The 72,089-nt window shown below is 40.7% G+C and overlaps 1 long non-coding RNA gene across 2 annotated transcripts; it reads left to right on the forward strand.

Moving 5' to 3' along the window:
* The first annotated feature begins 7,239 nt into the window (after positions 1 to 7,239).
* LOC140706645 (uncharacterized) lies at positions 7,240 to 42,834 on the forward strand. Of its 2 annotated transcripts, XR_013544940.1 has the most exons (5): positions 7,240 to 15,287; positions 18,401 to 18,439; positions 29,863 to 29,995; positions 38,654 to 38,832; positions 41,741 to 42,834. It is a non-coding gene; the product is annotated as an uncharacterized LOC140706645 (long non-coding RNA). The 2 variants fall into 2 exon arrangements; XR_013544939.1 differs by lacking the exons at positions 7,240 to 15,287; positions 18,401 to 18,439 and adding an exon at positions 27,531 to 28,744.
* Positions 42,835 to 72,089: the final 29,255 nt, after the last annotated feature.

Here is a 72,089-nt window from a genome sequence, read left to right on the forward strand (position 1 = left end):
ATACCTGCGGAGAGTTGTTCATTGTTTGCACATAGTCAACAGGACTGTACAGTAACATTGGGATCATGATGAGACACTAGGAATGCAGCAACTTCATGTCTCTATCACACAAAATTGAAAATGCGTACAGATGATTTTAATGAGGACTGAGATGCATTGATAGGTTATCTCAGGCACACTCCTCTCTTGACGTATTGCTAAAGCTCAAGGGTGATTCTGGTCGGCTGTCCCATCTTCATGTAATTTCATGGCTATTGCAGTATAATTCTATTTTCCCTCCTGCTTCCTGGCTCTCAATAACTTCTCTTGTTGTACTTTTTTGTTGTTGTTGTTGTTGTCTCTTTCCCCCCCTTTGTCTCCTCTCTCCTCTTTGCTGTCTCTTCTTCTCCCTCTATGTTTGTAGGATTTCAAACACCCTTCTCTCTCTTACTGTTGTTGCTGGGTTGTTTTTTTTTTAAATCATGTGTACAGAACAAGAAAAAAAATGACAGGATATGAACATGCTTTTAAGAAAAGGAGACATTAATTATCAGTTTTCTAACTAATGTTGCTAGGAGAAAGATAGCACTGCCTTTTGAAAAGAGGCAGAAGAAATATAACCTTTCTGTGAACCCATCAGCCCTACTTGAGACATAAATTAAAAACCTCTTAACCAGGAGGCTTTTTTTGGCACAGGGCTGGTGTCTCCAGTCAGAACCCTGTCTGTAGGTATGAATGCACAAAAATCTCTCGGCTTCATGGAACTTTGAGCCCCGGGGGGCTTCTTATGTTTTGGTTTGATTTGCTGTAGCCTGTGTCAGAAAGCTTCTGTGGTCTTCAGCAACTAGCGGGGAGGGGGCATGCTTTTTGGTCCTGAGAGCCTTCCCAACTTCCTCTCTACCCTGGTAGGAAAATTCCTTGGAAGGCTGATAAAAAAGGCCATGGTAACTGACGCAGAACAGAGAAATGCATTCTTTAGTACCACTCTCTCTGGTGATATATAACTGTTGTCTGTTTCCACAATTTTGTTAATCATGAAAAGGGCCTGTAATGCCTTTTTACACTAATTAATAGGTAACTCCCTTTCCACAGTAAAGAGATCTAACTGAATAAGGGACTGCAAGAAGTGGGAACAAGAGCTGATGTTTTTGATATTATCATTGACCATATTTTCTCTTTAGTGGAGTCAACCCGGTCTGACTTGGAGTATTCAGTGGTTCCACTTTTGGCTCTTCAGTGCTCAGACATCAAATGATATCTGAAAGGAATCCTGGCTGTGTCAGAACATTGTCCACCAATGTGCTTTGGAGATATGAGGTGAGGTGGGCCGCAAAGAAGACATGTCCAAAGGTGATTGTGGCGGAGGGACTGAAGTGAAGCAGGATTACCTGAAGAGAAGCTACTTTCCTGTAATATATCTAAGTTCAGTTGCAATTCTCATAATGACTGGGGAGCAGGGAGACTAGATTTTCCCAGCATCAATATATGATTGTGAGCTAGCCTGTTGTGATAGCCAGTGTGGTGTAGTGGATGTAGAATCATACTAAGACTTGGGAGACCTGGGTTCCAATCTCTGCTTTCTGTGGAAACTCACTTGGGAGTGGCAACAAGGGATGGGATTTTCAGATTTTTCCAGACTTCAGATACCAAAATTCTCCATTCTGGAGGTTCTGTCCACCTGGCTGGCCCATGACAATGGTCTCATTGTGATAACCTTTGAAGATGGTTCAGAAACGTTAGTTGGTGCAAAACTCTGCAGCCAGACTACTGACTGGGGCCAGCTACAGGGAGCATATAACGCACCTATTACAAGAACTGCAGTGGCTACTAGTCCATTTCCAGGGACAAATCAAAGTGCTGGTCATTACATATATAGCCCTATACAGCTTGAGTCAAGGATCGTATCTCCCTATATGCGCCTTCTTGGCGATTAAGATCAGCAGAGGAGGCCCTTGTCTCGGTCCCATTGCCAGCACAAGCACAGCTGATGGGGACACGGGAGAGGGCCTTCTCTGTGGTAGCTCCCAGGCTATGGAACACTATCCCTTGGGAGATCAGGATGCCCCCTCCCCATTTATCCTTCCGAAAAAAAAGCTAAAGACCCATCTCTTCAGGGAGGCTTTTAATAATTACAACTGAAGCCCATTTTAGCAACTAATTTTAATCTTTTCCATGTTTCCATGTTTTAATCTTGTATTTTAAATAATATATTGTTTAATTTAAATTTTAATATTTAACTTGTCTTTTTAAATTGTGTGAATTTTAATGTTGTGAGCCACTTTGTGTCCTTTGTTGGGATAAAATGCGACATATGAATAAAACTAATAAACAAACCTCGGACATAGGCATAATTTAGAACATTGGATTCTAAATTTTTGACACCAGGGACTGGTTTAGTTGAAGACCTTTCTCCCAAGGTCCAAGGATGGGGGCGGGTGTCCGTCTGTGTGTGTGTGTGTGGGGGGGTGAGTGGGAGGCAGGCAGGCATCAGTGCATGCGTGCGGGGGCCATGTGTGTGTGTGTGTGTGTGTGTGTGTGTGTGTGTGTGTGTGTGCGCGCGCGTGCTTATGGGCGTGCGTATGAGCGTGTTCCTTCGCCCCTTGAAAATCTATCTCAGCAGCCTGGTCCTTCCAAGGCCCAAGGGTTGGGGACTCCTGACTTAGAAGACTTCGAGAATTAATTAGCTCTACCCAAGTGCCCTGTCCCTTTCCCAGTGCTAGTTGTGAGCTTTCCGGACACTTGGGCAGATCTTGGCCTAGCCCATCCTCAAAGCCTTCTAATTTAGGCCTTTCTTGAAAATATATCTTACTGGGGTGTTTGTCAGGTACCTGCAAAATATGTAGAATTCTTGGGATTGGGTGATATTTGTGGTCCAGAAAATCCAAAAGTCTTATCCCTAGTGGCAACAATAAAACACTCCTTGAATTTCTCACATATCCTGAAAACCCTATAAGAGTTGCTATAATTTGGTGAATTAATGGCACATGACAACAAACCTTGTTGTAATGTAAAATGTTTCATGTGGCAACTAAGAACCCTTGGATTTGCACAGTACATTTGAATTTGGTTGCATGAACAGCAGAAATGTAAGCACATAATGAAAATCAGAACAGAGGTGGTCCGAAGCAACTTTCTTAAGATGAAGAATGTCACATGAAACAAACAAACAAAAAAAAAAATTAAAGTTGACTTTGACAGTGCTGATTGTATGATGCCATATATTCATGGACTTCAACATAGATTACTATGTAGAAGATATTGCAAGGTAGATTTGTACCTGCATGCTAAGAGCTTCTCAGATTGAGATGGTGACCAACAAAGAAATATTAACCACAGAGAAATGCCAACAGAAATCAAAGAAGACCCAAGATTCCACATATGAAATAAGAAGATATACTAATGTTGATATATTGAGCTAAGAGAAAACAAAAGTAAGGCCTTTGGAGGGACTTCTCCTGATCTTGCTAACATTTACTTTTAATCAAATGTTCGTACATTTTGGGAACATATGAAAGGAAAGAGACAGAAACCACAAGGGAGCTCTTCCCTCTCAGTACTGTAGGCTTCATTCCCACAACCAGTGGAGGCCAAAAGAGGAGGGGGGAGGCAAGCAAAACTTGGAAAAGCTTTTTTCCCCTCCGCTGCAATTGCCAAAAACGCCACTCAACATGTTTAGCATCCCAGAATCCCTTAGACCAGGGGTCCCAAACCCCTGGTCCACAGTCCAGTCCCGGTCCGTGGCCTTGCCAGGATTGGGCCACGGAGAATAATCTCTTGCCCCCCCATGCACGCACAGCCCCACCCATGCACAGATGCCCCCCCCCTGCATGCTAAACCAGTACATGGAGGCAAAAAGATTGGGGACCACTGACTTAAACAGACTCCTCCAGGATGTAATTCTGAGAGCTCTAGTCCGAAACAGTAACTATTCTGAATTCTAGAAAATACGTTCTCAAATAGATGCAGGGGCCTTCACAGTTTAAATGGCTTTCCAAAGTCCACCATTCATTGGCTAGTCTGCAGGACACGGGGGTAGGCAAAGCCAACACTAATGCGACAGGTGGACACCACTTGCCACTATCCATGTATTTAGCAATGGGTTTTATTTATTCATCTATTTATTTTATTTATGTAACTGTTACGTAACTATAGCAATTTCAATTTCAATTTTAAACAGAACAGATTTGGACAGCAATAGATGGCAGACAAATCTAAGATTACAATGCTGCCCCGCATAGCGAGGTTAATCCGTTCCGCATTAACCGTCGCTATGGGGAAACATCGCTATACGGAACGGAAAACGCCATAGAAATGCATTAAACTTAGTTTAATGCGTTCCTATGGCTCTTAAACTCACCATTCTGTGAAGTTTCTCCATAGCGCTGCCATTTTCGCGCCCTCGGTAAGCGAGGGCAGGGCGCGAAAATGGTGCGGGCGGCCATTTTCTGCACCCGGTGGCCATTTTGGAACCGCTGATCAGCTGTTCCCAAAAATGGCCGCCGGGTGCAGAAATGATCGCAATGTGATGTTTAGCCTATCTAAACATCGCAATGCGATCGTATTAGCGACCGCAAAAAACGGGTCGCTATGTGGATTCGTCGTTAAACGGTGCGCTCGTTAAGCCACAATTCTGACAACACCCTAACCCCCCCAACCCACCAGCAGCAATTAGGCTTAGGGACAAAAGCTCCCCCTTGTGAAGATGGAAGTGTTTTTCCTAAGAATAATTTCAATGTGCAGAGTGGGGGGCAGAGGATTTATTTTTCAGGATCTCTGCTGGGGAGGAAAGGTTTAAACCCCCATGTGCTGCAGGCCTAGTTAGATCACACACTGCAACTGGTATTATTATTATTATTAAAATGCTTACTAACCACACCATTAAAATAATGGTTATTATGACCTTCAGTTTCAAATTTGAAATCTTGACAAATTTCACAGGTTCAGTTGTAAAATATTTTCTTTGCAGCCACACGGGCTATGTCTTCTGAATGTTATCTGTTATTAACATACAAGTGGTTGGCTGATTGAACTCTGGAGCTGGTGAAACCATTTGGTTATGCATTTGATCTTGGATATCCATTATGAGAAATGTTCTTCTTTTTTCCCAAGCAAGACAGGAAGATCTGTCAGATGTTTTGCTGCTCCAGAGTTCACATTTTGGTTTCATATGTGATTTTCCTGGAGGGCAGTTTTATGGGCAAATGGCTGTGTGTTAAAAACAAAGCATGCTGGCGATATCATCAATATGCCACATAGTGTATGGTGTCTCCCAGTGACAACAGATTTATAGCTTTTCTCCTCTCATAAAAATCCAGCGTTTTGCCCAACAAAGTCCAACTGGGTTTGTGAAATCAGGAAATACAAGGAGACCATGTTGGAGTAAAAACAAAAAACAAAAGAAAACAAACCAACAAAACCCACATGATATTTCAATAAATGTTAGTCTAACGTGGAAGAATGTGGAATGAGAAGTTTAGCTCCTGAATGGAGATTTTTTTTGTAACAGCATTAGATATGATAAGGGCATGTAGCATGGAACAACATTATAATTTCAGTGTATGCTTACTTTAAAGATTTAAAAATTCTTTCTTTCTTTCTTTCTTTCTTTCTTTCTTTCTTTCTTTCTTTCTTTCTTTCTTTCTTTCTTTCTTTCTTTCTTTCTTTCTTTCTTTCTTTCTTTCTTTCTTTCTTAAAAAAGAGTAAAGGTAAAGGTAAAGGTTTCCCTTGACATTTTTAGTCCAGTCATGTCCAACTATAAGGGGCGGTGCTCATCCCGTTTTTCAAACTGTAGAGCCAGCGCTTGTACAAAGACAGTTTCCGTTGTCACGTGGCCAGTGTGACTAGGGAGTGCTGTTTTACCTATTTATCTACTCCCATTTACGTGCTTTTGAATTGCTAGGTTGGCAAGGAGTTGGGACAAAGTAATGGGAGCTCACTCTGTCGCATGGATTCGATCTTACGACTGCTGGTCTTTCGACCCTGCAGCACAGGCTTCTGCGGTTTAGCCCGCAGCGCCACCACATCCCTAAAAAAAGAGTAAATCTTCAATCAAACCTGAACATAATGACAAATTCAACATTAACTATTTAAATGGCACAGCACCATATACACTGTGGCAGCCAATAAAGTCCTAATTTGTACAGGCCAAAGTAAACAGGTCAGCTTAAGGACCTGCTTAAAGACTGCAATGATTTGGCCTGGTGGGCATCCACTGGAACAGAGGTGTACATGCTAGGTGATGATTCCAGGAAGACTCTGTGCCTCACCCCTCATGCCTGTCACATTTGATGTGACAACAAGAGTTCCATTCAAGGGCCAACCAAGGAAAGCTCCTTGTTACATCCTCTAGTGAAAACGTCTGAAATATGAAATGTTCAAGGGAGGAAGGAAGTGAGAAGATACTAGTGAACAGATCTCACACAGATGAAAATTAGTCCAGGTCGATTTGACATGGTAAATAGGCATTATGTTGTAACTCACTATCTTTCTATGGCAGGGATTATCACTAACACACACACAAGTTGAGAACCCTACCTCCAGGCTTACCACATCTTTCTTGAGATTGAATTGAGAAGAAAGATAGAACAAATTCTTAACTGTTAGAGCAGTACGACAATGGAAGTCCTCCAACACTGGAGGCATTCAAGAGAAAATTGGACAACCATCTGTCAGATCTGCTTTGATTTGGATTCCTGCACTGAGCAGGTGGTTGGACTCGATGGCCCCATTCCAACTCATTTTTTTAAAATAATTCTATAAACTTCACATAGGCATTCACTGCTGCACATCAGTCAAGTGACTTGATGCGTGACAAGAAATGTCTGTGCTAACTTCTTAAACTGAGTCAATCTGCAATGGAGATTTGTGCTGATGAACTGAATGCCACTGTGGTTTTTCCACTGGATTCCATTCAATATTTAGAAATTATTTAAAAGTGGCCAGTAAATATAAATAGAACAGGTACAGCTTCCTTCCTCAGTGTAGTCCGTGACAGGAAATTCAGCATGCAGCTAATAAATATAAGAGTTCTGCTAAAATATTGGGGAACGTATGAGTCACAGTCTGCTTTAGAAGGTCATTGTGCAAAATATTAGAATGTTACACATTCTTGGTTCTCAGCAGTTTCATAAGCATGGAAGCCCAGTTGGTTTGTAAGCTTCTGTTCAACTGTGAGTTTGCATGGAAGGCAACTTTTTTCAGGCAGTGACAGGGGGTGGGGTCCCTGTCTTGTTGGACTTCTGGTTTCCATTGGTTCCCTATTGGGTACATGGAACCTCTAGGTGAAACCTGATGGTGTTTTGAGCAATCCACAATGTGCAGTTGTGTTTGTTGTTCCAAAGGGAGAATTTATGGTTTTCTAGAGAGCAATATAGATGCTTATGCAGAGTAGCTATTTGGGAATAAGTGTCATAATGTGCTTGGAAGTTCAGATTTTCCTCATCAAAATAACAAAAGAAATTATGATTTATTACTGTAAACAAAGAATGAGAGTATGATGGATAAAAAAACTAATTTGAAAATAAGAAAATGTGTTCTCGTTAGTCATCAGGGCCTTAGACTGAATTTTCACAGATCTGTTTTCCATCACCTCAAGCAGAAAGCTTTGTTTCTATCATATAAACTGACATTCTGATAGGTGCCATTTTGAACTGTAATTTGTCTTTATATTATTTCCACGGTGTTATTTGTATGTTTATGGCTTTTGGCAGTAGGGCTCTTGCATTGTCAGCTTTTTAGGGAAGAGGACTATTTGTCATCCAATCAAGTCTTGATTAATCAAAGCCACCTTTTAACATCAAGGCCCCTTCTTGCTGTGTTGAGCAAAATTCTCAACAATTAAACATGAAAAAGGTTGCCAATGCCAGACACTTGCCCTGGCACAGCCTCGTCTTTTACGTACATACCTCGGCTACAGAAAGAAATCCTTTGACGGAGTTTTGTGATGAAATCTTGGAACCTTTTGCAACTCGAAGAAGGATGTGGTATATCCTTTTCAAACAGGCAAATACTTCACATGTTTATTTTGGCTCCTCTCAATCAAAGCCTGCTGTGATTTTGCTATACTTAAAATTAACAATCTGTGTTATTGCCCCCTGTCTTAAATTACTCTGATATTTCTTCTTTAGGTCTTTGCCAGAGAAAAGTAAAAAGAGGAAGGTACCAAAATCTTTGCAGTGTTATTTGCCACAATAACTGCCTGATACCAATTTCAGTGATCAGCTCAAATACATATAAAATTTTATTCCAGCTTGTGAATTACATACTGCTTACTGACTAAATGGCTTAACTTCCATTATGTTGGAATTACTAGATATGTCCTCATAAAGGTACTGGCAAAAAGAAGAGGAAGGAATTTATAGAAATCTGACTTTTTGCAGGGTAAAGCATGAAGGAAGGAGAATGTGAGGGAGGTGAACGCTATACCAAGCAATGACCTCCGTCTGCTCCTTCTGTTGGTATACCCAACAATCTCAAATTTTACTTTTTTGAGCTATACCTCTCAGAATCCTCAGTCAGAAGGTCCTGCAATCTTGTTAACTGGGGGTTTCTGGGAGTTGTACTCCATTTCCCCCTCTCCCCAGATCACATCCTTGCCCATACAAGAAACATCCACAGCCTTTAATATTTACTGTGTGTGTTTCTAGACTGGCAACTGCCAAGTCCATGATTCATGTTTTGCCAGGGGCTAATGAAAGCTATACCAGCCTGTAGACTGAATTCAAATCTGCCTTTGTCAATTACTTGAATTGGGGATTTCCCCTCCTGCCACATTCAATTGTGTTTAACCTGATTAGCTTTCTGCTGAAGAAATTTTTTAATCTTGTGATATTCTTGTAAAATAATTAATGAAACAACATTCTCAACTAGCAGAAGACGTCAAACTCAATAGGCATCGTTTTTTCCAGGATGGAGATGATCATGTTGTACCTGACTGCCATGCAGCTATTAAAAATGAGGAGCCTCTTGCAAAAACGACATGGTAGCCCTAATTCCGCAGTGTAATCCAACTGTAGGCTGAATAAATATGTCTGTGTTCAATAATGTCATTGTATTACAGCAAGAGGTAGTACTGTAGTTGGGTATTCCCAGATTTAGTGCAAGGGTGATAGCCATGGATTTTTAAAAAAATGTTTTTTGTTCTTGCAGTTGCACAATAAGTTGCAAAGGCTATTGTCTTTATCAATTTGAAATATTTGCTAACCAGTTGCAAAATTGCTGGCCCAACTGCACAGTGGTGAAATACAGTGTCACTATGTGAGCCCTTTAAAGTCAAAGTAGTAAGGGCTCGGCTTGGATGGTTTGGCCATTTTCATTCTCCTATGTCCAGTTTTTAGAAACAAAATTTCATATACTTGCTAGACATTCTTTCAAATTGACGAAGACATTTGCAATGTTTAGACGGTTTTTGTCAGAAAACAACTAAAATACATATCTGACCCATTCCCTGTTTCAAGGTGTGTAACAGGAGAACTGCTTGAGGCAGTCATGTCAGCACTTGGAAGCAAAGATGGCTTCCTCCCAGCTTTTTGACTTATTATCTCCCTTCAAAAAGTCCAAGTTGAGTCACCAGTGTGGCAATAGTCTTTTCTCACTTTTTACTGCTTTTCCCCAAGTGATTCTTGTTATTGCCAAAAGAAAAGGTTAAATGTACTGCTTTATATTGAGGTGTTTAGCGCTATGGTGCTTCCCCAGCTATTTAACACTGGGTTCCACCCTCTAAACTCCCTGGGTGAATGTGATGGTTCTGCAAAGTGCTAATGCTGCTTTTGTAGGTGCTGCTACATCTCTTGGTGTAAGGCAGGATCCTTGCATAGTCATTGATAGCAGGAGCCTGAGTGGCAGTGAAGGAAGTACTCAGCCGTAACTCAAAGGTGGCAAAAATTCAGACAGAAAAGACAAGAGAAAGAGAAAGAAAGGATACAGTGGTGCCTCACTAGATGATGATAATCCATTCCACTGAAATTGCTTTCTAGCGAAATCATTGTCTAGCGAAAAGCAAATCATCGTTTAGCGAAAATCGGTTTACGAAGCAGGGACGAAACATTGTCCAGCAAAATTCCCACATAGGAATCACTGTTTTGCGAATCGCTATAGCGATCACAAAAAGTCAATGTCTAGCGAAAAAACTGTCATGCAGGGTAACTGTCTAGCGAGGCACCACTGTAGTAGGAATTTGCTAGACACCAGGAAATGAAAGTAGAGTGCTAAAGCGGTGAAGTACTTTAGCACTGGCAAGTTTAAGAAGCAGGAGGCAAATCACAGTATATCTCATGATCTTCCAGCACTGAGTGAGAAAAACAGAGTGAAACAAGGTGGACAAATGCTGCACTTGGATGACAGCTTTGCTACATATCTTCTTGAAAGATCAATGTTTTTGGTCATTGAGGAACTCTTTTTTGTGTGAGATAAGTTGAATGGAAGAATTAAATGCAGGGTTCTAAGCAGCATTTTGGATGTTTTCAGATGGGAAGTCCTAAAATTACAGATCAAAAGGTGTTGTATCCCATCTTACTTCCTTAACAGATGTTTCCTGGTAGCAAAAAAGGTAGAAGAAACAGTGAGGGCAAACAATAGGTCTATATGGTGATGCCATTTGGAAACATCCACCTCAATATTTAAGGTAGAGTGATTGCAGGATAAAATGTCACTTGGAAGCACACTTACATTTTAAGTAGAAATGTGGTCTTCATTGTCAAAAGTTCTTATAGAACCTAGTTTAAAAAAAAGACTGAAGATTTTTAAAACTCAGCTCTCTCGCACACACCCAAATTAATCACAAACATCCAGAAACAAGGGGGAGGTAGAAGACTTAATGCAATACCTCAGTTTTTCTAATTTAAAATCATGGATTAATGTTAGATACCCCTAACTGAACAGGCTTTTGCCTTGGCAGAGATCAAGTCATTCTGAGCTCCCAATAACTGAAAACGAACATATTAAAATCAGGAAACAGGAAACTCACAGACATTTCCAGTCCTTGTTGATATTCTTTGCAATCTACGATACCAGCTAGTAAAATTTTCCATCAAGCGTATGTTAAAGTCACCACAGCTTTGTTAGAAAAGCATTCTCAGTCCTACCTTAACATTAAACAATGGTTTATTCTGAGTGGAACTTAGGTATTGAGATGTTGTTGACACAAAATGGCTTTCAAATATTGGTGTTTAGTACTGGGCCCATGAAACCATGTGCAAAAATTCATGGGAATTAAATTTACGAAGCTGCTGACAACCTTTTATCTTCACCATAAATGGCCAAATGGTGAGCAGCAGTGAATTCTCACGCTGAACAACTTTGGCTTAGCTTTAAATATATATATATATATATATATATATTTCTTTTGTAAAATAAAATGTTTCTTGACATGGAAGCAAGAACTCCCACACACAAAGTTCAGGACACACATATGCCCCCCTCCCCCAAACCCCACCAGTATTAGATATCCCAGAGCAGCCTGTAATGCCAAAATAATTATGAGTCTCTATCAAATTTTAGTGTTCGAATATGGCTTCGTGGAGTATTTTTCAGAGATATACACAGCTTTTGAAGTAAAACTCTCATTGGCTTTACATATTCCCTTGCGAGCAACAGCCTTTATGATGGAAATGCTTTTTGAGCTGAGCTGGCAATACAAAATATTATTGCTAAACCCCCAAGTTTATAAAATACATAATAAAATTTAAGTCTGCAACCCAGGTGGTTTCATGAATGTTAATAATGGAGCATTTGCTTCTATGCAAAGCATGGTTTCTCCCACTATGTCTTTGCTGTATCCCTGATGGGTTGTAGACTATACAATAAAACAACCACAAACGATCACAACTAGCTCAAGGCTAAATAATTGTTTCTTCTCCCAATAGGGTTTTTCCCCCAGTTAGGATAAGAGACAGGTTAAGGTAACTTGGAATGGTGTGAGGGAAAACATGTCTGTGGCCATCATATGGACATGGTGTTTGGCACATCCTTGGGTGTTATTGTTTAAACATGAACAGGAAAAACATGTAGGATGGTGCAATCCCCAGAGATGAGGGCAGCACCAAACTATAAATCACTACACCTTTGGTCTAGATGGGCAGGGTAGAAATCTAAATAATTAAATAAATAAAATACACTGACTGAAAAGAAAGAGAATAAAATAAAAACTCACAAGACAATACCATATTATCCCACTTTCTCCCCAACCCCCGATAAAAAGTGAAAAACCAAATAAAAACTTTGCTAGCTTATCCGTGGATCAGTTCTGTATTAGGTCTTAACCAGTTTTTTAAAAAAATAATGCATAAAGAAATTCATGGTTTGGGTTCCCATTGAAATGTACTCTAAGAGGTCTGTGAATAAAAAAACATGTTTTCTTTACATTTTTTCTATGAAGGTGAAGGAATGCTTTTCTAGATGTTTGTTGTCGTTTAGTTGTTAAGTCGTGTCCGACTGTTCTCATTCTGAGATCTTCCTTTTTTTATTGTTGTTGTTGTTTAGTCGTTTAGTTGTCTCTGATTCTTCGTGACTCCATGGACCAGAGCATGCCAGGCCAGCCTGTCTTCCACTGCCTCTTGGAGTTTGGTCAAATTCATGCTGGTAGCTTTAATGACACTGTCCAACCATCTCGTCCTCTGTCGTCCCCTTCTCCTCTTGCCTTCACACTTTCCCAACATCAGGGTCTAGATATTTAGTATACTGCAAATTGAGAATGCCTGTTATTTTACTATCACCATGCTTCAGTTCTTTTTTAAATTTTCGATTTAATGTAATTTAATTTAACTGGTCTGTGACTTCCAGAATGCCACAGCCAGCACGTGAATTATAGTGTGTATTTTTTAAATCCCACCTTTGGCTGTAGTTGTCTGTGAGGAGAGGAGGTGAAGGAAGAGCATGAGAATACAGAAGGCAAGACTGTTCAGCACAGAGACGAGTGTTAGTCTTCCCCACTTTCAAAATATAAGCATGAATTGGAAAGGATTAGACTTCTGCTTATGAGTATTTTAAAGTATGAACAAATTGTGACTTAAATAAGTATTATGGCACCATAATACTATAAAGCTTATTTTAAAAATTAAGAAAAACACTTTCTTATCATTGACATATTCCTTATCTGTTTTTTCCCTCCTTTTTCAACTTACACTTCAGACCCCAAACAAATCTTTAACTGCATTAGTTAACAGAACAAGGGTTTTTTTTTTGAGTTTTTAAAATATTCCTATTTTTCTTTGACATTCAGGTGTAAATATTTTAATTATTAAACACTTAGAAACAGGTGTTTTTTTCTCTCTCAAAAAACGGAAAGAGCTGTTCGAATTGTAACCCAGACGAACTGAATTGTCTGCTTCCCCGCTCATGACTGTTATCTCATGCCAATAGGTGGGGTAAAATATATATGAAAAGTGCAAGATGCCTTATGGTGTGGAATTTCAAATTCTAACTTCTCTTAAAAGAAACTGGAATTGTTCCCTCCTTCAGTGAGGCATTTACAGTCTGTGAAACTAGATGAACATTTTCTAACTGCTAGAGTTAATAAGCTGAAAAGAATGAGAATAAGACAAAAAAGAGTTGAGTATACAAGTGGCATGCCAGGCTCAAAACATCCAGTTCATCTCTTCAGCCTTTGATGACTGAAAGTCACTCAATAAAACTGGGTGGGATAGTGCTCTGGACTCAATCACTAAGAATGCTGCATTAACTCTGAAGTCCAAGTCACGATGAAAATGTAATACTCAGAATGTCTTACAAAAGTTCATGACATGGTACAGAGCAAGCTCCAACTTCATTCTTGGCCTCAGACGCTGATTCAGAACAAAAACAGTTCCATTGGGTTTGGCTACAAATACAGAGTTGGGTATCATCAGCCTACAGATCCCAGAATTCAGGGAAATGGTTGTCAGCAGTTTCATTGCCTGCATTAATCAGCAAAGGGGAATAAAACAGAACCCTGAGGGATCAATCCCACAGCCTAATGGTCATGGCATCAAATAAGAATTTTCTCACACCACCCTCTCAATTTGTATAGCAGTGGTGAACTAGAGCAAATGCATAATCTTCAAGCTCTACCCTAGAGAGCTGAGTTACATCCAAGTCCCACCCCAAAGAGGTGGCTCAGAAGAATTTCCTGGTCAATGGTATTGAAGGCTGCTGACAAGCCCAGCAGAAGTCGCATGCTCTCCCTTACTAGCTCCATGTGCAGACTGCATGGCATGGTTAAGAAATGGCCTCCATTCTGTAATCAGCCTTGAAACCAAATTGAAATAGACCCAGAACTCATCTCATCCACAAACCCATGGAACTTGAGATGCTAAAGCATGCTTCAGCACCTTGCCCAAGAAGGGCAAATATCCAAGCTCGTTGTTCTGTGCTGTCAGGTCACTCATGGCAACCCTATGAATGAGTGCTCTTAAAAATGTCCTGTCCTCAGCTGCCCTGATCAGGTCTTGCAGACCCAAGCCCATGGGCTCTTTTAGGGAGCCAGTCCATCTTATTTGTTTGTATTCCTCTTTTCCTGCTGCCTTTCATCTTTCCCAGCATTATTGTCTCTTTCAGAGAATCTTGCTTTTTCATGACGTGCTCAAAAAAGGACAGTCTCAGTTTCAACATTTTTGCTTCCAGAGATAGTTCAGTCTTGATTTGTTTTAGGACTCCCTTCTTCATTTTTCTGGCAGTGCAGGGTATCTGCAAAGCTCTCTTCCAGCATCACATTTCAGATGAATCATTTTTTTTCCTGTCAGCTTTCTTAACTGTCCAGCTTTCACACCAGTATATGGTGATTGGAAATACAAGAGTGTGGATCATCTTGGTCTGGTCTCTAATGACACATCCTTGCACTTGATGATGTTTTCTAGATCCTTTATTGCTGCCGTTCCTAATTCCAGTCTTCTGATTTCTTAGCTGTAGTCTCCATTAAGACTGATGATAGAATCAAGGTATAAAAAGTCTCTAACTATTTCAGTTTCTTCATTGTTAACATTAAAGTTGTATAGTTCTTCTGTAGTCATGATATTTGTCTTAACATTCATCTGCAATCCTTCTTTAGCACTTTCTTCTTTCACTTTCCCTAAAAATTGTTTCATATCAATTATTCAATTCAATGAAATTCAGGGAGATACTTTTCAGCAAACCTAAAGCGAATGGCATGCTAAACCTGGGTGAATTAGCCCTTCATAAATGCTGAACAGAGTCCATGAAAAATATATAAGAATAAATCTTATTGTTATCTCATCTCTCTTTCTTTCCCAGCTCTCTGTTATATACCCGGTGCAATAAGCTTCAGATCAGGTCAATGGGTTGTACTGAAAATGGTGACATTTTAAACCTTGAAGCAGGTAAAGATGGCCTCTTTCATTATAGCGCATATTTTTTTCTGCTTAAAAGTTTACTGTACTAGGCATACTCTGAAATAGTTGCCGTGCCACACTTACTCACTGAAGGTGGAATGCAGCCTGCACCAGAGGTTTTCTTGCGGGGGGGGGAGGGGTGGATGTTGCTATGCCAGGAGACATATTTGTGTTTATTGCCTAGAGCAAATGTATGAACCCAGCTCTAATTAACAAATATTTCTTTGCCACAAAGGGTCCAGTATTCCAACCACACAAGGATGATAGTCATATTCGTTGCCCTCCTTCACAGCTGGAGATGATGTTATTTTAGTTGGATCGAAAGGGCACAGATGGGGCCACCTGCTCTGCTTCTCTTGAAGCTTAAATTTTCCCGAAAGACTTGGATGACTAAGAGGCTTTGGCCACTTTGCAGTTTTTTCAGGTTCATCCGTTTCCCTTTACCACTAGACTGGTGAATGCTGATTAAGTGTTCTAGAGTTTCAATCTACACAGTAACAAGAAGGTATATGTCATTCTCAAGAATTTTCTACAGAGTATTGCTGGTCCGCTAATTCCATTATTATTAAAGCAAAGCAAAGCAAGCAGGAAACTGAAGCTAGAGATGCCTCATTAGCCTACACAGGTTGTTTCTGAATGTGAGAAGGGTTAGTTTTTCATGTCCAAGTAGCATCACATTTAGAAATATTTTGTGTATAGAAGGTCTGTGAGAAAGGAGCATTTCAGTGCCAATCTTTTGTGCATTTATCTGACATTGTATTTTATTGGCTTTAATAGGACTTATATCTAAGTTGAGAATTGTTCTTGGGTTACTGTGTCACCCTAAAACTACTCTGCGCTACATTGTGCTACACTGCACTTTACTGCACTACACTAAACAGAAAACAAACAGAAAACTGAAGCTATGAAGGTTTTTTAAAACATTTTTTTATTAATTTTCCAATCTATCTACATTGTTTGTGCTTGTCAGACATCGTGTTACATACTTGCTTACAATTATTTGTTTTTTACATCTCAGTGTCTTCTCGATTATTCCCCCCAAATTCCGACCTTCTTTTAAACCATTCATATACAGATTTTAGTATATAGTATAGCTACTATCATAATATTACTCTCATATTATATAAAGTTCTCAAGATCTTCTAATAACATTCTTATTGAAAGTGGTTCCAGATTCATGACCCAGCTTTATATCTAGTTTTGTACTTCGTCTATCTTCAATGAGTCTTCCAGGCTTTTTTTTGGTTAATTTTGCGGTTTTTTTCCCTTTGTCTTCCCTTGGTACTCTCCTCTGGTCCAAGACTGATGATTCTCTTAGATTAACTTTCTCAAGCTGCTGCTTGGTTTGGCATACATCATCTGTGATACTCCCATTTCCTTCCTTGTTGTTTTCAGTTGCTTGTGGACTGTAGTCCTTCTGATGTTGATTGGATAATTTTGCCTCTTCATAATGAGCACAAATAAGCAGCTCGTTAATATTTGTTGAAGCATAAATTTTACTTCATTCCAAAATTGTCCTTGTTGTGCCATTCTGTTTCTGCTGCCTAGATGCTTATAAACAGATATTCCAAATTTCCAGAGTCATTTCAGGAGTTCCGCTTTGGCTATGTAGAGTTGAACCAAATTCGACCCAAGGAACAGTTTTTGAAAAGTCCACTTTAGGGTTAATTCCGGCCAAATGCAAAGAGAAGCTCACGAGGAGATAAACAGTTTTTCAGCCTTAAGCAACAACAGAATGTCCAAGGCCACCTCTTCTGGGAATCATTCCAAACACTTTAGATAGACAAAACAACGTCCACACTTAATTTGCAGGAAGGTCTCTTAAGCTTATAACGCCAGGTTGTAAATATTCTTAAAGTATAGTTTAAAAAAGTTACTTTCTTCAGCTATCCCTCTCACCAGATTTTCTGCCGCTTTAAAAAGTTACTGAGATAAGATAGCAATTCTTTTTTTTTTCATATGTAGGGGTACGTAGGCAATTAGTTGCAAAAGAATTCTCACCCGATGGAAAAACAGCGATGCCAGGTGTTGTTCCTTGCTTCTCTCAGACGGCTACCAGCGACTTGGAAGCTAGCTGAAGCTGCTTATTTGTGCCCATTGGCTGATTAGGGAGTTTCCTGGATCGAACCGGGGTGGCCGCTGCCCCCCGTGATCAACAGGCTTTCTGTCCCAGTTCACCACCCCTCCAGGGTGTTTCCGACAACCTACGGTGTCCTAAAATGGGTCAGAATTCAGCCCAGGGGACAGAGCTCTGTCCTCCTGCTGCTGTCTCATCGCGACGTCAAGCCGGAACAAGCTATGAAAGTTTTGATATTCCAGAGATGCTATGGAACTGTTTTTGAATCTGAGAACAGAGACATAAGATTTCACTGTTAGTAAAACCAGATGATGACAGTGTAGCAACGTGGGTGATATGAGGTTGGTGGCTGGCCATAGTCAGCCCTTATGTGACCTTTAGTGATGTATGAACTATAAGTGGATGAAATTAAAGAACATGTTTAGTACATATTTACAAGTGATGCTCCCTCAAGTGGTGAAAAATATCTGTTTGTCATAGCATGTCCTCTATCTCACTTTTGTGTTTAGCATTACAGCAAGCTTTGTTTTGTTGAGCTTGATTTGGGAATCATATTACTGAGGAATGGATCTCTGAGGAAATTCAGCGGTGGGGTTAAAATTAGGCTAATTGTGGGTAGTCCTCTTTAATGTTTGTTTTTTATAACCCCAAGCAAATCTAGTTTTACATACTTGTATCTCCCTCCCTCCTTCCTGACTCCAAAACTATGGGAAATTGGAAAGAAAGAGAAACAGCAAATTCAAGTGAGAAAACGTCCATGCTTGAATCCTATGAAAGCAAGTGCTTTAAAAGACATTACGAATCACTTTCCATTCCCTCAGCACCACCACCAGGATCCTTGAATGATTGGTTAGTCACAGCTCACCCTCATAGCTTTTCCTTGTTATTTATTTATTTAAGATTGCATACCACCTTAAAAAGGGGGGGGGCACAAATATCAAATTTGTTAAGCAATGCAGCCAAGTCTAAAGACATCTTGTACAATATGATATTCCTTTAACCCCACATGATTCCTGTATTGTAGATTCCCTGAAACTTGCACTAAGGAAGAGGAAACAGAAATGTGAGTATGTGGGTTTTCTACCCCATTCACTGCAAATGCATACTAAGCAGTTAACTGGATGGTTTTTAACAGGCATATGGAGAGGTAGATAAGCTTTGATATAGATCCTGATTATTGCAGATTTTGTAAATTGAATAAATCTCTAAGTCTTTAATCTCAATTACTGTGTCATATCTTTATTGTGTCATGGGGGAAATTCTGCATCCAAGGACTATTAAAAGTAACAAGTATCTTTCATATTACACTCTGCCATCAAAGAACACATTTAATAATAAATGTTCAAATGTTATGTCTTCCAACATAATACAATAGTAGAATTATGGTAAAGCTGCAATCTTAAATACTTTTTCTTGGAAGGAAGTCATGCTGAGGATGACATTGATGCAAAATGTTTTCAGGATTGTAGCCTCAAATCTTGTGTAATCCTTGCTGCCTTCATTATTGTTGCTATAAGCTTATTCCTTTGTGTCATATTCAATCTCCCACAAGAACTTCCCAGAAACATTGGTGCTCGTGTTATTCTGTTGAGCCATCTGCCCAAAACTTTCATCTCTGCTTCATCATCCGGTATAATTTTCCTTCCCAGTATGGGAGTGAGATTCCTTAGTTACTGTATTGTCTCCTCAGGGGTTGGTCTTTGTTCCTGTGTTTTTATGCACACCTAGGGAGTGACCTTCTGGTGTTTTGGAGCGAAATCTTCCTGACTGATTCACTTGCTTCTCAGAATTAAATCTCTGAAGAATCATGACTAAAATTAAAAGAAAAAACTTAAAACCCATATCCCATTCTCTTAATTTATATCCCCCCCTTTCCCCCTGATTCCAGGGGTAAGAGTGGCAAGAACTTGAGGTGTGGATAGCAAAACATTTAATTTGCCCCCTTTCCCTAGACCTTTCTTATTTATTTAGTTTAACATAATCCTTCTGATTTTTAGTCTTCCTATTAGAGAGTAACACAACCTGCAAGGTAACCTTACACCTATTTAGCTAATTACACTTTGAATCTGAGATTTCAGGACATTTATTTTTCTTTCGATAGTCTTAAGAAGGTGGAGAACCTTGGTATATGCTAGGGTCACATTTTTTAACACATGGGTCTTAAAACGTCCTGGGGTGGCTTTATAAGCTTCAAGGACAACTACAGAGGGTGAGGGCAGTCCTCTGAACTGTGGCTTACAGAATGTCTGTGCCATTTCAACTGGAAATAAGCTTAAGTCTGAATTAACATTTCTCCTTATCTATGAAGACTACTTTGTGCTCTTTGGTAGGGTGACAATTGTGGCGTTCACCCCTCATACCCCTGCCTGACCCCCCCAAACACAGAGCACACAAAGGCAAACTACTACTCCTTTTTACCCCGCTGCCACCAGTTGATCACTAAATCAACATTACTTATGAAAGGATGAAGATGCAGGTCCAAACTTCACTGACTTTTAAATAAAACTTGTTTATTGATTACAGATATGTTTGATTATTAATCATAATTAACTTCTATTATCATCAATCTCAACCTTCTATTGGTTATCACAGTTCTTATTCACTCTTCACTCTAATCACACCTCAGATCTCCCAAATACTACACTCTATCTCTCCACAATAACTCCCTAACTGACTGACTCACTCTGACTCCGCCTCTTTATTACATATCTGTTAGTGCCGCCTCTCAGCAACATTAGCCTGCAACATGAATATGCATAACTAAACATAATGAGGGTGAACGCTACAAGGGTGCCCAGTTCTCAGGGCACCAGCTGATGTCTCAAGACATAGCTAGGCTTCTCCAAATCTGCAGGTGAGGAAACACATCTCAGAGTGAAAGGTGATGAAGAAAGTGAAAGTTTGATTTTACTGAGCATTGTGACCAGAGTGAGGGGGTCCAGAGTGAGGGGTTATTCATCATACTGTAGCATAATAAATCATTTAGTTTGGAAAACAGCAATGATATTTAATAGTGACTTGGAACTCATTGTATACTTGAATGCAAATCTTGGTTGGCTGGAATATACTCAATGCAGTTGAAGAACATTTATACAGATGGGCTAGTAAATATTAGAACTGTTCATAGCACTTAAGTGTCAAACAGAAGAATAAGATTAAGGTTACGAAACAACAATAACAATGGCTCCTGTAGTATATTGGCCCTCTGGCTGGGTTACCAGATCTCAGAGAGACAGCTGAAAGTTTGGTTTTTATTGTATGTGGTGGCTTTGATGCATAGGTGCTCATTTATTTCCCCCTTCCCAACTGGCCTCAGAGTCTGCTACCTCAGAAGGAAAGAGTGTTTGCATGCAGTTTGTACATATAGAAAGTGTTAGGCAGTAATGTCAGGAACCCACATACTCTCTCTTCCTCTTTCCGACACTTTGTTTTGCAATTGCTACAACAAGGGCCCACTTTGCAAGGACCTCTTCCTGTGGCAACCCAAGGGCCTTCATTGTGCTCTCAGGATTTGCCCTAAAATCTCAGGGAATGGGAGGCTGCTGCCCACACAAGTCTACCTGTTGCTCTTCTGAAGATTGCCATACATGGGAAGTTGTGCTAGGGAGGTAGTTGACAGCATCAAAGGAAATAATAGACTTCAAAGAAAGCCTCCCTCCCTGAAAGAGCACTGAAAGATACTCTAGAAATGACATCTCTCACATATTGTACAGTTTAGGCCAAGCCCAGCTGTGCTATGAGGAAAGATGGCAAGGCATTGCTGTTGAGCAAATCTTACACATATTATTTTGTGCAAATGGGGATAAACTCATTGGGCTGGACTCTGACCTGTCTCATTCATGGGAAATACCGAGATTTAGCAGGACTCTCCAATAGAGGAAGATGCGGTTTCTGCTGATTCTTTGTTAAATGCTCATACTTTTTCTTGAATTCATCTAACCCTCAGTAACAGGAAGACAATGAGAATTAACAAAAAAATTGACTGGCCCCTTTTCCTTCAATCCAGTCTGTGAGGAATTCTGCTCACAGTCTGTACCCACACTGCTCTTTTTGGGGAGTGGGGTGAGTGATGCAACATTGCGCCAGGGGAAGATCACAAAATCTCTCACTCACAGCTCTTCTGAGCTATGACAAAGGCTGCTCAAACAGCAAGAAATGATTAGAAAACTGTGGGGGTCCTATTCTGGAACCAAGGAAACAATTGGGAGTTAGACCTACAAGTCCATTATGATTCCAATATGGCTTTAATTCAAGATCTAATATGATTTGATATCTCATATTTTCCCATGCCCTTTCCATGTTTGTTCACTTGGCCTAAATGTGTTGCTACAGGGCTCTGCTGACAAGCAGGGTGCATTTGGATAAGTCTGCTGCAAAATCCACTCTCATAAAAATCTAAAGAATGACAAATGGAACAGTGTGAAAAATATTCAAACATAACAACAGAAGGTTAAGACAGCTGAGAGGTTCTGGAAGCATAACAGAGACACAATGAAACGATCCATGCTTGCTTTTGGTGAGAATATAAATGTGTAGTTCATAAGAGAACCTCCTTTCTTCCTTTTTGTCTTCCTGTTTTTCAGTATCTAAACTTTAGAGGAAATATCATTTAATTCAATGGACAAATAAGCTTCAGTTCAACTTGTCAAGAGCTGTCCGTTTAAGCTTCGCAATGTCAAGCAATTGCAACTGTTAATGACCATGGCCCAAACTGATGTGATGTTTGAGGAATGTCTGCAGTGGCAGAATAGCTTGTTATTTGGATCATTTTTTGTGCCATTTGGTTTATGTGTTTTGACTTAATGTACAGTCGACCATGGTATCCTCCTGGACAGGCTTTCTGAGATTGGGAGTAGGGGCTATGATTGAGCTGGCCCCAATCTTCCCTCAGGGATTGTGTCCAGAGAGTTTGGTGTTGGTACCTTGGACCCTTTGGTGTGGGGCTCCTCAGGGATCAGCACCATCCCCAATGCTGTTTAATATCTATGTTAAGCCATTGGGGGAGGTAATCAGGAGTTTTGAAGTAAGGTTTCATCAGTATGCTGATGACATGCAACTCTGTCTCTCCGCTACTGCCTCTGTAGTGGATGCCATCCAGACGTTGGAGCGTTGCCTGGTTGCAGTATTGGAATGGGCCAGGGCTAACAGGCTCAAACTGAACCCGGACAAAACAGAAATTTTGCTCCGGGGGGGGGGGAACTCTGTTAGGTTAGGGACGATGGTTCCTAGGCTGGATGCCACTCCCCTCCAGTTTAGGGACAAAGTGCACAATTTGGGTGTTCTCCTGGACCCTGCTCTTTCTTGAGAGTTCCAGATTGCAGCCATGTCCAGATAAGCCTTTAACCAGTTTAGGCTTAATGCCCAGCTTTGCCCCTACCTAGACGAGGACTCCTTCAGGACTTTGGTGCAGGCCATGGCCATCTCCATGATCGACTACTGTAATGCTATCTACATGGGGTTCCCTTTGAACCTGATCCAGAGACTTCAGCGGGTCCAGAGTGTGGCAGCCAGACTGGTGGTTGGTGCAAATAAATTTGACCACATCGCTCCAGTTCTGGCTCACCTCCATTGGCTGCCTGTGGCATCCTGGACACTCACATACAAATCCCTCCACAGTTTGGGGCCATGTTACTTGTTAGACCGTTTCTCCTTAATGTCATCTGCCTGGCCCACAAGTTCATCCTAGTCAAATCTCCTCCAGGTGGCGACCCTGAGGGAGGTTCATAAATCCTCTACAAGAGGTAGGGACTTCTTTGCAGTGGCTCCCACTTTATGGAACCAGCTTCCAGAGGAGCTCTGCCTAGCCTCCCTGTGGACTTTTAGCAAGCAATTAAAGATATTGCTTTTCAGGGAGGCTTTCCATGCTGACCCCAAATGACCAGCTTCCCTCCATTTTTCTTCCTGCTCCTCTTCTTCCTTCCCTTCTTTCCCTCCATCTGCTCTGGGATTAGTCGGTGCCATCCGGGTTTTTGTTGTGTTTTCTTTTTTAGGGTTATTGCTATTGGTTTTAATATGTCAATTTTTATTTTTGTTTTCTATTTGACAAGTTGTAACCCAGGATGTTAAACAAACAAACAAACAAACAAACAAGCAAGCAAGCAAGCAAGCAAACAAACAAACAAATAAATAAATAAATAGCTCATGCCTCAGATCCAACCAGAGCTGTGTCCAAGGACTCTGTTTTGGTACCTGGGTTGAGGGTCCAGGGGCAACCTCCTCAAAATGTCATAGATAGTGTGTCCTTAGAAGCTGAAACCACATTAGATGTCAGTTTAGAACCTTAAATTTCTGAGTTTACTTGCAAAAGAAGCATGTTTTACTTTCCCAGTGAACAACCAGAGGAAGCTCATTTGCAAACTCAGAGAGGTGTGAAAAGCTCTTGCTATGCAATCAAATGGTTGCAGCATTCATGGATATCCTTTTTCTAATGAGGGGCTGTAAGTAATGTATAGTTTGGCCCTGAGCTTTCATCTGGAGGAAAAGCTGCCAGTGCTGCCAATGAAAAGTCAATTTGTAGCTATTTTATGGTTTTTTTCCTTAATAGATGTTTATTTTCATTTTTTGTGTGTAGAAAAAAAGAGAAAAATGTTGCAAAAAGGATGCAGAAGACAATAATGTTTCATCACCCACTACTTGTAATTTCCATAAACAGGGTATGGTGATGGAACAACAACAAGAGGCTTCTGAGAAGATGCCTTTTTTGGTGCAGATCATTCCTCAGACGTATTTTTCTGTGTATAAAGCAACACTTTTCCCTAAAATAATTAGAGGAAAAATTGAGGGTTGTTTTAAACTCAGAAGTAAGGAGGGGGAGAGGGATCAAAATGTTTGATCCCTGCTTTCCCCCTCCACTTTTTGCAAAGAAAGTGGACAGGGACAGCACCCCCGCCACTTTCTTTGCAAAACGTGGAGGGGGAAAACAGCTTTTTGCAAAGGAAGTGGAGGGGGGAAGCACTTTCCTCTCAAGAAAGTGGAGGGGAAAGCGATTCCTTCTTTCCCCCTCCACTTTCTTTCTTTCTTTTTTTAAATTTTATTTTCAAAACTATTGGGTAATGGGGAAGGAATACAAAAGGCAAAGGGCAGTGGGGGGGATGGAAAAAGGGTTTTGAGAATAAGAAAACATCAAATGCATAATCATTCAATCTTTCATATCAAGTATATAGACATCTAATCTATTCATGTTCCAATAAAGGTTCATCTTTCTTCTTCTTTTTCTTCTTCTTCTTTTGACTATTTTGTCTATGTATTAACCTCTTTAGCTTTCAACTTATACGTGTAATACAGCTTAAATCTATGTTATTCCCACAGCATCAGAACACCAAGGCCAATTGTGAAATATATCCCCTCTTTCACCCTCCTTTTTTCTTGAGAATACACTCAACAGACCCAAAATAAGATAAATTCTGCTCTCCCCTCCCCTTTCCTCCCTGTGCTTGTTTTGTTTCTGCGACTCTTTTTTCTTCCATATTTTAAAAGGGGGAACAATATCATTCAAAGTTTGCTTTTCAACCTCAATTTTCTTATCTGCTATCGCTACATCGCTTACTGGGTGGCCCTCCATCCCTTGTATATTATCTGATATCTTCATCAATACAGCCGGTTCTGAGAACTCTTTTTGGTATAATTTAACCTCCGCTACCTTCCCTCCCCTAGAGCCTCCAATCACATCTTCCATCTGGTCAATATAATAATTTACCTGCATGAATTTTTGCAACAGTGACATCTGAAAAGAGGTTTTCCAGTCTAGCCACCGATCTGTAATTTTCTCAGGGGGAGGTTCCATTTTCTGTTTCCACTATTTTCACTTAAAATTCCCTCTCCCCTTTACCCCAATACACATCCAATATTTCTAATATTTCACCTTGCAACTATACAATATTAGCAATAAGATAGCAGGTACATTCAAGTAAGAGATGGAATCTAAAACATGAATCTCTCAAGTGTCTTTGTAGTCCAGTCCTTTTCCACGTCACTGATAACTTTCAGACCGGTTGCTTCTTCTTTTCCCTTCTTTTCTCTTCTCCAAGTTTGTTTTAACCTTCACCCGGCAAGACTCTATTATTAGAATGTCATTTGTCAAGATCCCAGTTCAGTTCAAACCACATAGCCCCCAGTTCACAGCTCACAGTCCGTTCTTCTCCCTTTTACTTCCAGAGGCTTCCTTCTCCTCCCCCGAAAAGGGAGGTCCAGCAATCAGGATCCCGGCAAATATATTATCCACGGAAAGCAGAGTCCCACACAGTCTAAAAATATATATCCAAAGAGGAAAAGGGTCCAAAGTGAACAGCTTGCAACAGAATTTATTTTTTTCAAAGCCTGTCAGTTGATTCTTCAAGAGTTATTTTTCCTCCTTTAATGGAGACACGAGCTATTTCTGCCTGGCTGTTCCTTTAGAAATGACTTGAACTTCAGCTTGAGTAAAAGCTGGTATGCTAGGAATGCCGCTCCTTATCTCATTTGGTCATAAATTTGCACACAATCACTTGTTCTTTATTTAATGAGGTTTTTCATAGAACAAGGGCTTCCACTTACTTTGATGTATACTTTCGCCGTGCTTCTGTTTTCTTATTCTCGGCGAACGGAGCTGTCTTTGGCTAGTTGCCAAAAATGGCGCCCGTCTTCATCTGTGCTGATGTGAATTTCCAGAAGAAAGAAAAATCGAGTTGCTGCCCAATCTTCTAACTTCTGTGGCTCATCAACTGCTGCAGAAGGGTCTCTCCTGACTCTTCCTTGGTTCCCCCGTTTCTGGGAGGGTCCCAGACCGAAGTGGTTCTAGCTTTTCCCAGGAGCTATTCCCGAGAGCTGCTAGCTTCACCAAGACGAAGCTCCTCCTCCCCCCTCCACTTTCTTGAGAGGAAAGTGCTTTTCCCCTCCATTTTCTTTGCAAAAAGCTGTTTTTCCCCCTCACAAAAAGTGGAGGGGGAAAGCAGCTTTTTGCAAAGAAAGAAATTTTGGGTTAGAAAGGTGGGGGGCATCTTATACATGGGGGCATCTTATGCACAGAAAAATACGGTAGCTCCTGCCCCTGTGCTGCAGCAGTAATTTTGGCTGGGCAGTCCATTAACTAGTAATTCATGTGCCATAATCTATCAAAAAAAGAAAGTGGACACATTTTTAAAGAATAGAGATGGCTCTAGTTCCCAGGCAGAACTGAGGCAAACTCAAATCTAACTATATTTTTAAAGTATTGTATCACTTTTCTTTTTGGGTTGGTTTCAAAATGGCTGGCCATACCACCAACAGAGGTTACCTGGTCCCCCCCCCCAGTACTGTTTATACTTTAGCTTAGCTCTAATGTATTTTACACATGATCTTCTTAAAAGAGCTACTATTATTTTTCCAACCCTTTACAAATGGAACAGGCCTCAATGAAAGAGAGAGGTCCATGTATAGGCTGGTGATCAGACGCAGTCAGACTTATTCAAATCGTCCAAATATTGCAGTTTGAACTATTGCACTTCAGTGGCATCTCCCTATAAAAGATTTATTTTCTGATAAATCTTTGGTTGATGCTAGATGTTGAATATAGAAGAGGCAACAATGTTGAAAATAAGATGGGAAGAAAATAGGAATGTCATTCCCAATGTTTGGCCATTGGCTACATAACTATGAAATGAATGGGGACAAGGAATCTTAGTAGATGTCTCTTACACATGCCTTTATTATTATTATTATTATTATTATTATTATTATTATTATTATTATTATTATTATTATTATTATTATTATTATTATTATTATTATTATTATTATTATTATTATTATTATTATTATTATTATTATTATTATTATTATTATTATTATTATTATTATTATTATTATTATTATTATTATTATTATTATTATTATTATTTTATAGTAGAATGTCATGGTTGCACAGAGGGCTTTCTTCCCTAAACCCCTGTGAGCTAAATCCACTTGATAATCACAAGCAGAGAAGACCCATTAAGTGAATGGAACTTGCTAATGAACACTTATATAAGTCCCATTGATACTAGTGGTCTCTTCTAGGAAAAACATTTGGAAGTACTCCATTGTTTGCAACTCCCTTTAGTTCTTGAAAGCATGCAGATGAAATAATTTGTTGTGAAATATATATATTAGCCTTTAAAGTCATCACAGAGGGTCTATGCCATCATGTACACTCCATTTTATTTATTTATTTATTTATTTATTTATTTATTTATTTATTTATTTATTTATTTATTTATTTATATGCTGCCCACACTACCCAAAGGTCTCTGGGCGGCTTATAACATTTAAAATACATTAAAAAATAAGTTAAAATGCAATTAAAATATATACTCTAAAAGTTGCCATCAGACCCACAGCTGATATTATTTGAATTGAAAGTGTTCTGGAACAGGAAGGTTTTGACCTGGTGCAGAAATGTCATCAGCATCAGCGCCAGACGAATCTCAGTTGGGAGGGCATTCCATAGTCTGGGGGCAGCTGCCGAAAAGGCCCTTTCTCTACAAGCCCTCCCTCTTATCTCCTTAAGGGATGGCTCTTTCAAAAGGGCCCCCTGGCTAGATCTTAACTGCTGGGTAGGCTCATATGGAAGGAGGTGGTCCTTCAGGTATCCAGGGCGCAAGCCGCTTGAACTATTGCAGTTTGAACTATTTTGTAATTGTTACTGCACCTGTAACATCACAAAGGTATGAGGCATCATAAGGGCCTGCCTCCCATATCCTGTGCTGGTTCTAGAATTGAATGGATGTAATGCTGCTTTCACTACCTGCTCATACTAAATAAATAAAACAAATTTTGGGGGAAATGCATGTGCTCTACAATGAACATGTAGAGGTTTTTCTTCTAGTAAGTAAAACCAAAACAAAGCATAGCTAAATGCAAGATAAACGAATTAAAAAAGCACACACTAGGAGAAACAGATGTCTTTTACCAGTTAAGGAAGCACCATTGCTAAATGCATGCTGGGTGCATTGTCTAATTTGATCCTAAGCTGAAAAAATGGGCCTCAGCACAGTCTGAATCCAAGAAAAGAATATTATGAATCAATTCTTAAATGACAAAATCTCATGAGAATTCAACATGCCCTCTTGTTCTAAAATAAAAACAGTAACATCTCCCTGAGTGGGTAAAAATCAAAGAGGGTAAGCCGTGTGTGTGTCTGGAGGCAAGGGGAGACGGATGTAACCATAATTAATATGATTTTAACATTTCAAAATGTTATCTTTCAAGGTTGACTGGTGTGTTCCTTTCCCCTAGTTTTATAGACTTTGGTAAGGAGGGATAATAACAACCATTTTAATCACTTACAGAGTACAAACTATTCGTCCAACGTGTCTCATTGCTTCTGCTACAGAGGAAAAGCAGCCAAGGGGATTCAGCTGTTTTTGCTTTAAGTGTAAGTGTAATGGTTCTATGTTTGCTTCACTCTACAAGAGACAAGCAGGAAAATGTAATCAATATTTTCTTTCTTTCTTTCTTTCTTTCTTGCTTGCTTGCTTGCTTGCTTGCTTGCTTGCTTGCTTGCTTGCTTTGAATTTCAAGTTGCTCCCTGCCCTTACTACCATTCTTTTGTGTTTATAAGTTTGGCAGGGGGTCTAGAGGGTAAAATGAAAAGCACATGGCTCTGTTTCTTTATGAGAAATATAATACGGCAGAAGTGTGTTGCTTATGAAGTTATGGATTTCACTGAAGGACATACTTGCTGATTCATAATTAAACTACTAAAAGAAGTTCTGCATTTCTTCTGTAGAGATCAGAAAGATACAAAGGGGACAGTTTCACTAGATTCTAGTGAAGCTAATTACCATAGCCATAAGTACAGTAGCAACCTGATGTTAAGAAAACAAGCTGATTATGAAAGTTGCTTCTGCCTGTGCCCCTGAGTTGAAGAATAAGAGACCAGATTTCTCACAATACAGAATCGTGCTGCCCAGCAATGCATTCTTTTTGCAACTTGCTTAAAAGAGATCATTTCAGGGTAAAAGGTAGGGTAGGAAATGTGTCAGTACACACAAGGCCCATGCACACTTTCTCAATTCATGGTTGTTTTACGTGCAAACGGGAGCAAGCGTAGGCATGCTATATTTGTCCTCTTTCTCTTTACTCTCCATTGGCAAAAGGCAACCGGTTAGTTTCTCATCATTATGTGGAAGGAGGCTGTTGTCTAGGAGGCAGGATGCCAAGGGTGGCAAATGCTGCTATAATGCCCCAGAGGCAGCCTCTGGCAGTGGTGGGAACTACCGTCGGCTATGGCATCCGCATCCTTATTTGGAGGAGGAAGTCTTCCTTTTTAATGGTCTTTGGAAGCCCCCCCCCCACGACATCCGACTGGTGCTGATGTTACTGACATTTCAGTGCCTGGTAATAACCTTCCTGTCCTGAAAGTTTTTTAATTGAAGTTTTTAATTGAAGGTTTTTAATTTTAATTGATAGAGTCAAGGATCCCTTCTAGACTGTTATTGTAGATTGTTTTTTTAATAAATAATGACCCCTCCCCCTTTGTGTTCTTTCTAGCAGAGACATGGATGCCATCCCTGCTCTTGTCTTCTATCAGCAGCCCAGCAAGCTGTGGGGATCCCCTCTGAAGCCCCTATCTCCTCAGGTCTTCACAAGGTTCTCACCCTTCTTCTTTCTTCGCTGCCACCAGGTATTGCTGCTTCAATACCATTTAATCAAGGAGACATATGTGCTTTTGAAACTTAACTCTTTTATTAAATCAGGGAAGTTAACATATGATTAATATTCGATAAGTAAATCACAGGTTGCTAATTACTTGTATTTGTATCAGTCCTACTATGACTTTAAATCTCTAATAACTCTCTGTACCATTCAGCGTTCTTACAGATCTCTAACTCACTCTTAGTTCACTTTTAAGTTTCACACTGTCTCTCACTACCAGAATCTCCCTTCATACTCCATACACCAGCCTTTATATCCAGCCCCCTCCCCCCTTGGCTCCGACCTCCATCCTCTCATTGGCTCCTTCTGCACTGTTCCACTGTGATGGACAGATGAGGGCAGGGCTGTTCACTACACATGCGTATTTTGTTAGCTGTCTAAGATGTCACATGTGCCTTGGACAGCAGCCAGACAATTGTGGGCACGAGTACCGTGTCTTTTTCAGTTTGGGCAATGGGTGTGAGCACCACTGTTGCCTTTTTAGGAAGTTGCAGTATTTTGGGGACTGCTCCAGGTGCCTAATTCTACACTTTTGTGTGTGTGAGTTCAATGTACTGCACACTAGTACTTTGCTCCTGCTCACATATGCATGACTCACGATGATGCCCATGGAAGATACCTCTCCAGTGCATGGCTTACCTTTTGTTATTTTTAACCAGATATAGCGCCAACAATGTGTTTGGTCCAGATCAGATTCAACTTTCCAAGACAAGACAAATTGGAAACTTCAGAGGTCAGAACAGGGAAGGCAGGAGAAGGAATTCTAGTCAATGCCACAGAGCCCTTTATGAGTGATAAACAAAACTGGAGAGGAGCCAGGTTGAATCACAAGGAATTTAAAGCAAAGATGTCCCAAACTGGTTGCAAATGAAGAATTCTTTTTGTTTCCAGGAAAACAGCCCTGACTGGGAAAGCTCTTTATAGTTATTGGCTGGAGCTCCTCTCTGTTTCAGCTGCATCCACAGATGTTGGGGTTCTTTACTGATGGTGCCTGGTGACTCTCTGTTTGTTTTCCAGCACCTTTAGTCACTTGTGTTCTCTGGGGCAGAGGGATGTTCCATCAACCCTCCTCCTCCTTCTCCTCCTCCTCCTCCTCCTCTAGCTCTTCCAAATCACAGAGTAGGTCTCTACTGATGTCATGCCAACAAGCTGCAGTGTGTCACCACAGAATGGACAGTGTGGGCCATCTCTTTGTGCTCCCATTTGCCTCCATTGTTCATTTCACTCCCCACAGGCAGAAGGAGATCTGCATGCTCATGAAACATCTTGAAGTTCCCTTCATGCTCGTGTTCAGGTACTTCATGGCATCTTACCACATTATTTGCATCTGCTCTGTGATGTCCCCTGACACCTCCTGGTAGAAAGCAGATAGAATGCAAGACTTGAAACTGGTATACCCATTAGACATGTGCCATTCAGAGTTTCCAGCAAGCACTGGGGTAGCTTCCTTTTTGAACAGGAAGCTAGGCCACGAAGACTTCCAGCTAGGCTTCTGTTTGGGTGAGCCACACGTAGGTGTCTGTAGAGCCATGGGGCTGTCAGGTGGAATTCTCAGTGGAAACTACTGGGAGATGATAAAGTCCAAAAAAATTGAATAGCACATCCCTAGTCCCTATTTTCCTCTAGTTTCCCCTCCCTACCCCTCACCCAGCTTCTACCCGGCCTAGTGTTGTTTTTTTATCTAACACTTTCCTCGCACCACCGTCAGATTTCTCTCAAAGTCTGACCTCCTAAAGAGCCTTAACTCATGAATAAGCAGGCTGAACACAACATAACTTGGCTGGTAGTAAACCTGCCCAGGACTGTGCTGTAGCATGTCTTCAGGTGAACTAAGTCTTTTAACATAGGCATGGCTAATAGAGATGGAAACGAAACTTGGTTCGGAGGTTTGTGTTGGTTCATTGTTCTCTTCCCCTGCCCCTTGGCTGGCTCCTCCACTCACCAGCTGGCATGTGCTGCTCTTCACCTGCTCTTCCTGCAATCGTCCAGTTGCAGCAGGAGGTTTGGACGTTTGTGCCCATTCATTGGCATGGTATCACAGGTATTGTGCGTTCCCTCCCTCCACCCCGTTGGATGACTCCTCTGCTTTGCCTCCACAAGCAGCCACCCACTCAAAGGCAATGCTGCAAAAATCTCTGGTCTGGCTCTTCGTCTGAGGGGGCAGCTGCCAGAAGAGAAAAGTGCAAGCTTCTACTGTGACTGGACAAACATATGAAGAGGAGGAGGAGAGTAGTGCGCGCCCACTGGTGAGTTGGGGAACCAGCCAATGAACTGACACAAACCTCTGAACTGAGGTTCATGCTCATCTCTACTAGAAAATAAATGTGGATTTGTTGTTTGGCTTTTTCTGTGCTCCTCTTTTCTTTCTTTTTTCTGCATTTTTCATTGTATAACAATAAGTTACAGGTCATAGTAAAAAAACACCATGTGACACTCAGAAGCATATTTGAGGGGGGAAAAAGAACATTGGTGCATTCAGACAAATGCTAGCTGAACCTAAACACTACAGATTTTATTTTTATGTGATTCCTGATCTCCACAGTGTGTTTTCTTGAGCAAAATATTTTACAGCAAAATATTTTTTTCACTCTAATGTTACTTATGGCTTACATACATTCAACCGTGTTTAGAGAGTTTTTAAAAGTAACTGGTTACATTTATAATGTCAAAGCTCCAAAATCAATAGTTACCTTTATAGTTACAGTTTACAAAATACCTCTTTGCTTTGCTTTTTTCAAAAGTCATAAAATGTTCACCTTTTTAGTTAAATTACACAGATTGCTGGACTGTGATACAAAATATGCTTTCCTTCCATCTATCTCTCTATCTAATCCTAGCTTTGACACCTACAAAAAGTACAAGGTAGACAGGCGTGACAGTAGTTGAACAATGTGATATTTCTCCACCACCATATAGTGATGCCAGCCCCCATTTATAGAAGTAACTAAAGGTGGAGGATCCAAAGGGGATGTGCCTCTCCCAAGCTTTGCAGCAGGGACCACCACCACCACCCAGTCCTGATTGCCATTTGTCTATAGAGTGGCACCATCCTTTGTTAATTTACAATAATAAGTTAATATAGATATATTTTGATTATTGGGAAACGGAACTAATTACAAGTAACAAGTTTTCATAACTACCTCCAAGCTCTGGCATTCAATAATGTATTTTATATAATCCAAATCCTTCTTCTATTCAGAAATCAATTCAGCATAACCATTCTGTGGCGCAAGGGAAGACATAGAAAAAAAAACTTTAGCACAAGTTGGTTTTCAATTGAGGTTTCTTTTTCTTTCCTTAAAAAAATCTTTACTGAGTCATAATACAAATATTTAGTATATTAGTCGAATTTCTGAAGCTACTAAGAGGAAATCTATATTCTCTGAAAATCTGGTTAGTATCTACCAAAAAGAAGTGTATTTTGTTTTATTTTTCGCAAATGAGAGAGGGAGGACTTTTGTTGGTTTGCTTCGTTTCTGTATTTTTGAAGCACATCCTCGCTTTCAAATAAAGTGGTTCATTGAAGTTCAAGAGACAAAACCAGCGAAATGAAAAATTAGCACACAAAATTAATGATTGCTGAAATTGGCAGAGCTTGTTGGAAAGCTGAGGTTCTTCTGGCATCTGCATTTGGAACAGCATCAAAGCTATGGCCTCCATTAAGTCTGAGAGCTGAAAAAAGTAAAGAGAGGGGTGGGTGGGGGGAAGAGAGGAAAACATCTCATATCAGGTGCAAAGACAAACTGAAAGGTTAGTGGTAGAGATCATTCTTCTGGCTGTGTTCGTAGTTCAATGAAGTAATTTTTTTTTAATGTAACTGGAAAAATTTTGCCTCTGAGATTCAATAGTTATGTTTCCATTTTCCCTCCTCTTGTGCTAAATTGGAAGTGAAGGCAAGATTTCTAAGTAGGAGAAATCCAGGAAAAATGGACCTAACCGTCTGAGTTGGCAAGGTGAATTTAGCCCAAGTGTAGATCTTTATGAATGCCTAAATTGTGTTAGGAAGACATAGTTACTTTGGGCCCAAGCCTGACTTGGAACCCAAATGTGATTATTTCTTTGAGGTGGTGTGTATTTGGTTTCATGCTTTTAAGACAATCCCTTGAAGCCTGATCTTTCCTTGTATTATTTTATTCTGCAACCTCTTTGAACTGTGAACCTTGTACTCTAGCATACATAAGAGCAAATTTTAGCCTTCACGAGTGAGGAGAAAACCAACAACGTTTTACCCTTGATGTTAAAAGCTCCCTTGACATGAAGGGAAGAGAATCAAATAAGGGCTGACATGGGAGAGCAGCTGCCAACAGATTCTCTTGTTGAACAGACAACTGTACAAAGTGAAGATGTAGAGACAGTACTGTTGTAATCAGGGTATCAAGCATACAGACAACCTAAGCAATCTTCATCTCATTAGGGGTAAAACAGCATATTATGTCACTGTTTTTATAGTACTTCAGCTGCAAGCTGTCATTTTGAAGGAAGAAAAACAGAAAGTAAAAGAAGAAACAGAGGAAGTGATGCTCTTTTGCTTTTACTATTAGCTCTTTAACAGCTACAAGGAAACTGTGTTGGGATGGGTTTTCTCTACTAGCTTGAGCTTTGGCAATGGATTTGTTTTATGTCATGTTTTTGACCATCTCTTCCAAATGACTGCACAACTAATTTGTGGCACCATGGTAAGGATAAAGTCTCCATCGTTCCTGTGCAAATTAGAACCCTCATTTTGCTGGACTTTAAATGCCATGGAGAGCTCTTACGGATACAAAACGGCTTGGCTCCAAGAGTTCTGTCTCCCTTTATGAACCTGCTTGGGTGTTAAGATAACCAGGGGAGGCCTTTCTCTCAGTCCCACCACCTTTAGAGGTACATTTGGTGGGGACACGTGAGATGGCCTGTTGCTGTTGCTGCTCCAAGATTTTAGTACTCCCTCCCAGAAGACGCCAGACTAGCCCCATCTTTGCTTTCCGTCTGCAAACAAGCAAAGACTTTTCTCTTCAGGCAAGCTTTTCCTGAGTGACTGGCTGCCTGGGTGAGGTTTTTAAATGGATTGTTGTACCATACTGCTTGAACATAGTACTGTTTAGTACTGTTTTTGTTTACTATTTTTAGTATGGTATTTGTTTGATCCTTTTTAGTGTTTGTATACTCACTCTTGACAGCTTTAAATAAATCTTCTGATATTTGTAAGCCATCTTGGGCCCTTTTTAAGGGGAAATGCAGGGTAAAATATTTTAAATAAAACAAATAAAAATACATGCAGTTCTGCTTTTCAGACTTCTCAACCTCCAGACCTCTGAGGAGAGTTGATGACAGAAGATGTGAGGGCTATCTATCTATCTATCTATCTATCTATCTATCTATCTATCTATCTATCTATCTATCTATCTATCTATCTATCTATCTATCTATCTATCTATCTATCTATCTATCTATCTATCTATCTATCTATCTATCTATCTATCTATCTATCTATCTATCTATCTATCTATCTATTTATTTGCTGTTCAGTTTTTAATATCTGGTCTGGGCTTCTGAGGGAAGTTCATTCAACAGTCTTGGAGCAACATAGGGGAAACACATTTACATCTCCTGGAGATTTCGATGTCCAGAAACATTTACAGGTGATGCCTTATGTAGCCACGGCCCAAATTATTTGTGTTCTCCTCTCTCTCCAAAAATGCCAGTCTCCTAAGATGGCCAATACCCCATCACCAAATTGGACAACGGGTGTCTTCAAACAGGAGGACAAGGAGGGCAATAATCATCTAAAAAGAAAATGTTCATCACCAAAAGGGACAGTTTTGCTTCAGTTTTTTCCTATGCATGCTCAGCAGTTTTCTTTGTGTCTTTAAGCAAGCCTGCTGCTTTCAAGAGAGGACACTATATGGAATGATGGTGTTGTCGGTGGAAGCAACCTGTTTTTTCCTCGGGCAGCACAAGGGTCTTGAGACAACTCTGCTGGGGCATAAGTGGCCTTCCTAGACCACCCATTCTGCATTTGCCCCCCTCTACAGTTATACTGGCCACTGTCTCCCTACTCCTCAAAACAGAGTTGGGGTGTGTTCCCAAAAGCTTAGTCAATTCTGTATTGCACATTACAGGAGATCAGTACTGGTATCAAACTTGATGAGGTCTGTGATCTGATAAGCATCTTTGGGTAATTGCCAGATTGCAGTAGTAAGTGCTGAAGTTCTAAAGCTGGCCATGATGCACAGTGTGGAGGTCAGTCAGTGCATAAAAAAGCAAAATAAACATCTTAATGACAGTAAACTGCTCACCAAGGGTTCTTGCTAATAAGACTTCTTGAGTAAACGGCAATGAAGAAGAAAGGAACGATGTGTGTAAATCTCTTGAACTGGGAATATGATCTGTGAATCACACAACATGACTCAGGAACATTCAGTGTTCAAATGTGTGCATTTTTAAAAATCACTTCTGTATAGCCTATTACCAGCAGGACTGTTGAGGCCAGCTATTAAATTCTGAGACTTTCTTTGCTGTGTACAGCTTTACAGCTACACAGCATTTTCTTCTTCTGACAATACATGCTTCTTAACTTCTATATAGCAACTGATTGTTTTTTGAGACTAATAAACAAATACATTTAATTCCAGTTGCTGGATTGTTATGGCTTCTGTTTGGGGAAAAGGAATTCTGATCAGGAGCAATGAGGCAAGGGGAAAAGGTTCATAATACAGAGGTGTTTTGGTTATTATTTTATGCATGAATGCATGTACCATGTTTTCCCGAAAATAAGACAGAGTCTTATTTTGATTATTGCTCCAAAAATGCATTAGGGCTTATTTTCAGGTGATGTTTTTTTTTCTTCATGTACAACGATCTACATTTATTCAAATACAGTCATGCCATCTTCTTCTGGTTGCTGCACAATGCTGGAGAACGGGGTTTCACTTAACTAGGGCATTTTTTGGGGGGTAGGGCTTAAATTATGAGCATCCTGAAAAATCATACTAGGGGTTATTTTCAGGTTAGGTCTTATTTTCAGGTGAACAGGGTAGTTTCATTTGTAGGCTGCCTTTCTCACAATGAGGGGATTCAAGGTGACTCACAATGTTAAAACAAGTAAAATTATAAACACAATAAATTAAACATTAAAAAGCTATAATAATAATAATAATAATAATAATAATAATAATAATAATAATAATAATAATAATAATAATAATAATAATAATAATAATGATAATGATAATGATAATGATAATAATAATAATAATAATAATAATAATAATAATAATAATAATAATAATAATAATAATAATAATAATAATAATAATAATAATAATAATAATAATAATAATTGCATTAAGTGATTTAAAACAATTAAAACTTTAAAAGCAAATTTACTTAGCTAAAAAGCAGCATCCTGGTACTCAGTTATGGCTGTTAAAAGCCTGCCTGAAGAGGTGGGTCTTCAATAGTTTGAGCAAATAGTATCTGGAACAGCCCCCCTTTTCCTTTGTGGGTTTTGTTGTATTTCTTTATTGATTCCTCTTCTCTCCATTCCCTTCTGTGAGGGACAACTAGAAATTTTGGGAGCTGAGTGAAGCAGCAGAAAATGTGCTCCAAATCAAAGTTGTAATTTATAATATGCAAACAAAGAAAAAAAATAATTACAGCAGGGAACATTTGGGTAGATGGTACTCCATCTAAGATAAGATATCCATCTGGATACTACCTCTGTTTCCATCTTTATCAGGCTTTGGGTACAAATGCCCTCTGCTGCTTCGGTAAGGAAATGTCTGCCAATCATCTGTACCTCTTGGCAGCCTGCCTAAAATCTCTCCTGGAGGCCTGGTCTATCTTGCCTCTTTCTTCTGGATTAGACTAAGACAATGTCAGAAGTCACAAGAATGGAGTAGGCGCAAAAGGAGCTATAAAATGAAAGCGATGCAAATGCTGATAATCACAGCTCATCATAAACCCTCTTCTCTCTCAGTGATGCTGCAGAAGAATTCTTTTGCTTCTGCCAAGTTTGGTCCAATGGCTTGGTTAACTTGTAATCTGTTAATTAAGGATCATTCTTAAAATCCCAGGCTTCAGACTATCTCTGTGTTAATATTCTCCTGCTGGCTGGTTGATTTGCTGACCCTGTCCTGGCTAAAGCATGATAAGGCAGAATGGAAAAATGAGAGAACAGCGCACAAAGGATTCCTTAACTGTGTATATAACTAGCTTACTGTGTACAGACCTAGTATTTGGTATGAGCAGACAATATGAGCTCTGTTCAGATACTCAGGAAAGCATTATTCTGAACTTATGAGAAGGGGGAGGAGTTCTAGCTTCATACCCTTCCATTGTTATTCTTTGCATGTTGACACTTGGAAGAGGAGACAATCCACTACAGGTGGAGACTGTACATGAAAAATAAGGACCCCTTAGTTTTCATGTGCAGAGCGGTGGCCCTTCTTCTACCCAGAATGGTGGCCCTTCTTCTACCTTCTTCAGACTGTTTATTGCCTCACTAGAAGAATGACACCTGAGGAGACTAACCTTCTCTCTCTTCTCATCTGTTGAGATTAATGTCCTCAATTTGGGGAAATAGTTGAATTTTGGAAAAAAAATAGTGAATTTTATAAAACTTATTCGGCTGCATTCCATACAGGTATGGACCTCTTCTTCTGCAACGGAGGTTCCCTTCCTACTTCGCCTTCGTGCATCTCATTGTGCCCTGCAGATCTGCTCCAGAGGATCTTTCCATGCTGAAGAGCAGACATGGGAGACCGGAGAAGAAATTCTATGCCACCACTGAGGTCTGCTTTGCTGACAGATAAACACTGCGAGGTATATCCCAGCATATCTGTTTTGACCCAATATAGAACCACCACCATCATCAATGTTTGAATACTTTTCCTTGCTTTAAAATACCAACTCACCCACCCACCAAAGGATCTTATTTAGTGCAAGATCTACATGAGTTGTGATTTTCAGCGCAGTCTTTTCTATGCCTTTTTGAATTCCATGGGGCTCACTCGCAAAATAAGTGTGCACAGCATTGTAATGTGAGACACAAAACGCTGTCTTATTTTTGTAGCTGATTGTCAGCATTATGACCTATCTTAGAGCATTTTCTGTATGTACAGCATGACATGTCCATGTATGGACACAAATACCTTCCCTAGGTTAATGCTTGCCTTCAGTTTAGTAGGCTGAGTTGAGCCAACAAGATGGAAGACTTATTTTCTTTCTTTCTTTCTTTCTTTCTTTCTTTCTTTCTTTCTTTCTTTCTTTCTTTCTTTCTTTCTTTCTTTCTTTCTTTCTTTCTTTCTTTCTTTCTTTCTTTCTTTCTTTCTTTCTTTCTTTCTTTCTTTCTTTCTTTCTTTCTTTCTTTCTTTCTTTCTTTCTTTCTTTCTTTCTTTCTTTCTTTCTTTCTTTCTTTCTTTCTTTCTTTCTTTCTTTCTTTCTTTCTTTCTTTCTTTCTTTCTTTCTTTCTTTCTTTCTTTCTTTCTTTCTTTCTTTCTTTCTTTCTTTCTTTGCAGCTTCCAAAATCCTGTAACACACAGGATCCTTTTTAAATGAAAGGGCTGAGTGGGGGGTGGGACCCCTCTCTCTCTATCATGCTTTAGCATGGATACTGTCTTCTTGACTTTTTCACTCCCTCACAGCACAGGGGAACCTATATAAAGAAACTTGGCCAGGCTATGAAAGGCATAAATTAGGGAAGGAAGGGCCGAGGGAAGTCCCATTAGAGCCCAAGCAGAAAAAGTTCAAATGCCAGAGCTTTCAGCTGTTGAAGATAAAAGTTCCAGCGCTTTCAATTCTTGCTTTCTGCTTCTGCCAGTATTTGGTGGGGAGGGCTTTTCCTTGGCAGTTTACTGCTGAAAAAATAACAAAGATAAATTAAACAAAATAAATACATACTGGATTGAATAGATAATAATTTCACTGAATATCAAAATATCAAAGCATTATAAACACACACACACACACACACACACACACACAGTTGAACTTTGATGTTTGGTAAAGTCCTGTTGCACCCATATGGTGGTTAGTATTTTTTTTTTAAATAGAATGATATTTTTCCACTGTAATAGTAGGTTCGAAATCTTGAAGGGAATGAAAACAAGAGGTTAGATTTATCCTTTATATGTCCAGCCCATAGTACAAGTTCTCCAGGAAGCTCACAAACAGAAGAATGAAAGTGCAGGGTTGACTCTAACTGGTAGTCCCATCTAAAGTAGACTCACTGAATTAATGCGATTTGTGTAAGTGTTGGCTCACCATTTGGCAGTGAATTCAATGGGCTACTCTCGGTAGTGCTTCCAATGGCATATCAAACAATAAAAACTTCTGACTGGCCATTTTGAGGGAAAAGGCTTCGGCCTTTACGGGTGTGTAAGGACTTTCAGGGTTGGAGGAAATGAAGATTACTTTTGGGGAAAAACAATTTTAGAAGTCTACTCAATATATTTCTTTGTAATGTTTCCTACAGAGACTAGAATGAAAAAAATTGTGTGCTTTTAATACTGCTATAAAATGTTATAATCGACTACGAAGCTATATTAATCATAATAACAGCCCTGTATAGGTGTGCCCTTCTCTTGACTGATACAATCTTTTTCATTCACTTTAATTCAAACTGTCTTCAAGCAGATTTTTGTTCATTCCAAGGCTATGACCTATTTTACACAAGGAACCTGTTTGTAGAAGAGCAAAGATATTACCTGGTTCTAAAGTCAACAGTTATGACTATAATCTCAGAAGACCTTTAAAGCCCTAAGCTTCATGCTGAGGACTTTGAATATCACTTAAAATATAAACCAAATCCTTGGAATGAGTTTATGAGAGTGTGAGGGCAGGAAAAACCCCAAAGGAGGCTGTAGCAGGCAGTAGTTAAGTTACTGTTCCATGCTGTCTTTTCTAGCTTTTTCGAACATAAATGTGGGTCTCCTCCCATGACTAAAGTTAAAAAAAAAGATTAAAAAAAATCAGAAAACCAAATATTATTTGAATATTTAAAAATAAACCATTTCATTAAATTGTGATGGCTGATATGCTGCATGCCACATCACACTTAGAAAGAAGTTTTCCTCTTTCTGTTTTGTAATTTTCTTCTTAAAATAATATCCCACCTTTTGGATACAAAGAGTAGTATTCAGCTGATATGAAAATTACAGATAAAATCCAAAGTGACACTTGAAACAGAAAAACAGATAAGTAGAAATGGAATTAAATGTGTAGATTAAAAGCAGATGAACAATATAAGCAATATCCATCATATTGAAACCTATGTCAGGTCATGTGAATTATAGAATAAAAACTGCATTTGTCTGCCAGTAGGAGGACAACAGAGGTGGACCTAGTTTGATTCTAACCGAGTTGCAGAGCTTGGGAGCAGCCACTGAGAAGTCTCTCTCTTCTATTCTGCCAAATGTGCTTCTGATGATAATAAGACGACAGCACTAACAGCTGGAATTTTAATATCTGGGTACCTATTGCGAACAATTTTAGTTTACCAAATAAAACTGGACAGTGGGATTAGAGCTGTCAGTAGAAGTCAGAAGAGAGGTGGCCCAGAATATCTTCCTAAGCATGAAGAACATAATCTGCTTAAAACCGGCTTTGAGAATGCTCATTGGACGATGCTGTGTAGTCTCAGTTCTACTGTATAGCATGAAATCATGCATTAACTCAGGTGGTAATTTTTTTTTTTTTTAAAGGAAACGTTTGACATGTGGATTTCTCCTAGGACACCAATAATTTCCTGGGTTGAGAAGGTGACCAATGAAGAAGAACTAAAATGAATGAAGAAATTGTAACACACATAAAAGGCAGAAAGCCATAATACGTTGACCATGAAGAGAGAAATGAAAAATACAAACTGTTACAGCTCAACCATTCCAAGTAAAATATGTGGGGAAAGTGCTGGAAGAAGAACTTCATGAATGAAAAACCTGTGAGGGTGGTTTAGATGCAATACAACATCAGTGCGTAGAGCTGCCACATCCGAAGTAAAGGGAGCCATGATGATGACCAGCCTCCAGTAGGAGAGGAACGAGAAGTAAAAAGGCAGAGTTGTTTCTTTAGTTCCCTGCTCCCTTTCAAATTGTTCAAATGTTTATCTTTTAATATTTACCATTGTGTTTACATTTTCTTTTTTCCAGAGGTGGCATAGAAAGCTGTCAATTGTGGGCATTCCTAATACAGCTCTCTTGAATAAGAAAATACCAACTGGGTTTTCTTTTATATCAAATTACTTAAAATGGTAAGAGCATCCCCTCCTATGCTCAGAGTTCAGTTATATGAAACTGTCACAAAAGTTATTTATTTACTTGTCTCAGAAATCAACAGTAGCAAAACCAGAATTGGCCAACTGGTTTAGGTTTTGTTGTGTGTGTAACAGGAAGATAATCCAGTTTGAATTTTGTTTAAGATCTAGCCAGGGGGCCCTTTTGAAAGAGCCATCCCTCAAGGAGGTAAGAGGGATGGCTTGTAGACAAAGGGCCTTCTCGGCAGCTGCCCCCAGACTATGGAACGCCCTCCCAACTGAAATTCGCCTGGCGCCGACACTGATGATATTTCGGCGCCAGGTCAAAACCTTCCTGTTCCAGAAGGCTTTTAATTGAAATAACATTAACTGTGGGTCTTGATGATGGCAATTTAAATTTTAATTTGTATTTTAATTGTATTTTAATCATTTTATATTTTATTGTGTTGAATTTTAATTGTTGTAAGCCGCCCAGAGACCTTTGGGTAGAGTGGGCGGCATATAAATTAAATAAATAAATAAATAAATAAATAAATAAATAAATAAATAAATAAATAAATAAATAAATAAATAAATAAATAAATAAATAAATAAATAAATAAATAAATAAATAAATGCAAACTCTATGTTAACCGTTGGAAATGAGTTGGAAGCCAACTTGGGTCCAAGTTAGGTTGGGACCTAAACTGGATTACCTTACCTTATGATACTGAAGAAAGGTCTGAGAAGCAGCATCGAGTGCTCCAAAGTTCCCTTTGCTAAGGCATCCACTGGCATTCCATTCCATTCCATCCCACCTCTTTTCTCTGCTAAAGGCAGAGAGGAAAACAGTAGCAGCTAGAAGCATTCTTCTGTCCCACCAAAGATGTAATCTTCTTCTGTGAAAGAAGGAGCAGAATAGCAGTAGGTGAAGGATAAGCCTTGCTCTAATCCAACGTTTTTGATATGGGACTTTGCAGCAAAAGAGAAATGTTGGAGGGCCAGAACAGAAAATGTAGGAAAGTCTGGCTTTGATCTCTGCTGGACCTTGTGTTTAACCGAAATGCAAACATTGCAGAGCAAAGAAATAAAATACCAAAATGTTGTATAACTTAATGCAGCAGTTTGTATAACCACACCTTTTTAAAATTGTTTTAAAAGGTTTATCTGTGTAATGTTACGCAGGTTTACTCAGAAATAAGTCTCATTGTATCCAGTGGGGTTTACTCACAGATATATGGCTGTGGGATTGTAGCTTAAGTGTCTTTTAATCACAACATCCCTCCCTGCAAACAAACTATTTCCACAACTACGCATTTTACTGAACATTATATATGTTTACAGAAAAACAAATACAACATTTGGAGTAAAGAGAGCCCGTGGTTATTATTACCCTGTTATGTTATGCAGTAATGGAAAGTATCCCCCACCCAACTCCACTGTGCTTTCCTTTGCATGCCTCGCCTTGCAGTGGTCAGTGGTTGTGTTATCAGTTGTGTGATGGGAATTTTTAGCATGTCTACATTACTGAAACAGCAATTTCTATGTTGGCTTGGGCATGTGGTGAGAATGATTGATGGTCAGATTCCAAAAGATCTCCGTATGGAGAATTAGTGCAGGGAAATCGCCACAACTGTGATACAAGGATATCTGCAAGTGGGATCTGAAGGCCTTAGGAATCATCCTCAACAGATGGGAATCGTTGACATCTGAACATTCAGCCTAGAGGCAGACGGTGTAGCATGGCCTCTCCTGTTTTGAAGAGACATCTGAACATTCGTTGACATCTGAACATTCAGCCTAGAGGCAGACGGTGTAGCATGGCCCAGCAGGCTGAGGCAGAGGCAGTCCCAAAACCAGCAAAATCAGGGAGCTGAACAGGGGACAGATTGGATTTGTCTTCAGTAGGGAAGGGATTGTCACTCTCATATTGGCCTTTTCAGCCACACTAGATGCTGTTCCAAGTCCTGTATTCAGAGCACGTTACTAGTCTCTTGAGACTGAAGGATGCATACCAAAATGTGTGATGGGGTGCCTCCTAGAATGAGAAAACACTTACACTATTGCAACTATTGCATTTCTGCTCCAAACTAATGTAACTAACAAATAGATAAGCCTTTTATAAGAGTAAGAACACAATTCTTTGGGTCTATTTCAGCATATATCTGCATTGTTTTGCACTGTTAAGGAACTGCAACCCTATGAACCCTTTTTCCGGGAGTAAGCCTCATTGAACCCTGAAGATAGATAGTACTTTGGTACACGTGCAGAGTTCAGAACTTAAAACGCATGCATGCAAAGCTGGTAATCTTCATCACTTCATTAGCCATACAGTATAAAGTTAAATGATTTTAAAACCGCAGTTAATAAGGATTGCTTGGACAGCTGGTGTACTTCATCACATCAGGAGAGTGGTCCTTTCATATTTTATGCACTAGATGCCACAGAGAGGCTCTTTGAGGGTCCCAGGAAGTCGGATTTTGACAACCTGGGATCAGAATGTTCAAAGGGAGATGGTAAGATTATAAAGGAGAGGGAAAGCAAGAAAAAAGGTACGATGGATTGGGGGGGGGGGGGGAGAGAAATAGTTTCTTTCCCACCAAAATTTCATGTAGTTGTTTCCTTCTGTCCAGAGTTTGAAGCAGAGAGACTGAGGAGAAGAGTAGAAACAGAAGTTGTATCTTTAAAAACTTTGGGTTGGATGAGTGTGGGAGGGGGTAAGGCTTTATTATAGTCACCTAACTTACACAGCCATTGATCATCAACTTAACTGAATTAGATGTTGGGGCTCTGTAAGAGCAACCTGAACTGCTCACCCCGTTCTAGCCCATCTCTGACCTGTCCGTTAGCTGTAACATTAAACAACACTACTGTGAAGTGAAACAGCTGATAAAACACAGGGAATAAAACATAGCAAAGAGAAGTAGAAAACACAGATTTCATGGTGGTTTGAAAAAAGATATAAAAGACTGAGAAATGCTTTTGGTGCCCCCTTCATTCGGAAAGCAGCAGGGTGAAAGAAGGAAAAAGCTGGCTGGTGTTCGAAGCAAGTCTTAATTTAATTTCCAAGTGGAGTATGGGGGAAGGGAGCAGACATTTATATTAGGCTCTGCTACAGGAATAAGAAAGCTTTGGTCTCTAAGATGTTGATAAACTGCTATCCCCACAATACCTCAGCATTAGCAAAGCTGGTGAAGGGGAAGGTAATTGGAATTCTGTAAGACAGTGTGAAGTGACAGGTTCCTGAGCTCTTTTCTATTAGGTGTTATTAGAGATACAGAAAGATAGCAACTGTCTATTGATTGACTCAATTAAGGAAGCCACAGACTTCAGTTTGCAAGACCTGAGCAGAGCTGTTTTGGAGATCACTGATTTATAAGTTCACTAGAGTCAAAAGCAACTTGAAGATACATAACAATAACAAAGCAATATATTGCTGAACCAAGAGCAATTCTAATGCTAGCATTAGAAAAAAATACCACCCAACTAACCGATCTGTTTCTCCTTGATATATACAAACACAGACACACACACTATTGGAAAGGAGAAAGACAAGAACCATAGGAAAATCAGGGAGGATCACAAGTGGAAAGTGGCAACGTCTATGTAACACCATTGCCAACTGTATATATATAAAAAAGTTTAAACTACATATTATGATCACATTTTTTTTCTTATAGCAGGCCTAAATTCTATAGCCCGATTTGAGCATTATTCAGTTTTATCCAGTACAACCATTAAACAGCAGATGAGCAGAGACATGGCCCCCTTCATCATTGCTTTCTTCTCTTGGAAAGCAATGACTCTAAAGAAAAGAGGTTCTTGTTCACAGAGCTCAGTGATTTTGAAATCTGGATGTGGAGCCATGGGTTGGGAATTCAATTCCCCGCTGTGCCTCCTTGACAGGGGTTGGAATCAATGATCCATAATGTCCCTCACAGATCTCACATTTATTGTTGTTGTTGTTGTTTTTTTTCAAAAATACTGGGCACAGTCAATCAAAATTATAAAAATATTGACTGGCATTATATAACAGATACAAGTTTTAACCAAAATCCTAAGTGTCTGTTAAATATTGACATAGTATATATGCTTTTCCTAATGGCAATATGTTGTTGACATTTTTGTAGCTCTGATGGTGTATCACCATTATCATCATCATCCTCATGTTCCATGAGAAGGAGAATCCCACTTCTTTGCCCTCCCAGCCCGGAAATAATGAGGTGAAACACAGAATGTTGGATTAAAACTTGGGCCACAACTTTATTAACTATTTAAATTGTATTCCCCAAAATACAAGGGGACCTACCGTAGTGCAAGTTTCTTTTATGTCCAGATAATCCTAGTTCTTTGAACGCTTCCTAGACCAGGGTGAGCTCCTATTACTGAATTGTGCTGTCCGTTGAACAGCATGCCTTCAGTTGCTCTATGAAATGGTACCCGCCCCCCAACCAGCTCTTCCCATCGAGCCTTGAGACCCTGTCTGGTGGTGCAGCACAGACAGCTGAATCGCCACCAGATTCTCCTGCCCCAGTAGCCAGGGTGAGGGCTAGACTTCGGCAGACTTATGACACAAAGGTCAGAGGATCGCCTGAATGCTGCCCGCAAAAACATCAGGTTAGCTAGTCCTGAGTTTTGACAGGATGAAAGGCTTCCAGGAGTTCAATGATTGTTTGGCTATATAATCAGCTAAGCTCATGGAAGCAACAAACCTCTGGCTCGCATCCATGCTCCTGGATACCTTGAACCTTGTTTTCTGGATCCTTGGCTTTGGACTCTGACCCTGGACAACGTTGTGTGATTTGGTTTTGGACCCTGACCTCGGCTCATGGTTTGTGATTTGGCTTTTGCACTTTGGTATCGGCTCTGCATCCTCTGAACTTCTGATATTGTACTGGCTTATCGGACTTTGCTGTTGAAACCCCCAGGAACGTGACAACAAGAAAGCCAATTCCTCCCCCCGGCTGTGAAGCCTGTGGAGGGGAAGAACCAAAAACACACCCACACCCTGTGCTCTGAAGCAAACTAAAAGGAAGCAAAACAATTCTAAGGACAAAATTAACCACTACAAGTGAAGAAGTTTAATAATAAAAACAAATTGAATGGGACTTAATCCTTTCTGAGCGAAAGAGGTCTCCTCCAATGAAAAACAGGTGCATGCGAGAAAGTGAAACTACTGTCTCGCACAGCTGCAGCACATGCTCTTGTTGCTGGCTAAACCTGCAAAAGATGCTGAGCTGGGGAAATGGAGACTTTTGAAAATTCAGTTTTCCCTCCCCTCCGAAGGCAGCATCACCTGTGCGATGCTGCTTTCCAAGCAGGAGGGCAAAGCGTCCCCGCCACGGCAGGAGAGTGCCTTGGCGGAGCGGACCTCAGCATGCTTGCCTCCATGAAAAAGAATGGCCTTTCTTTTTCAAAATTGCTACTTGCCATGTGAGGGAAGTACGGACAAAGGGAGTGGGACAAAGAGGTCTACCCTGACCAGCCTTTTGGAAGTTCAGGACCAGTACATTGGTAATACCACTGTCATTTTTGGTATCTCATTTCATTGTCTCCCACCCCCATAACCAGAACCAGTGTGCATATAAATCTATGGCTGAATCTGCAGATGTATGATCCTCATTAGAGATGGGGGTATTCATATAAAAATATGAACATTTCCCCCACAGGTGGAGATAATGAGAGACCACTCACGATTCTGCCGCTCACGTGAACTCGACGGAGTCTTCCTATCGCTCCATTGTCTGTATTGGATTAGCCACTCTGCAACCTGGCAGAGAGGCTTGTCATCCCATCTCCTGCCAGGGCTGGCTAATCCATTGCGGACAATGAAGCGATAGAAAGGCTCCATCAAGCTCGCATCAATGGCAGAATTATGAGTGGACAGTCCGGCCCAGATTCTCTTTATCTCCACCTGTGAGGGGATATTTGTATTTGTATACGAATACCCCCATTTTATGAAGATTTACAACAACTTCTAGAACTGACACCAAAGAAAGATGTTCTTCTCATTCTAGGGGACTGGAATGCTAAAGTAGGGAGCCAAGAGATAAAAGGAACAACAGGGAAGTTTGGCCTTGGAGTTCAGAACGAAGCAGGACAAAGGCTAATAGAGTTTTGTCAAGAGAATAAGCTGGTCATCACAAACACTCTTTTCCAACAACACAAGAGGCGACGCTATACATGGAAATCACCAGATGGGCAATATCGAAATCAGATTGATTATATTCTCTGCATCCAAAGATGGAGAAGCTCTATACAGTCAGCAAAAACAAGACCTGGAGCTGATTTTGGCTCTGATCATCAGCTTCTCATAGCAAAATTCAAGCTTAGACTGAAGAGAGTAGGAAAAACCACTGGGCCACTCAGGTATAATCTAAACCAAATCCCCTATGAGTACACAGTGGAAGTAAAGAACAGATTTAAGGAACTAGATTTGGTGGACAGAGTGCCTGAAGAACTTTGGATAGAGGCTCGTAACATTGTAAAGGAGGCAGCAACGAAAACCATCCCAAAGAAAAGGAAATGCAAGAAAGCAAAATGGCTGTCCAACGAGGCCTTGGAAATAGCAGAGAGGAGAAGGGAAGCAAAATGCAAGGGAGATAGGGAAAGCTACAGAAAATTGAATGCAGACTTCCAAAGAATAGCAAGGAGAGACGAGAGGGCCTTCTTAAATGAACAATGCAAAGAAATAGAGGAAAATAACAGAAAAGGAAAAACCAGAGATCTGTTCAGGAAAATTGGAGATATTAGAGGAACATTTTGCGCAAGGATGAACATGATAAAAAAACAAAAATGGGAGGGATCTAACAGAAGCAGAAGACATCAAGAAGAGGTGGCAAGAATACACAGAGGAATTATATCAGAAAGATTTGGATATCCTGTACAACCCAGACAATGTAGTTGCTGACCTTGAGCCAGACATCCTGGAGAGTGAAGTCAAGTGGGCCTTAGAAAGCATGGCTAACAACAAGGCCAGTGGAGGTGATGGCATTCCAGTTGAACTATTTAAAATCTTGAAAGATGATGCTGTTAAGGTGCTACATTTAATATGCCAGCAAGTTTGGAAAACCGAACAGTGGCCAGAGGATTGGAAAAGATCAGTCTACATCCCAATCCCAAAGAAAGGCAGTGCCAAAGAATGCTCCAACTACCGTACAATTGCACTCATTTCACATGCTAGCAAGGTTATGCTCAAAATCATACAAGGTAGGCTTCAGCAGTATGTGGACCGAGAACTCCCAGAAGTACAAGCGGGATTCCGAAGGGGCAGAGGAACTCAAGACCAAATTGCTAACTTGCGCTGGATTATGGAGAAAGCCAGAGAGTTCCAGAAAACATCTACTTCTGCTTCATTGACTATGCAAAAGCCTTTGACTGTGTGGACCACAGCAAACTATGGTCCTAAAAGAAATGGGCGTGCCTGACCACCTTATCCATCTCCTGAGAAACCTATATGTGGGACAGGAAGCAACAGTTAGAACTGGATATGGAACAACTGATTGGTTCAAAATTGGGAAAGGAGTATGACAAGGCTGTATATTGTCCCCCTGCTTATTTAACTTATATGCAGAATACATCATGCGGAAGGCTGGACTGGAAGAAACCCAAGCCGGAATTAAGATTGCCGGAAGAAATATCAACAACCTCCGATATGCAGATGATACCACTCTGATGGCAGAAAGTGAGGAGGAATTAAAGAACCTTGTAATGAGAGTGCAAGAGGAGAGTGCAAAAACCGGCCTGAAACTCAACATCAAAAAAACTAAGATCATGGCCACTGGTCCCATCACCTCCTGGGAAATAGAAGGGGAAGACATGGAGGCAGTGTCAAATTTTATCTTCCTGGGCTCCAGGATCACTGCAGATGGAGACAGCAGCCACGAAATTAAAGGACGCCTGCTTCTTGGGAGGAAAGTGATGACAAATCTTGACAGCATCTTAAAAAGCAGAGACATCACATTGCCAACAAAAGTCCGAATAGTCAAAGCTATGGTTTTTCCTGTTGTGATGTATGGAAGTGAGAGCTGGACCATAAAGAAAGCAGACCGCTGAAGAATTGATGCCTTTGAATTGTGGTGCTGGAGGAGGCTCTTGAGAATCCCCTGGACTGCAAGGAGAACAAACCTATCAGTTCTAAAGGAAATCAACCCTGAGTGCTCACTGGAAGGACAGATCCTGAAGCTGAGGCTCCAGTGCTTTGGCCATCTCATGAGAAGAAAAGAGTCCTTGGAAAAAACCTTGATGTTAGGAAGGTGTGACGGCAAGAGGAGAAGGGGACAACCGAGGATTAGATGGCTGGATTGTTTCTGCGAAGCAACCAACATGAATTTGACACAACTCTGGGAGGCAGTGGAAGACAGGAGGGCCTGGCGTGCTCTGGTCCATGGGGTCACGAAGAGTCGGACACGACTAAACACACACATACGAATACCCCCATCTCTAATCCTCATGCATCTGCAGAATTGGGCTACATCCATGGAAGTTTATGCCAAACAAAATTCGCTACCCTTAAAGGGGCCACATAACACTTTGTTGGTTTTGCTGCAACAGACTAACGCAGCTACCTCATCGGACATCTTTGCAGAATCTAGTTTTGGATTATACAGTATTTGGGAACTGGTGGTTCGGGGAATGAGGGGACCAGTCCAGCTGATTGTACAAGTAATAGCAGGCCTGATGGCAGGGAACCACAAGCACAAATGCACTGCTGCTTGTGCAACTGGAAAAACAAATGGAACTTTGCTGGAGTTGTGCAGCAAGTTGTACAGTCAGATGCACAAGCAGTAGCATGCCAAGGGTTTCTTGAAGGTGAGTTCCAAAATGCAGGCTGCAAACCCAAGTCAGGGATGTAAGTCAGAGGTGTATATTGCAAATTCCACCCTGTGGCCCTTTGTTTGGATTTTTCTATCCCAGCTCATCGAACAAAGGGCTGCCAGGATTTTGCATTTCCTCCGCCCCAATCGGCTTCTTTGGAAACACAATGTTCCAGGGAGGAGTTACAGAAATGTGGCAAACCTCCACCACTTATGCACTAGGTGAAGCTAGTTGAAGCCAAGTTGATAGTATTACCTAGTAGTTGGATGCAGATGTGCCCCCCCCCCCAGTTTGCAGTCCTGCTTGGCTGATGTTAATAAGCCGGGTTAAATGTTCATCTTGTCGTCTTAATGATGTTCTGGGCTTCTATAGTTCTGAAAAATGTTTGGTTGTGGTTTTTTTTCTGAACTATGGAGGATACCACGCTTAGGACTGTAGCCTTAGGACAGGTGCAGTGCAGTCTCAAGCATGTTTATTCAAAAGAGAAGTCCCACTTTTCTACCCAGCAAATTGGTTGAAAAATGCACCATTACATGATGTAAAGAGCCAGCTTTCAGCCACATTCTTGGCAAGTAGTGGTTATTAAACATCTGATTAGTTCCTCTGTGAAAGCAGATCCAAGTGAATCCCAGCTGATATTTAATTGTGAGAATTTACCTTTCATGCCAAAATCCCAGCCATATTTTCCATTGGACATGGTGCTCTCTATTGCCTTTCGTTGCTAAGAGACTGCAAGTGTAAATTGTTGTTCGGTGGGTGTTTTTTTTTTTTTTTAAAGAACTGCACAAATCTACTCTCAGTGTGAAGCAAGCCTTTCTTTATTTATCTAGACTGCCTCTGTTTTTGTTTTTCTAAATACGAAATGTTAGTTTGTCATTGTGGCGCTTGTAAATATTTTCACAGACATGGTCCTATTTCATGGAAAGCCTCGGAATATAGCAGTTCTGCTAATACATAATGTTAAAAAAAAGGAAGCACAACTTATAGCTCAATAATAATAATGTGCTGTCAAGTCAATTCTGACTTATACGAGCAATACTTTTCAGGGTTTTCTAGGCAGAGAATACTCAGAAGTGGTTTACCATTCCCTTCTTTTACGGACATCCTGGGAATGAGCAGTTTGCCCAAGGCCACACAGGCTGGCTCTTCTCCACAAAAGGCACAGTGTGCAATCAAACTCCCAACCTCTGTCTCATCAGCCAGATACCCAACTCAATGAGATATCAACCAATTTAAGTTATTGTTTTCTGCCTCTTAAAAAGTTGCTTCGTTGTCACCATTATTTGGTCCACCCCCCTTTACTCTCTCTCTTCCCCTTCCCTTCATAAGCATATGAATGAATTAGAAGTTTCTCTTCCAGGAAAATGTCAGGGGTGTGTGTGTGTGTGTGTGTGTGTGTGTGTGTGTGTGTGTGTGTGTGTGTGTGTGTGTGTGTGTGTGTGTGTGTGTGTGTGTGTGTGTGTGTGTGTGTGTGTGTGTGTGTGTTGTAGTTTGCCCCTGAAAAGTGCAAGAAAAGGAAAATAGAGTTACTGAATTGTATTTCAAAAGTGTTGTCTTCCTGCAAGAGTGGCCCAAACTCTCCTGCCTCTTTAAGTAGGAAAGGAAGCACTACTAATCCCATCTGCTGGTTGTAATTTCACATTGTTATATTTCTGACTAGCTGGTTGGATAGCACACTGAGTTAGGCATCTGGTTGTGAGTTCAGTTCCCCACTGTGCATACCAGAAGGGCCAGCCTGTGTGGCCTTGGACAAGCTGCACAGTCCCAGGGCACCCCCAGAAGAAGAGAATATCAATCCACTCTTTACCTAGAAATCCCTGAAGATGGTCCCCAGAAATCATAATTGACATGATAAGCACATGATGACGGTTATCTCTCGGACTTCAGAAAGGTGGCCTGTAGTTCAAGCAAGATAGTGATGCATTGAGGAAAGAATGAAAGAATTGGACATGTTTAGCGTTGAGAAAAGAAGACAGAGAGGTGATATGATAACACTTTTCAAATCCTTGAAAGGCTGTCATACAGAGGAGGGGCAAGATCAGTTCTCGATCATTCCAGAGTGCAAGGCACACAACAATGGGCTCAAGTTACAGGAAGCCAGATTTTGGCTGAATATCAAGAAAAACCTCCTGTTAGAGCAGTAAGACAGTGGAACCAATTACAGTGTTGCCTTGCTAGACGATGATAATCCATTCCACTTAAATCAATGTTTAGCGAAATCATTGTCTAGCGAAAAGCATTTCCCTATTGGAATGCATTGAAGCCTGTTTAATGTGTTCCAATGGGGAGGAATTGTCATTGTCTAGCAAGGATTGGCCGTAGGAAAGCCGCTTTGCGAACCACTGTTTAAATAGCTGTCTTGCGAAGCTTAGGTCCCGAAAACACCCATTTTGCGAGCGCAGAGGGAGTTGTCAAAATCGTTGTCTAGCGAAAATTGGTTTACGAAGCAGGGACCAAACATTGTCCAGCGAAATTCCCCCATAGGAATCACTGTTTTGCGAATCACTATAGCGATCGCAAAAAGTCAATGTCTAGCGAAAAAACTGTCGTGCAGGGGTAACTGTCTAGCGAGGCACCACTGTACCTCAAGAGGTGGGTGAGTGCTCCAACACTGGAGGCATTCAAGAGAAATTTAGACAACCACCTGGCAGATATCTTTTGATTTGTATTCTTGCATCAAGCAGGGGGTTGGACTTGATGTCCTTATAGGCCCCTTCCAACTTCACTACTCTATGATTATGTGACCCAGGATTTGAGTCTGAGTATGTTTTTTGCGTGTGCCACAAAAACCTTCCTTACACTCCCCCTACCAGTTCTAACCATAGTTTCTTTTCTTGTTGGACACCCTTCTGCTATCCTTGGCATGGACTGAAAAGCTACCATCACCTGTGCCTCCTAAATTTATGCATTCTTCTGAGAGGCACTTATCTCAAGCAAGTTGAAAGGTTTGCTTTGCCTTTACCTACTCTATCTATATGCAAAAAGCAAGGATGTGAATCTTGTAACCTTTCACTCTGAGAGAAACTGAGGAAGGGTAGGAATGACTTTTTACTCCCCACAGCAAGCCTTGTTTGTATCACATCCCCCTCCCCCAAGAAATCATGTTGGAAATCTTGAAGAACTTCTGGAGGTTTCATGAGTCATTTTTTCTGCACAGAATGGCATCTTAAAAGGCAATCAGTCCCCACATTATTTCACTCTACCGGGCTTTTTCCCCGCCTCACCTTCCAGTTTATTTTTCAAGAGAAGTTGAGCATTAAAGTTAAATTTCAGCAAACAGGTGTGAAGGATGCCTGGACAGAAATTGTCCCAAACAGTGGAAGTGACAGGCACTTCCTGCTTCCTTAGCACTGACAATTTCCCAAAACAGCCCCCAGTCCAAGGTTCTGAGGAGTCCTCAGAGCCAGGCTTCTGAAAAAACAGATCGTTCCAGAGGGCTGAGAGAAGCAGCGACACATCTCCAAAAAAAGAAGGTGAGCAGTGAATGTAGCCTCTTGGCTGTCTGCCACTCTGAGGCAGCTGCTTCACTTTGTCTAATGGAGAGGCCAGTGAAGCCTTCTGGGAATATTTTAAGAAAAGTTTAGATTTTTTTTTTTTTGTTATCCTCAGGAATTCACAGACTGCTGAACAAAGTGAATTTTCAAAAACTCCTCACATCCTTGCCATCAAAACCATTTCCTGCCAACCCACCCAACGTAACCTGATGTTTTAATTTCGTTGGGGAGCTAATCTAATGTTTAAATTGGCTTGAGGATGCCCAACTTTACATGAAACAGTGATAGCCTATGACCACTACTTTACTCATAGGCTAGAAGCTAAGGGCTGGAACTACACCAGTGGGATAAGCCAGGGAAAATATATTTGCTGTAGGTTACCTGCAAATACATGTGGTCCTACTTGTAAGACACAGCCAAGTTGCAATGGGTTTTGTGTGTGTTTTAACCTGGTGCACCTTCATGTGGCTGGGGGTGCACAGTGTTGCTATGGGCCTTTCGGGCTGAGCATAACACAATATGATGGAAATGCCAGCCCCACTTTTTTGTTTTGGTTGCAAAGGTGCTTTTGTGTATCTGAATTGGTCCTCTTCGTTTATGATTGGGTGCCATTTTGAAATGCTGTATGGCTTGGCCTCATGCTATGACAGGAGTTGCTGTGGATTTGATCCGGTTTTCCTGGAGAGTGTAGTTTCTGTCAAGGTTTACTGATACACAGTGGAGATGTTTAAGAGGTGGTGAAGTATATTCATTTTTTAACTCTTTTATTTATTTTTTATCAACTAAGAATAAGGTGGGAAATACAAAGGGTAAAAAGGAGTAGGGGGAAAGTAGGGGGAAAGGAAAAAGGTTAGGTGGGTAGGAGAACACAAAGTATACAATCATCCAGGCTATTCATGTTACAATAACAAATAACTTTCTGCTTTTTTTACAATTTGACTTACAGTTACATCTTAGTTTAAATCTATGTTACTCCAACACTATCTGGAGACTGAAGCCATTTATATAATAAATCCCATCGTTCAGTTTCCTTTTGAAAGAGTATCCATTTCTGCCACTTCCCATATCTTCTCAATAAGTTCCTCTTGTTCCGGTATCTCTGCTTTCTTCCAATTTTCAGCATAAAGCTTTCTGACTGTAGTAGCTATACAGTGGGGTCTTGACTTGAGAACTTAATCCGTATTGGAAGGCGTTTCTCAAGTCAAAAAGTTCTCAGGTCAAATCTGCATTTCCCATAGGAATGCATTGAGAACCATTTGATCCGTATCTGCTCTTTTCCGTCCATAGAAACTAATGGGAAGCTGCTATTCTGCCTTCGACCACTAGAGGGGGATATTTTGTTTCTTTTTTCTTAGGTCAAGAAAGGTTCAGGGAAGGCAGGGAAAATACAGTCCAGGCAGTACAGTACCAGGCAGTCCGAAGACTGTCTCCCAATCCACTCTCTAAGCTCTGGGAGGAGTGAGGAAGCAGACAGGCACCCTTTTCACTGGCCAACAGTTAACTGAAAGTTCAAATTTTGCACTTTCCCTGCCTCCCACATGGTTTTTTTTTTCAGTTCTTAACTCAAATCTAAGTATGTAATTCAAGTCAATATTTTCCTATGAGAGCGGTTCTTAAGTCAAAATGTTCTTAACTCAAGCCGTTCTTGAGTCAAGACCCCACTGTATAGATCTCTGTGTAACTCTTTATCTCATCTATTTTGCCTGGTATCATACTCAATAAAAGCAATTCTGCGGTTAGTGGAGTTTCATTTAACTGTTGTTTGACATCTAATGTCATCTCTTTCATCTGATCTATTTGGCTAAGACGTTCACTTACTTGCTGAAATCCTGCTGTTACTATATTTTGCATGGTAGTCTGCCATTCTTTGTCTGATGCTTGTGCTATTAATTTTCCCAAACTTTGAGACTGGGCAAGAAAGGTCTCCAGCATTTGGTGCTTTAGTTTTTTGGAGGCCATTTCAATCTTTTCAATGAGTGGGGTTTGTGTAAATAATACTATATCCTTCACCAAAGTGACCAACCCTCAAATATACCACATACTCTTTCAGAAGTTTCCACTATTTTATCAACAAACCAAACACATAATCAAAAGCCTCCCCTAGGATCTTCCTCCAATCTTTGTGTTGTGTTTAGTCGTTTAGTCGTGTCCGACTCTTCGTGACCCCATGGACCAGAGCACGCCAGGCCCTCCTGTCTTCTACTGCCTCCCGGAGTTGTGTCAGGTTCATGTTGGTTGCTTCGCAGACACTGTCCAGCCATCTAATCCTCGGTTGTCCCCTTCTCCTCTTGCCATCACACCTTCCTAACATCAAGGTTTTTTCCAAGGACTCTTTTCTTCTCATGAGATGGCCAAAGTACTGGAGCCTCAGCTTCAGGATCTGTCCTTCAAGTGAGCATTCAGGGTTGATTTCCTTTAGAACTGATAGGTTTGTTCTCCTTGCAGTCCAGGGGATTCTCAAGAGCCTCCTCCAGCACCACAATTCAAAGGCATCAATTCTTCGGCGGTCTGCTTTCTTTATGATCCAGCTCTCACTTCCATACATCACGACAGGAAAAACCATAGCTTTGACTATTCGGACTTTTGTTGGCAAGGTGATGTCTCTGCTTTTCAAGATGCTGTCAAGATTTGTCATCGCTTTCCTCCCAAGAAGAAGGCGCCTTTTAATTTCAGGGCTGCTGTCTCCATCTGCAGTGATCATGGAGCCCAGGAAGATAAAATTTGACACTGCCTCCATATCTTCCCCTTCTATTTCCCAGGAGGTGATGGGACCAGTGGCCATGATCTTAGTTTTTTTGATGTTGAGTTTCAGACCGTTTTTTGCACTCTCCTCTTTCACTCTCATTACAAGGTTCTTTAATTCCTCCTCACTTTCTGCCATCAGAGTGGTATCATCTGCATATCGGAGGTTGTTGATATTTCTTCCGGCAATCTTAATTCCGGCTTGGGTTTCTTCCAGTCCAGCCTTCCGCATGATGTATTCTGCATATAAGTTAAATAAGCAGGGGGACAATATACAGCCTTGTCATACTCCTTTCCCAATTTTGAACCAATCAGTTGTTCCATATCCAGTTCTAACTGTTGCTTCCTGTCCCACATATAGGTTTCTCAGGAGATGGATAAGGTGGTCAGGCACGCCCATTTCTTTTAGGACCATAGTTTGCTGTGGTCCACACAGTCAAAGGCTTTCGCATAGTCAATGAAGCAGAAGTAGATATTTTTCTGGAACTCTCTGGCTTTCTCCATAATCCAGCGCAAGTTAGCAATTTGGTCTCAAGTTCCTCTGCCTCTTCGGAATCCAGCTTGTACTTCTGGGAGTTCTCGGTCCACATACTGCTGAAGCCTACCCTGTAGGATTTTGAGCATAACCTTGCTAGCGTGCGAAATGAGTGCAATTGTACGGTAGTTGGAGCATTCTTTGGCACTGCCTTTCTTTGGGATTGGGATGCAGATTGATCTTTTCCAATCCTCTGGCCACTGTTGAGTTTTCCAAACTTGCTGGCATATTGAATGTAGCACCTTAACAGCATCATCTTTCAAGATTTTAAATAGTTCAACTGGAATGCCATCACCTCCACTGGCCTTGTTGTTAGCTAGGCTTTCTAAGGCCCACTTGACTTCGCTCTCCAGGATGTCTGGCTCAAGGTCAGCAACTACATTGTCTGGGTTGTCCGGGATATCCAAATCTTTCTGATATAATTCCTCTGTGTATTCTTGCCACCTCGTCTTGACGTCTTCTGCTTCTGTTAGGTCCTTCCCATTTTTGTCTTTTATCATGTTCATCTTTGCGCAAAATGTTCCTCTAATATGTCCAATTTTCCTGAACAGATCTCTGGTCTTTCCTTTTCTGTTACCTTCCTCTATTTCTTTGCATTGTTCATTTAAGAAGGTCCTCTTGTCTCTCCTTGCTATTCTTTGGAAGTCTGCATTCAAGTTTCTGTAACTTTCCCTATCTCCCTTGCATTTTGCTTCCCTTCTCCTCTCTGCTATTTCCAAGGCCTCGTTGGACAGCCACTTTGCTTTCTTGCATTTCCTTTTCTTTGGGATGGTTTTCGTTGCTGCCTCCTGGACAATGTTACGAGCCTCTATCCAAAGTTCTTCAGGCACTCTGTCCACCAAATCTAGTTCCTTAAATCTGTTCTTTACTTCCACTGTGTATTCATAAGGGATTTGGTTTAGATTATACCTGAGTGGCCCAGTGGTTTTTCCTAATCTCTTCAGTCTAAGCTTGAATTTTGCTATGAGAAGCTGATGATCAGAACCGCAGTCAGCTCCAGGTCTTGTTTTTGCTGACTGTATAGAGCTTCTCCATCTTTGGCTGCAGAGAATATAATCAATCTGATTTCGATATTGCCCATCTGGTGATTTCCATGTATAGAGTCGCCTCTTGTGTTGTTGGAAAAGAGTGTTTGTGATGACCAGCTTATTCTCTTGACAAAACTCTATTAGCCTTTGTCCTGCTTCATTCTGAACTCCAAGGCCAAACTTCCCTGTTGTTCCTTTTATCTCTTGGCTCCCTACTTTAGCATTCCAGTCCCCTAGAATGAGAAGAACATCTTTCTTTGGTGTCAGTTCTAGAAGGTGTTGTAAATCTTCATAGAATTGTTCAATTTCAGCCTCCTCAGCAATGCTGGTTGGTGCATAAACTTGGATTATTGTGATGTTGAATGGTCTGCCTTGGATTCGTATTGACATCATTCTATCATTTTTGAGATTGTATCCCATTACAGCTTTTCCCACTCTTTTGTTGACTATGAGGGCTACTCCATTCCTTCTACGGGATTCTTGCCCACAATAGTAGATATGATAATCATCTGAGCTGAATTCGCCCATTCCTGTCCATTTTAGTTCACTGATGCCCAGGATGTCGATGTTTATTCTTGCCATCTCCTGTTTGACCACCTCCAGCTTCCCAAGGTTCATAGATCTTACATTCCAGGTTCCTATGCAGTATTCTTCTTTGCAGCATTGGATTTTCCTTTCACTTCCAGGCACGTCCACAGCTGAGCGTCCTTTCGGCTTTGGCCCAACCACTTCATTAGCTCTGGAGCTACTTGTACTTGTCCTCCACTCTTCCTCAGTAGCATGTTGGACGCCTTCCGACCTGAGGGACCCATCTTCCAGTGTCATATCTTTTAGCCTTTTGTTTCTGATCATGGGGCATTCTTGGCAAAGATACTGGAGTGGCTTGCCATTTCCTACTCCAGGTGGATTGCGTTTAGTCGGAACTCTCCACTATGTCCTGTCCGTCTTGGGTGTCCCTGCACGGCATAGCCCATAGCTTCTCTGAGTTACTCAAGCCCCTTCGCCACGACAAGGCAGCAATCCATGAAGGAGACAGCAATCCAATCTTTACACAGATGTTATAATATATAAATCAACTTTTAGCCCAGCAGTTTAAAGTACAACCGTGGTAAAAATAATTCTTCTTCTCCAGAAACCTAACAAAGTTCTATTATCAGAGTCCCACGCAATCCAGCGAAAAAGTCCAAGCTAAACAGCAATCACAGGGGTTCAATCTCTCCAGTAGGTGTCCTTATAATCTGTTGTATGTTCCTTCCATTAATCCAAAGATTCAATCAAGAACTCCAGTCCTGGTTTTCCTAGCTCCACAGTCAATCTTCAACCGGCGTTATCTCTCCCAGATCTATGCTGTTCTGAAGTCTGGTACTAGGATGTTATGTTTTCCAATCTGGTTTCCTTGCTTCTAAAAACTCATTCCTTCTTCTCCAGGAACCTAAGAGAATTCTATTATCAGAGTCCCATGCAATCTAGGGAGAAAGTCCCAGCTAAACAGCAATCACAGGATTTTAGTCTCTGTTTCTCAATCTGGTTTCCTTGTTTCTAAAAGCTTTAAGTCCCCATCCACTGTTTTTCATGCTGGGATTTTTCCCAGAAACAATTTTTTTTTCTGTCATGCTTTCTCACTTCTGGCCTTGAAACAGCCTGCTGTTTAAGAGTCAGTTTCGCTTTTGAAAAAGCAGACTAGTAAGCAAGCTCGCCCTTCCTTACCTTCTTTTGGCCAAATATTTTCACTGTGATTTTCTTTTTCCACATAATGGGGCTGTTCATAAATCAAAGGCTTCAATTTACTTTGTCGTTGTGTATTTTAAATGCCGTATTTGTTTGTTCTCCTCTGCTCCAGGTTGTGGTGGGCTACTCACAGCTGAGTGCCCAAAATGGCTCCCTCCGATCTGTGTTCTTCAGAGGGAAGAAACACCAGGTTGCTGCCCAGCTTCCCTCATCTCTGCTGCTCAGCATGCTTCAGGGAGACGTCTCCTAGTTTCTCCTTCGATCCTTCATTTTTGAAGGATCTCCAAACCGGGCAGTACCAGCTTTTCCGGGAGCTCTCCCCGAGAGCTGCTGGCTGCACTGTGACAAGTCCCACCTTTTCAGAGGTGGTGAAGTATATTCAAATAAACTGTTTGACCTGAAGTAGCAAAAGAAGGTAAAATAGGTGAGAATAATGCTTTTGTAAAATATCAGCACTGCAGCTATAATATTATGGCTGCATCATAAAGTTAGGAAAAGAAAAAAATGGGTGGAGGTGCATTCAGTTCAATGTGTAAGATTAAAATCATTACTTTTGCATTAAACTCTTAAAGACAGGTGCAAAAAGTAAGGTGCAACCGATACATCTGATCTCTTAACAATAATGTTTTGAAACTAGTACAGTATTTATTTTTGGAGGATCAGTATCTTTTCCGCCTATCTGAGGCAAAAGCAGCAATTTAGATGTTAATCCATTAATTCCAGTATGTTATTTTAATGCTCTGTAAAAACTTTACGAAGACTGTATGAAAAAGGGAGGATATTGGATTATACTCAATCATATTGTGACAGCATACACTGGATCACATGTAATTAATGGTAAAAACTGTATGTAAAATGATTTATGGTGTCAGCAAGGAAGCTGAACATGCAATATAAACATGAATATGAAATGGTCACAATGGCTGCATCAAATGGAGATCTTATTTTCGTCTTATTTTTGCCTGAGCAGTGCCTACATTAGAAGCACGACAGAAGTGTCATTTGCTATGCACAGTGTCAGTGCCTGTCTCATATTTCATTTTAAGATCCAGCCAGAACTCTAGATGATGAAAAAGTGGTGTACAATTGTGCTTGGAAGCTCCTCCTCAATTATTTAATGCTAACTGTTGGCTGACCTGTCCATTGGGACTCTGATCACCTGGAACAGATTTCATCCTGACTCAATTTCACTCCAACCCATTTCTCATTTGTTTCAATTTGTTTTCATTTTTATTCAGGGCAAGATGACTGTTCAAGTAGCAATGACTAGAGCATTGGGCTTTGTGGCCTCTCCTCTTCCCATTAAATCAAATAATTTTATTTTAGCCAGCCTGGGCCTTTGAGAAGTCCAGCTGGTAGCTGGGACTTGGAGACATTATTTTGAGGAGGTACTGTTCTCAGAATTCTTAAGGTTTGGTGGAAGGCAAGTCATTCCAGAGATCTGTGAGTGGCTGTCATTCCTGTTCTCCTCAGAGATGATATTCTTGGATGAATGAACACATGGATGGGCTGAATGTCCTATAAGCCACATGTGCATAGGCTCTGTTTGCACAATGCCATTTTTGCAGGACATTGTAAAGGCAGATGAGCAATCATTTACACTGTGCACAGATGGTACAAATATCAGGGGATGCATGCACAGAGAATTTATGTGTGCTCAATGTGTAAATTTATAGTTCTGCTCAAATGAATGGATGGAAACTGGAAAGGGGCATTTCAACAAGAAACAAAAGAAAAGCAAAAAGCAAAACAAAAGAAGGCATTTTGGCATCTTAAAGACTAAGTGCTGTATGTTCATGCAACATGTCCAGTTCAGACATAAGAGTCAGAATACAGAGACTACATGTTAAAGCATTCATGTAAGGCATTAACATAAAGGGCTAGGGGTGTTTAGTTGCATTTCACACCTAATAATGATTTATACTCCCTGTTTGGTATTCATTTCTTTCGAAGTTTAGTTCTATAAACAGCAGCAATAATTGAAGGAAACAAAATGAGTAACAGTATGTGGTAATGTAGAGAATGACATTGAGCCTTGTTCTGAAAAGTTGAGTCTGGTTAGTTGAAGAGGAAAATAACAATAGATAACAACATAATTATTACATTTGGTAATGGCTTAAAACATTGGCTAATATTTAATCTATTGAGATGGGTGCCCAACATGCATGTATAATTTATTTCAGTTGTTTCCCTCTAGATTCTTATTCTGTACAGTGGTGCCCTGCATAGTGAGCGCCCCGTTTAACGACGAATCCACATAGTGACGCCTTTTTTGTGATCATTTTTTTGATTGCATAACGATGTTCTCAATGGCTAAAAATCACATTGCGGTGATCGGTAAGCATTTCGCTTACCGATCTTTGCATTGCGATGTTTTAAAAACAGCTGATCGGCAGTTCCAGAATGGCTGCCAGAAAAAAATGGCTGCCCGTAGCATTTTCGCGTGGTTTCCTCGCATACTGGGCGGCGAAAATGGCGGCCATATGGAGGATTTCCACATAGCGGTGAGTTTTCCCCCCATAGGAACGCATTAAACATGTTTTAATGCGTTCCTATGGGGGTTTTAGTCCCGCATAGCGACGAATCCGGATAGCGACAATTTTTTCAGAATGGATTATCGGCGCTATGCGGGGCACCACTGTATTTTTTTCTGCTCTAGAATATGAACTTTCATATATTGTGAAGAGTGACCTGGTAGACTGAAGTGGTTTGAGATAGATTTCTGTGTATTGCAATTTTTGATGTCCAATTCATGTCCATTAATTCTTTTGTGTAGGCATTGTCCTGTTAGTCCTATGTATTATTTATTTATTTACTGGATTTACACCCCTCACCAACCAAGCCACTCTGGGTGGCTAACAAAAATATAAAGAGCACAATATCAAAACACAATAAAAATATAAAATAATACATACATTCAACAAATATAATAACCAGCAGGATAAATTAAAACAGATGGTAATAAAGGTGGTAAAAAGGATGATGAAAAGGATGGGGAAAAGGATGGTAAAAGGGAGGCCGAGATCTCAAAAACCTAATGCTCAGGCAAAGCCTGGCAGAAGAACCAAGTCTTCAATGCTCATTTGAACTGATCCAGTGAGGGTGCCAGGTGGATCTCAATGTGCAGGTTGTTCCACAGGTGGTGGGTGACCACCAAGAAGGCCTGGTTTCTTGTTCTTTCCCTCCGGGTTTCCTTCGGGGGTCATGGACCTCAACCGCCCTGCCTGTGAAAAATAGATATTATGGACACATCTGTCTGGCAGCAGGCGCTCTGATAGGTACCAAGGTCCTAAACTGTTTAGGGCTTTGAATGTTATCATAATAACCTTGAAGTCAATAGAGAAATGTAACCGGTAGCCAATGAAGGGTGGCCAGAGTGGGGGATATATGCTGTTATTAATCTGGCCACCAAATTCTGGACCAGTTGAAGTCTCCGCATCAACCTCAAGCGTAGCTCCACATAGAGAGAACTGTAGTAGTCTAATCTTGAGATTACAAGGGCATGAATCAATGTCATGAGTGCCCCCATGTCTAGATAGCTGGGCAGTCCTCCGAAGATGGAAATGGGCCACCTGGACCAGAGATGTCACCTGGGTTTCCATGGTGAGATCCAGGTCCAGACAGTTGCCCAAGTTGTAAACCTCATTCTTCATGGGAAGAGTCACCTCCCCCAAAGGAGTTTCCCAACCCACTGATGCCAGGGCCACCCACGCGCAAGATTCAACCTCAATCCATTTGCCCTCATCCACCCCAGGACAGTCCCCAATCAGTGTTCAAGGGTCAGAACAGCATCCACTGCAGTTGGAAAAAAGGAGATGTAGAGCTGGGTGTCATCAGTATACTGATGGCACTGGGCCCAGAAACTCTGGATGACCTCACTCAGCGGTCTCATATAGATATTAAATAGCACTGGCAAGATGATTGACCCCTGAGGAACCCCACAATTGAGGATCCATGGGGTGGAAGTCATGTCACCAAGCTACACTCTCTGGGGATGGTCCTCCAAGAAGGAATGGAGCCATGCCAAAGTGAGGCCACTTATCCCCAGCTTGGAGACTTGCCCCAGGAGGATACCATGGTTGACGGTATCGAAGGCTGCTGAGATATTGAGGAGGACCAACAAGGACATATTGCCCCTGTCAGCCTCCCTCAGGTCATCCTGCAGGGCAACCAATGCTGTTTCCGTACCATGCCATGGCCTGAAGGCCAACTGGAATTGGTATCTTTAGCACCCATCAATCACAATGACAGATCATCTCTCCCCCTTATCACAACAGTACACCCGCAACAAAAAAACCACACTGATTACCATAATCACCCAATCTCCTGAAAAGGACAAAAAGCTGATCCCACAGCTATAAATACTCAACTATCCCACAAGTTACACCAGAGCACAGAGTTCTGACTCCTGTCCTCTGAAGATGCTGGCCCCAGAGCCTGGCAAAACGTTAGGAAGAAAAACTTTAAGAATATGGTCAAACAGCCCAAAAAACCTACAACAGCCATCAGATTCTGGCCATGAAAGCCTTCGAGAATATAATTGCTAGAGGCATTTGAGTTGTCTATAACCAAATATACAATGCGGATGTGATTTAAGTCCTTGCCTTCATGGGCTATGTTCTTCCCATAGTATTATCTGCACAGAGCTTAAGAATTTAATCTCTGTCTGTCTGTCTGTCTGTCTGTCTGTCTGTCTGTCTCTTTCTCTCTCTCTCTCTCTCTCACACACACACAGAGAGAGAGAGAGACACACACACACACACACACGGAAACCTAGAGCCCTCAAATGAACTCACATAATATTTTTGGGGCTCTTATTTTGAACTCAAATTAGTTTCAGATAAGCAGTTAGCTTCCTTACCAGTTGCAGCAATCACTGTCCATGTGCTGTATACAGATCAAATTGTTACACTATATAAAGAATCTGACAGCTATAGCACTATAGAGTTTATTGACTGCAGTGTTTTTTTTTTAACACCAAGGTCATTAGTGTGCCAGCTTTAAATATCCCGTTCAGGCAGCTGCGTTCAGTGTAATGTGGCTTTTTAAGACAAAGAAAGAAAAGGGCCCCTGCTGAGCTTGGAAATCTTCATGCTACTTGGAGATCAGCTTGGAACAGGTTATTTATTGCTGTTCTTGGCATGGGTGTTCCTTGCAGGCCTGCAGGGCTGAGTTTGGCTGCTCTCTTCTCCGTTCTCCAGCACGGCTGATGATTCTTCCTTTGGAGCATGGGGTGCCTGACAGGCCATGCAAAGCAAAGGGCCTGCTTTGCTCCAGATTTCTTCTAAGCTGATTTCCAGTTACATCAACAAAAGGGATGAGTTAACAAACAGATGCTCCACAGTGTTCAGCAAAGAAGAGCCATCAAATTGCAAGTCTTTCACATTAGCAAACTAATCTGAAGGACTTGTTGGATATGGTAGTTCCATAATAATGACATAAACAGATACAAGCACAGCTTTAACGTACCACCACCGCAGTAAAATGGGTCTAGTAAAAGCTCAGATACCAGTGCGTTAATGTGAGTTTTCATTCAGTTTAGGCAAATACATGCCCCTCCCCAGTCTCAGTGTTTATTTTGCCATCTCTCTAAATCTCTGCATCCAGAGACAGGGAGAATTAACCCTTTCCTGAGTGCTTGCTAATATGTAGGGATTGCTAAGCCTTTGTAGGTAGGTGAAAACAGCTGCTGCTACACCTTTTGGCTCTGTCAAGCAATCTTTGTGGTTTGTCCACTATAACAATAGGAAAAAAGTGATGCTGTTCAGAGCTTGGGAGTAACTAATAACAAAAAGCAAAGCAAAACATGCTGCTTATATACCACTCTACAGTGCTTAAAGGGCAGTTTACAATTTAATTATGCAGGCTAAACATTGCCCCCCCCCCAAGTGATCTGGGTACTCATTTTACCAACTTCGGGAGGATAGAAGGCTGAGTCAGCCTTGAACCAGCTACCTGGGATTGAACCTGAGGTCATGAGCACAGTTTTGGTTTTAAGGTATAATTACCTAGATATACTTTTCAAAGGTAATTTCAATGCATTTTAGAGACTTTTTTGGACAGGAATGTCTCAGATGTTGTGGCATTCTCTTATTAACATGAATGCAAAAGGGATGTATTGTTTGGTTATGTGTTTTTCTGAATATTTGCAAGATGCAACAACAAAGTTGGCCACCAGGGGGAACCTGAAAGTTTTTCCCTGTATTTTTCTCTCCTACAGGTAGGACAAAGCAGTGCATTAATAACTTGTAATACAACCAATTATTTGTGCAATCAAAACAAAAACAAGTATAACAAATTGGATGTCAAAAGGTAATGAGTAATGCAGCCAGGTTCTTTTAAAAAGTAATGCTCCAAGCTGTGATCTTGCCATAGGACAGCCTTCTGTTTTTCACTTCTCCTATTCCCAAGGAATCACCACTGAAAATACTAATGGCTCTTTTCACCACTTCTGCCACACATACCTGTGGCTAAGGCTACCTGAAGCCGTGGGATCATAGGTTGTGCAACCCCTTTATAAATAAGTCAGTGGTCCTATAGAGTAGCTCCAGAGCCTCAAAATGCAAAGCCTTTATTAATGGGGGGAGGACCCCATTTGATTCAATGGGTCTAATCTGTTAGGGACTAATGGCTGTATTTAGCATCAAGGTCACACTCTGTTGTTGAAATTATATTATTGGAAGTGTGTAAGTCTCACTAAATTCAATGGGCTCTACTCCCAGATAGGACAACATAGGATAATGACCTCAATTATGGATATATCCCATAATGATTGTTCAAGCCTTAATTGAGCTATTCTATGTTGTGGATATATTTCAGCACTTTGGATAGTTCCAGTAAAGTTTGGACTTAGGGTCAAAGTGGATTCACCTTCTCCATGACACTGGGTCATCAGCGTCTTTGATACTATCTGGATCGCCTTCTGTCTCTCCCTCCCCTGCTTTAATATGAAAAAAAATCTTTGTGCATATTTGGTGCATTGATCAGATAGAGGCACCAGTGGACCCCCGACATCATTGACTCACATTTGTTAGTGTATATTTTAGAAATGTATGCAACATTGTTGTTCTTGGGTTTTTGTATGGTTCACTTTTCAGATGTGGGCATTTTTTCTCTTTTGTGCAATGCATTGCAAATCTGAAAGTGAATAATGCTTACCTTACTGGAGACTACTTCTGTTTCTGTACACAGCCAGAAGAGTGCAAATCCAGTAAATCTGTCTGAGAAATTCCTCAACTGAGTGAATTTTTCATGCATCCCAGCCCATAGTACTGAGTGCCTCCAAGTGCACATAGGAAAAATGCGTACATGGCTGTGTATCTTCCACTTCTGAAAGGAGGAGGGGTGTGTGTTGTTCAGTGTGAGAGCATTTGTTTCATATGCAGGAGGTTCCAGGTGGCATCCTTGTTATCTCTTGGAAGTAAGAAACACCACCAAGCTGTTGAAACCTGGCCAGCTGTTGGCGGTGTTCACAGTACTGGGTTAGAGGGATCAATGGACTAGTTCAGACTAAGGAGCTTCCCAATAGAGATGGACATGCCTGAGTCTGGAGGGTCATGCCACTTTGTACACATGGTGCCACGGGTGTTACGCATTCTCTTCCCCTGCCTCCCTAGCCAGATCCTCCACTGATGAACTGGCATGTGCTCTTCTCTTCTTAGGCTGTTTGACCATTCACTGGCAGGAGCATGGGTTTGCCTGTCCTGTCTCCTTGTCTCAGTGGGTGATCAGCTAAGGAGGCGGGGCAGGGAAGCCTGTGTTCCTGCCAGAGACTGGTTGAACAGAAGTGTGCACCAGCTAGTGAGTGGGGGATCCAGTAGCTTTGGTGCTATGTAGATAAATCGGCATGAATCTCTGAACCAAGGTTTGTGCCCATCTATACTTCCCAGATTCTTAAGATCAGAAAAAAGGTTTGTAGTTATCACTGTAAAATAGACTGTCATGTGGCACAACATGCACAGGACTGAAACCATTGGAGAAACACTCCACATACAAAAAATGCTATCCTTTACTACAAAAATCATGAAATATTTTCAGACTAGCTTTAATTTAGTCCCTATAAAGTTTCTTCACACTTCACAATGGCCCTCTTTGTCCACATCTATATGATCTTTTAATCCAGTGCCGCAGCTACACAGAGGATGCAAACAGTGACATTTTCTCATAATGCCTCATGCTTTCTCATTCTCCTCTTCTGCCAATTTCTTCACCAAGTTCTGTGCCATTTTCACTCCCCCGCCTATTCATCTACTACCCTTCTCCATCCCTGTCTTTCACACCCTAGCCCCAAAGTCCTTCCAAACCACGATTTTGAAAGAACTCACTATCGTACCACTTTTTGTTGTGCTGGCACCAATTCTCCCCATTTTAAAAGCACTTTAAAAAGCATTAACATAACTTTATTCCTTGAAGTCTACTAGGGGAAGTGTTAAACTCAATCCCAAAAAGTTGGGGCAATGAAGTCTGTGCAAGGCCACAGCTTTGTGTGGAACCACACTGGGGAATTCTCTCAGGCTCTGCATTTGGTCTTCCAGCTTGGTCTTCCAGGCGATTGATGGGAAAAGGAACGCAGACATCTTCCTGAGCATTGTCTGAAGGCCAGCCGTGAGTTTCTCTGGAAGGTGGCTCTCTCCTTTTCCTCTTGCACCTCCCAGGTTGTATTTTCATCCTCGTCCAGACAGGCAAATGGAGGAGAAGGCAGGTTTATGTTGTTCACTCAGGAAAGAGAGAGAGAGACAGCATTACCCCCCACATTCTCCAAGTTGACACTGCTGCTCTTGGAAGTGGGGAGGAACTCAGAAGTGAGTTGGAGCTTCTGAAAGAGACAGAGATGGAAAGGAAATGGCAGAGGAAGTATAAGAAATGGAATGAGACATTGAAGTTGCAGCTCAGCTGAATGGTCTCTCTTGGTTGGGCAGTGCAGCCCATACACATTGTATCTCTGTTGTAGCTCATAATTCAGTAAAATATTCATTTTTAAACAATAATTTTTTTTAAATGGATGTTGTTAGTGGTGAGAGGTAAGCATGGTAAGAAAACTAAGAGTTCATCTTTACATTCACTTTGGATGTCATACATTGTCATCTTTTTAAAAAGCCCATCAAAGGTCTAAAACATTCCAGTATATTCAACTGCATCATACAATGTAGGTAGAACATTGTGCGAAATGCACAGCACAAAACAGTCTGCTCCTATGAACAAACCGGGTTGAACAAAAAGAACCAAAAATTCACAGAAAATGTCAGATGTGCTCAGTAAAAGCGAAATGCCAGCTGCGCATAGGAAAAAACGGTGGTCACGTGGCCAGTGCGACTAGACACGGAATGCTGTTACCTTCCCACTGTGGTGGTACTTATTTATCTACTCACATTTGCATGCTTTCGAGCTGCTAGGTTGGCAGGAGTTGGGATAAGCGACGGGAGCTCACTCTGTCACATGGATTCGATCTTATGACTGCTCGCCTTCCCAATCTGCAGCACAGAGACTTCTGCAGTTTATCCCGCAGCAACACCATATCCCTCTGTATGATGTATACCCAATGGAAATTCAGGATTGTTTTTTCCCCCCTTTAATATAACAAATTAGAGTTGATTACATCTTTTTTTGGAAAGGTTACTCCAGTATAAGCATTTTTATAGCAACTTATGTAGGAATTTTAATGTTTTATAAGGCTTTATACTTATGTAACTGGTCTAAGGACCGTAAATAAACTATTATTATTATAGCAACTTATGTAACATTATAAGCATTTGCATGAACATGATGGAGGAAAAGTCTTCAAAGCAAATGTTGATCTTAGAATGTTCTGTTGTTTGGTACACTTTCCTTGGCTGTCAAAAGAGATGCCCTCTGAGTAAACAAGGGTTTCGCTATAACAGACTCAGATTACAGGCCAATGTCATTCTCAAGGTCTGGATCTGCACTTTTTAATGGTTGGGATCTTTGCTAGTATATACAGTTTTGGACTATTTGATGCTCACAGCTGTAGAATAAAGATTTTTACAAGAAGGAATTCACCAGTATCTGTTCAAGACAGGCCTCAGTCAAGTGGATTCCTAGAATCTCTCTCTCTTTTTTAATGTTGGGAATGAATGTAGAGGATTGCCCCCTCCATGTATGGATATGTATTAGGTTCACAGCCTGAGCTTTACGTGCTCAATGATTGAACAAAGGGCCAGCCCTACTATTAGGTAAAGTTAGGCAGGTAACTGATCCTAGAAAGTGCAGCCAATGCATGCACAGTTGATTGTATTGCATTTTTATTGCCAGGAAGAGGATGAAGCACTTGTAGAATGTTCTGCCTCAGGCCATTTTGGAATATTTGATCTGTGCAATTTGACTTAGGAGGGGTTACTGTTTGATATTCTGCCTTTCTCAGGCAGTAACATTTCCTGAGTATTTGATTTGATTTTTTGTATGGTGGGTGTGCATTGGAATGTTTTTCTGCTTTTGTTTTAAGCATCGGCAGATCTCATTTCATATTACATTTTAGAATCCAATCAATAAGAGTCCCTGTGTGTGTTAATGTGCCAGGGATATCTGAATCTCTTGTGTTAGATTTTAGCAGGGTAGATTAGATAAGAATAGGATTTATCTAATTGGCTTCTCTATCAGAAAAGGATAAATAATTTTGCCTTTTGCCTCAAACATTCCCTGGTGTGGTGTAGTGGACAGAATAATGGAATAGGATTTAGCCATGGAAAATTACTGGCTGTGGATTGGCACTGTAAAATCACTCCTTAAATATCTCACTTACCTTGTAAACTCTAATAGGGTTGCCGTAAGTCAGATACAAGTTGACAGTACATAACTCTACCTTTGGGTAGAGTGGGCGGCATATAAATTAATTAAATAAAATAAATAAATAAATAAATAAATAAATTTGTCATGTTCTCATTAAATCATATAAATATAGAGCTGCAGCCAATTTACATATCTAAAAACTATTGACATTCTTTTCACGTTATCCTTTAATTTGTTCATGGGCTGGAGAATCCTGAGTAAACACATGTAGGGAAAAATGTGAATTCTTCACCCTTCAAATAGGAGTTTAGGCAGTCCTATGCACCATGATGATTCATATTCTTTCCTAATCACCATTGATTATATGTGAAAAACATGGAGAGCTCATCCCTGTGGCTTTAAGAGTAATGTGTAAGTTGGTTCCAAAACTACCATATGGACTATGACTCATATGTTACGCTCAGCACATAAAATATGTATTATATGGTCATTTTGGCATCTAAAATTAATCCCTTTTAAAAAACAACAACAAACCTTTGGTCATTTGTTTCCTAATAATTTTTAAAGCTGTGAAAGCATCATAAAACAGTAACAAATTAGATAATACTTTTGGCATCAGACATGTCATATGTATCCTAATACAGTTCCTGCATTCATGGATATGCTGAAACAGCTGGCAGGGGAAAGATGTGCAAAACATCTGGAGGAGGATGGAGAGTATGGTTTATAGCAAATGAGAATTAGTTTCTGGCTGATCCTTTAAC

This window comes from Pogona vitticeps, chromosome 4 (assembly GCF_051106095.1).
Source record: "Pogona vitticeps strain Pit_001003342236 chromosome 4, PviZW2.1, whole genome shotgun sequence".
Classification (NCBI taxonomy): Eukaryota; Metazoa; Chordata; class Lepidosauria; order Squamata; family Agamidae; genus Pogona; species Pogona vitticeps.